The sequence below is a fragment of the Sinohyriopsis cumingii genome, chromosome 6, assembly GCF_028554795.1.
Source record: "Sinohyriopsis cumingii isolate HCF-2022 chromosome 6, ASM2855479v2, whole genome shotgun sequence".
In the NCBI taxonomy this organism is placed as follows: domain Eukaryota; kingdom Metazoa; phylum Mollusca; class Bivalvia; order Unionida; family Unionidae; genus Sinohyriopsis; species Sinohyriopsis cumingii.
The window spans coordinates 129107637-129179725 of NC_142966.1; the positions used below are offsets into that span (position 1 = coordinate 129107637).

Genomic DNA, 72089 nt, shown 5'->3' on the forward strand with positions numbered 1-72089 from the left:
CTTGTGGGGATAAACAAAGCGGATAAAAGCATTTTTGATTCAAGGCGAACCTGATTAACATCATTATCCGGGTTAAGTGTTTTAAATGTTTTGAAGGTAACCTGAGTAATCTACACCAGAAAGTCTATATGACTGAAATTGTGTTTACCAATGTATTGCCCATATTTCAGCAGCTGGTCTGTGTTGTCACTGGCGATAGGAAATTTGGACAAGATCTCCATTCTAAGAATCAATTCTCGTCGTTGTTTTGCATTTATGACCAAATGCAGAGGAAAATAATATAGTGTTGTTATATAGGTAGACCCACGGAATGGTATTGTGGGACATATGCAATTTAGCTAACACGCATCTTTTATAAGTCAGTCCAAATCTCGCGTTGATAACTTTTTTCAATTTCGATTACGATTATCTGGTTACATCTTTGAAAGAATTTTACCATGTCTTTCTTTGGCCTTTCCCTGGCACGTCTTCGATCGGAATAATTTCGTAATAATTTTGTAAATCACCATGACACTTGTGAAATGTAAACTCGAATACTTATAATTGCTGTGTTTTTCGTGGGAACCTCAATAGGAATAGCACTGTAATACAGCCGGATCAGTTTGCTTTAGTTCTTAATATGTTGTTGATGTATACAACTGAACCAGGTCAAACAGTTATGCATGAGTTGGAGGAATCCTGTATGGTCCTAATAACTCAATTATACCATGTTTTACTTTTAGTATTGGTAGCACACGCTCACTTGAGCATTCTTTGAATCACAACCAACATACCGGTATATAAGTGGAAAATCTTTCTCGAATTGCAAATGTCGTCAATATGTATTTTAGTTTGTTTCCTCTACCAGGATCAGAAACTGCAATTACTTCAGTCCTGGCTATTATTTCATCAGCATCGTCTTATGTTTCATCAACGGTGTTAGTATTGCTCGCTAGTTGTTTTTAAATATTGTCGGATTTTTCTACAACATCTGTACTAACAAATCTTCGTTGGTATGTATGATACTATTCGCGAACAAAACCTCATGGTCGCACAGACTGAATACGCGACTTGACTCCGATAATGAATTTAATACATGGTCGAACACCTATATTAACAGGTAAAGCGAGCAAATGTGATTTACATAATTTGTAATTCGTAATGGCAAATACTGCAGCATATTTCACTTTTTCAAAAGTGCTTAGTGCTATACATTTCTGTAAACTGCCATACTGCAGTTATCGTGTCGATATAACTACAATTGTTAAAGCAACATTAACAATCTAGATTGCATACACTCTGATCTGTGTTGTCATAAATCTCATCATATACGGTTTTATATAGTTTAAGTGGATGATATTCGCGGTTAAGTACATTTCACCCGTAACACTAGGGTCAGTGAGTTTTAAACAATATATTTACACCAGTATGCATCAATCGAGGATCAATGACAACTCGATTTTTTCTGATTGAATATATTTTCTTCAGTTCAGTAATATTTCAAATCAACGCAGACCGATTGTTATGCTTAAAGAAGTTTTAACACAACCCGTATGTTCAATGGTATCTAATGATATGAAATCTAATCACCTGTTTCAAATGAGGGAATTTATCACAAAATATAATTTGATGTCGGTAAAATAATTATAATAAATCAAACATAAGGATTTCCTAAACAAGAGGAACACTTTGGGAATTTTTCAATTTCCTTATGTGCAAAAGGTCGCCACGGTGGAAAGGTTTCGCAAAACCAATAATGAGGATGCATTTCACCTAAATGCATTTTGATGAAACAGTCAAAGGTTTAAAGTATGCTTTTTTAAATCATCTTTTCAATTCTTGTTTATGTTTTCATTGTTTATGCACATGGCTAGTTGCATAGCTTTATGGAGGACTAATCCAAAACCACACAAATAATCTGAAGTGATCTGGCAGACGGTTTCCTTTCTTATACTTTCCTTGCAACGTATGGAATGAAACTGAGTACAAATTGGTTCGATATAATGTATATCAGTAAATGCTTAAACAGGGCAATGACAATTTAAAAAATGATGGGGTTTTTTTACAGGAATTTCTATGTTTTTTCTTTATATTTTGCATTACGAATATAACGTATATACACCATTTGTCATCACAAGTATGCAACACTTTTCATGAATTCGCATCATATGAGATAACATTTAATTTTGGAGTGAAAAGCAATGACAGGAAACAAGTAGTTTTTGTGTGTATTTGTTCAACCTTACTCCAGACATTATATAACTGTGCTCTTCTTGTATTATTTTTAATGTCTGAATCACGCGTTATTTCTTTGAAACATTTTCCTTGTTGGATAACAAAGATATGTATAGATCACACATAATATAAGAATGTGGAAAGAAGTTTATCTCGTTGTCAGTTAAATGCTATGAAGAAAGTGTCATTATCGTTAATACCGCTTCATTATTGTAGTACAAGTAACAATTTACCTCCAGGAGAAATGGATAATTGACAACAAACTGAATATATTTCAATGATGAATAAGCCAGTGGTAACAGTTACTGAGAGAGAGAAAGAAAGAGAGAGACTAGCAATAAAGTATCACCTTAACATAATCCATTAGTCCAGGTTAGTCCAGGTTTAAAAAAAGACAAACCATCACGCTATTTTCTGGCACATGCTCTTTATATATTACAACTTGGTCCAGGCACATGAATAATACATACTATTTGAGGCTGGACGATATAACTTCTACCCAATCAAATTACATTATATATATACTGAGATGATATTTAAGAAACATTAATTGCAAACATGAACAGTATCATAATCAAATGTTGACTACATCAAGCTGAATTAAACCTGGAATTTCGCGAAAAGTGCCTAAAACTTTGTTGGATTTTGCGTCAAATCTTTGTTAATAATTCTTTCAAAATATCTTAATGGTACATGGCAAAAACCTTAAATTTCGTGAATATTGCTTAACCTTAATTAAACAATGTATGAATATTTTAAGATGTTATCTTGTTTATGAAATACGGGTAGCAGTGGGCCACTGTTTGTGCTTTTTGGTGTCGTCAACTCATTTCATACAAATCTTCTAATATTTCATAGTAGGAGACGGAAATTAATATTGGTCAAGAAGCAATTTCAATATTGTTTGTACTTTATTGAAATTAGTACGAGCCATAAAACGCTTTAAGCATTTATTTTTAATAAAGGTTTATCAACGACAATTAATGTTTACTATATTCTATTACTCCTATTCGTATTTTTCAATTTTATTCTGACATATCTAACATGAATCTACCATATTCGCTGACCAACATTTTAACTTGTGCCAAGCACAAATAAAGAGTCTAGGTGTCGCTAAAGACTTGATACATCTACAATTAACTGTTTAACGGGAGCCTATTTAAATCAAATCAATTTGCATACAAAATAACAAAAATATAATTTTCTTTCGGTCGTACCCAACTGCATAATCCTTCCTTTCCAACATAACTACGAATTGCGTATAAAGTCTCTAGGTTTAAATAACAATGTATGTGAGTGTCTATGTGGGTGTATGTGCTATTTCTAAATCAAATCAGGTGAAGAATGGTTTTTTGTTTTCTATAGCACAACTCCAATTAAGCTTACAAATTCCAGTTAGTAGTCACTAACGTTTCTTTTAATGCATAAAATACACTTATCGTGTGCATCGACTTGTGTACTTCAGCTAATAAGGTACCGGTTCCTTTTTAAATTTGTATTTTTACCTAATCATATAAATGTTTTACACCTATCATTTTCAACCATCGTTATTTTTTTTGGAAAATCCCATAACAATTGCATCAGTGTATTAAGCAGTTTTTATGTGTGTTTAATTGCACATGGACTTATGAAACAAACAAAGAGATGTAGCAGGCCATGCGATGTTATCAATTTTAATTTTGTTTTAATTGTACAGACTAGATACCATTTTAAACCTACAAACAAACAATACATGAAGTAACAGAAGAAAGCGAGGACTCCTCGGTTAATATCTGTCTAGTAATCGATAAAGTTGGAAATATGTTCTTGATTACAACATGAAACGTACCTCTAATTAAATTATACGTGAATTGTCATTTTTTATTAAGATTTTCCATATCGCAGAGAGTTATTGAATGCAACGTTATTAAAAAATGGTTTGATCTTTTAAAATATAACTATTTCTGACACCATATGAGAAGCAGGTTAAACAAATATGTTACATATGCAAAAATAAGGCCGATAGTCATAACTGCCTCTTTACAGTAATCAAAGTATACAACTTACAAATAGATGAATGATTTAATATCAATGAGAAAATGTCTTAGAGCCACCTACAAATAAAATGCAATTGTCAAAATTGTAATTAAAACACATTGTAAGGTTATGTAACTTGAAACTCTTATAGATCTGTACATTTCAATATAAATAATTGAAGACAAACATTGAAAAACCTATTATTTCCTTCACAGATATGTACATTTATATTACATATTTTTATCATAGACTTTAATTTGAACCTTTCTTGATCAACTGCTTCCTAGCATGATCTTTGTGTTTTATAAAGTTTTCCATCTACATAGTTCACCTGCCACAAGCACTTTGACGCATATAACATATCACTTTGTTCCATAACTTTTACACCTACTCGTAAAATTATTTATAGAGATGTCACCAATGTTTATTCAGTACATTATATCACAACTAGCTTTTACGTTTTCGTGTATCATCATCTGGGTTTTTTTTCTTCCTCACATTCAAACTCTAGTTCAGCATCTCGCTTTAACATTTAGAGCATCCGTTTATTAATATAATCTGTAGAAGAAATACTATTTTTCAACTTTACAATACGGAGAAAAATACCTAAGTACAGACAATATATAATTGACCTATAATATACAAGTTTGTTAATAAAAGAAGTGGCGAAAAAGGATTTCAATTTGATGTCTGATTGGTATCATCCTCATTTAATCAACCTAAATGTGATAACATGACTCCATTTTGAATGTAAGGGTACGATAATCCTTACAAACTATATTGCTGTGGTATCGTTGGCTGTTGGTACGCTATGAATGACATTAAATATTTTTATAAAAAAACGTAAACAACTACATAAAAGTATATACAGTGAGTAAATCATCCCGCCTTGATTGTATTCATATGAATACAGAGTACGCAACATGCTCCTTTTTGTACAAATGTTCAGGCATTTTGTTTAAGAGGTTCATTAATATTGACAACATTTCTGCAACAATTAGCTGTAATAAAGGATCGTCAAGACCCAAAAGAAATCTACAAAATCACTTAAAAGCATTGGCAGAGGGAATACTATCGATGGTCCACGTATAAATGAAAGACAAAAAGAAATGCAGATATATGATCTTGAAGCAAAGCAATTATCTAGACGGTTAATAACTTAAAATATAGTAAAATATAATATACCAAACCAAACGGCAACTGGTTTGCCGTTTAATGTTTTGATACCAGTAATCACTTTTTAAGCAAAACTGTTGGCATAAGAGTTACATGATGATAAGAAAATGCCACAAATTTTGATCCGAAACACTAAAGCAACTACCTTTTTGATAAAACGTAAACGTATGCCACGTGGCCAGTTAGATAATAAATATAAGTTATCGTTGAATAGTATGTGCGGAAATGTATTTTGGACAAAGTGCACGTAGTATTCCATCAGACAATTTTGCTAAATATATCCACAAACTTTATTAAAATATTTATTTCAACATGAGCAGAGAATTTATTTTCCACTCATTGAAACTGCATTTTCATAGGTGGATTCTGATACCGCATCGCTTGCAAGGCATTTATATAAAAACAGATACTGCTCCTGAAAATAATAATAATAATAATAATAATAATAATAATAATAATAATAATGGTAATAATAATCATAATAATAATAATACAGAATGGTAGTATCATAAGAAGTGTTTTGTCAACAACTTGAAAAACAAAAATAACCATCCTAGCAACAGCAGCAACAGCACTACAACTACTACTAATAATGATAATGATGGTGATAATGATGATAATAACTCCGAAACAAGAAGAATGAACGATGGGAAAATTAATTTCACCGTAATAATACTGGTATTAATAGTAAATATAATTGTACTAGTAGTCTTCCTCAGCATTATTTGTTAATGTAATAATGTTAATTGTATACGTAGTTTGAGCAGTAATAATGGTAGCAGTAGTAATCATATTAGTAATATTTTGTTGATGATGATGAATGCTCATATAGTACAAACATTTAATACTGCTGCTGTTTTCGAGGGAGAGAAATATACAAAATGTTAACATTTAACTGAAAGGTGCTTATGTTTGTACAATACATGAATGTTCATTTAACAGCATTGTATTTATGAAAAGAATGTAAAGAACATCTTACCAACGTTGGTAGCAGTGTTCGGCTTTTTGCAATCATACCCATCGCTGTCTGCAATATACAAATTTCTCCGTCTCTATGGGCTCTGTTTATCTCAATCATTAATATGTAGATGACACCGCATCTGTTCAAACCAGATCTGAAATACATCAGGGCAAACGTCAATCTAATCGGCCTCAAATATATTTCCGTTTTGTAAATATATGTAGTTTTAAAATATATGAATGCTAGCAGCGGGTCGCTTTGAAAACGATAAATGCCATTAATGTTTGTGAAAAAGGGACTTAAGCAAAACAATCAAGTAGTAATAGTAACAGATTGGCCATAAACTGTTTTAATGGCGTGAAACGAACATACGGCACCATTGTGGATTGAAAATGTGACGACACGAAAATTAAAATTGTGCATACTAGTTTGATTAAAACAAATTTTGGCCTTTGAATAAAAAACATTTCAAGGTCAGCGTAAACTTTGTTTATATCGTTCTTACGTTCCATTCTATCGGCATATCCCCTTTATATTTGCTTTACATCCAATAGAAAGAAAATATAAGCTTTGTACTTACGGCTGTTTCATTAAAAAATATTATTCGTAACTTTATGACTGATAATTTTTGTGCACTATTCGTTGATACCTTAGATCGTATCAGTGGCAAATAATGGATATATTTGTTTACTTGTTGTTTAAAGGCACATTATCACACATAATGTCTTATAATGCAAATTGCTTTGCAAAGATACACACCAAGATGACTGACTCAAACCCGCGTCCTTGTTTTCCAGAGTCTGGCCCGCTAACCACACAACCAACGATGCTTGCCAACGACGGAAACGACGTATGTGAGTCGGACACATAAATAAGAGTACATTCCTTTACGGTAAGCTGTCTCTACTAACCTTGAGTAAAGGAGAATCGGATTTGAGCGATCTGGGCTAGGATCCCGTTGGTAGACATCTTCCACTAGCGTCATAACAGACTTCGTATTTTCAGGTACTTCGTGAGATTCTTTCCAACATTTCAGCGAGAACACTGTTATTTCCATTGACTTTGTCTAGATTGTTCAAATAAACATTTATATCCTTAGAAGTCTTGTGTTGCAACATTGTTTAACATTAAAACGTCCTAGATTTATGCTGATCTATATGTAAATTTGAGTTGGATTTGCGACACAAATTTCAGTGTTCACTAATCGTGGTGACTTAAATTGAAGAAATCTTGAGCTGAGTTTGTTATTCACAATATATTTACAAAATTATTATATTAGAACTCTCTATGACCTTTTGTTATAATGAAATATTTTTGTCTAGAAAGTACTTGTAATGGCAAGAAAAGGTTTTTAATGTTTGTAGATTGTGTATTTTCATCATTAGTGAAACAGACATATCTGATTACAATAACTTTTTGTCATGGAAATATAGGACCATGAACTTGATGTCCCGTCTCATTAACGGCCAATTGATAAGGGAGACGTAATAAGTCTTAAAACAACAAATACAGTAGTCAACATAATGAAAAAAAATTTGTATATTAAAATGCATATGTGTAAATAATTTATATTGGTATAAATCTTAACACATTTCTCTAGCGCATTATTTATTATGTTAAATTATCCAACTGGACCTATTATGACATAAGGAATATAAACCTTGTAAATATGTCAGTGTCCGAATAGTGTTATGCATACAAATCGTTTGCACTAAACATATCAGATTATCATGTTGTAGTATTCATGTTAATTAACATTATTGCGACTTTAAAATAATAAAACGTATATTTTATTAATATAATGCTAACGTTCGTCAAAACTTCAAACATACCGCTTGGTCATGAGTGATGGCATATTTTGTTCTTTCAAAACCTCCGACTTTTGCTTGATTTACATGTGTTATTTCGCAGTCAGCAATAGTCTTACATTCGTTTTCTTCAGTGGAAAAAATGGTATTCGTGGCCTAAAAGTAGGGGGAAAAAGTAGTTATTCTCACACACTACGTACCCTGCGGTCAAAACTACAATTTGCGGTTTGATTGCACGAAACCAAACATCATTTGTTTGTCGAATCAGGAGTTTTAAAGCAACACGAAGATTTTAACCCTAAAGTGTTTCCATACTGATTTCAAAGAAACACCAGATCTATACACCGCACATGCTTGAAAGATAAATTTATTGGAAGAAAATACTAACCACTGGAAAAAGAAGAACATTATGTTTACCGGATCTACTCACATGAAGAATAATATATTAGATACAAATAAAAATAATTTTCCAAGTTATCTTATCTAATTCAACCAAAGAAACAAAGTCAAGAAGCTGACACTTGTTTTCTTTTTGTGATAAATGTTTCATTACCAAATGATGTCATGAGTTTCAGACAACAAATTGCTTGTAACGTGCTGTGAGCATTGAGCTCGAAGGAAATCAATATATTGCATCTCTCTCTCTCTCTCTCTCTCTCTCAAGATTGATAGTCTGATTGATATATACTTAGTTATATATGTACAAAAACTTACACATGTTAATACCCATTCAAATGAATGAATAGTTGTGTGAAATAGTCCAGTATGATTTGATATCACATAGGATTACAGGGGCTGGGTAGTTCTATATATTTGAATAACAGTAAATAAAATATGATGCAAAGTAGCAAGTTTGTCGATTGGCATAAAATTTCTTACTATTAGCATCGACATATGCCTAAGCTGCCTCTCAAAACATTTTTGTTTCCGGAATTAGGAGAAGGATAACAATAGCGCTAACATATTTGCAGATCAAGGGTGGATATTTTTTCCATCTTTATTACTGGAAAATTGTCATTAATTGAATTTAATGTTTGAAATCGTAAGGAATATCTTCATGCAGCCTTCCGATCTGTATATTCGTAAGGACATAATATTGTCACACTTAATGATTTCATTAGACTATATCATAAACATACATTATTTAATCTTGCTGATGATGAAGGAACGAGCGCAAACGAATTAATACAGCTACTATAACTGTGTACCTAAATTGCATCTGTATATACAATTGCATCACAAGAATTACTTATGACCATACATATCACGAAATGTTGTGTTTATACTTACATTTCTTTCATCGACGTCGATCACAAATTTGACTTTGTGTTGTCGTATGACACTCAGTATTTCTTCGTCCCGGATTGAGTTCATTGCGATGTAAGCATCTCTGCCTGGTACATTCTAAAATAGATATTTACTCACATGCTTGAAAGGTAAACAAGAACATTTTGTCTTCCAGATATGTGATTCATTTTTCCTTTCGTTTTCACTTCAAGAAAACAGAATAAAATAATAAATCCGACATAGTCATTCAAATGTTAACAACAACACGAAATCGCTTTTAGCCTTGGTACACATTAACACTTACAAAACATTTTCACCCCTTCGGTGGCCTAGTGCTTAGAGCGTCCGCCTAGGATGTAGAGGGCGTGGGTTCAATCGCCGGGCAATTCATACCAAAGACCTACAAAAATGGTACTAACAGCTGCGTCGCTTGGCGTTCAGAGTTAAGAGGCTAGTGTTTGGACTGGTCGACCTGGTGTCAGGATAATGTGACTGGGTGGGACATCATGCTACATGTCTGCAGCATGATGCCACAGTGCTAGACATCACTATAAACTATCACACTGCAGACATTGTAGCGATATGACTGAAAAATTGTTAAAGCTACGTTAAAAATCCAAGTCACACATATATACACATCTATACAACACATTTTAAACTTGTATGGTACTACCGGCCTAAATTTTGAAATTAACACTACGATCTACGCCGAGTGGTACAATACAGCGAGATGTGTGCATTAAATATTTACCGGCAACCATATTTTGTTGGATTGAAATTCCGGTGTATTCGAGTAGACTTGCAAAAAGATTTCGTCTTGTTCAGTACGTAACAGCATCTGAAAGTACAAAGTCTTACACAATCACAATAACGAAAGTATTTGATACTAATCTGTTACAAGTAGATCATAATCAACACGACTATTGCATTTAAATTATGAAACCTGTTTTTACCTTGATTCAGTTGAAATCATCTGACACTAATTCTATAATGTACTGGTGTTTAAGAGGCAATTTACCTGTTTTGAAGAAACAGTTGAGAGTTTTATCGATTGAAAATATTAACTTGAAAATACTCAACTTTGGAAACACGAAGTCATACGTGAACAAATCATTAAAATTTATTTGACAATTATTCGGAAATAATACTTGCGTTGTACTGTCTTTGAAGGCGCGTCAGTCCTGAATGTTCATCTATCTCCATTAAATGCATCAGTACTTCTGAAACCTGCTTCTGAAATATGTGTATCGTCCCAATTCCAATAGCTTCTGCAACAACGTCATGCAGGAACATATACTGGCTCTGAAATTTAAAAGTAACGATATGATTGCATGGTACAATAGTACATTAATAATGCATTGTCTACATGTTGGTCTAATTAGTTAAACGTGTGAGACTCTAGCTGAAGCACTTGCTAAATCATCCACGTGAAATGTTAATGATGGGGTTTATCCTTTGTTTATAATAAGCAGCATGCAGCACTATTATTTCTCCATTTGCAATTAATTTGCCACATTTCACAAGCGAATTGTACAGAAACGAGATAATTGTTCCTTTATGACCATTTTTCTAGCAAATTTTCTTATCAACAACACATTAGTTTAAAATTATTTTTATTACCGTCAATATGTCATTCACTATTGAACTTCTTTATTTTCATCCTAAAAATTCGGTATTTAGTTTCGTCTAGCTTGAAAGTAATTAGTTCGCGAATCACTTACAAAAAATAATTCTTATCAGTTAATGACCAAGATATGCAATTCAGTTTGGAAGAGGACACTTTTACCTCTGTCTGAACCATGTTGACCCGCTGTTCTCTCAAATTATCCACGTACTTCATCACAGACACATGACCCGTTTCACAAATCTGGTCGTATAAGATGTCTAAAGCAATGAATGTTCCCGTTCTTCCAACTCCAGCACTGAAGATAGATGTTAATATTTGAAAATAATGTTACCAAAAATCTTTCTAATATACATCAAATCCCATGAATTCTGTGAAACAATATGCTATATTCATTAGTGGTATGTTGTGATCATATTTTCATCATTAACTTGGGTATTTTTATTGGGTCTTAGAACGATTCAAGCAAGAAAACATCATTTAAACGCTATGACAGAAGGGACGTGTGATATTGCCACATAATTTTTTATACTTTAATTTCCTTAGTAAGGTAATCATATTAATTGAAGAAAACGTAGTATGTTTATAGGTACTGTTTATGTAATTTCTTTACTAAATTATCTCTTAAATAATCAGATGTGATATATCAAACAAATTTCTTTTTAAATCAACAATATTGATTTTAACAGCGAAAAACAATGCAATTCACCATCAATATTTGCAATGTGTCTAAAGGAAAATATAAACGTTATGTAAAATAAACAATATTGATAAAAGTATGTATAGTATGGTTTTGCATTTTCCTTACATTAAATCTTTATCAGAACAGAATATATATTTTTGTATCTGTCAGCTAAAATAGATAACTATATCTAGAAAGAGTTGCATCTTTTACAATCTGACAATGACCCATTTTAATTCTTAAGGTAATTTAATTCATTTTTAACGTTTTCAACGTGGCTGTTCTAACATATACCTGCAATGTACAATCACTGGACCCTTTCCGTAAGTCTTGGTTTTCCGTACAGCTTTCCAGACTCCAACAAGTGACCATGCTGTATCCGGTACGTCTTTATCTGGCCAAGCCGTATAATGGAATTGTGCGACATTTCTAGACCTGTCACCCTAACAAATCGTATGAACAAATCACGTTCTGATGGTCTTTAATTTATACACAAAGCCTCCTCTATTTCTATTTTTCTTTCCATGTACCAAAAAAGTTTTGTGTGTCTTTATTGACTTAAAAGAGAAGGCTTTATATATTGCTCTCGTAGGGTGATTAAAGATCATCATGACACATATGTAAAGACAGATTATTTATGTAAGTTAGCCTTGTATTCACTATAGATAAATGTCGTGCATGCTTTTGTATATTTGAAAAATTGAAACACCATATTGTGGTGTAAACATGGTATTGATTTATTTTTCCGTTGTTGATCATTTTAATTTCCAGCTTTAAAAAGGCTCCTAGTACATTTACAGAGAACAAGATCCGGTTAATCTATACGTTGATTACATGCATCAAGAATGAACTATTAAGAATCGCAGATGATGATTTGAATCGGAAATGTATGTTATGTTTCTTTAGTGTTTGTCCAAGACAATTTACCTGTTAACGAACAAGACTATGGTAAAGATTCATAGACATGCTAAGATTGGTCATTTTTAGGAGCATGAACATATTTATTTAATCTCATCTATACAGAAAATAAGTATAATACATCATGCATATTAAAGGCTCGGAAAATATTTATTATTCACTTTTACAAGTTGAGATTTTCAAATAACAATTAATTTCCTTTGGCTTAAGGAAAGCTGTGTTATGTTTGCAATTTAAATACTCGTGTGAAATTCCGTCCCTAAAACTGTCTTTGCACTAATTCGACTAAAATTAGTAACACGTGCTAATACACAAAAGTTACCACACTAATGTTTATATGTCTTCTAACATAATCTGGAAAAGCTTCAACATGCAGGATTTGGACCATGACGTCTCCGTACACTTGCTTGTTTGCGTCTGGCCAGTACTGGATACACTTAACCTAGTGAACGAGAAACATAATATTACGTTGATATTGTGAGACAACGTTGTCAATACACATCGATTTTAAGGTACTCCAGGTGAGTACATTATTCTCATTGTCGACTGATAGCGACGTTGTCTCATCATCGTATGAATCAATTGTGAATTGTTTCGCAGCAATGATGCGAAGATTTATTCCTTTCAGTGGTTATATTTACCTCACAATTGGATAAATATCATCATCTCACATTCTTTTGATCAAATCGCAGTCAATATTTTTTCAGAATAGATTTACATAGTGTCATAGATATGCATATTATTTTGCATCGCTGCGAATTTTGCAATTATGCTTTAATGAAGCACTTTGCCATTTAAATAACTCACATAGTAATGTTACATATGAATTGCAGAAACACATCCACGATTTTCAGAAGACAAATTAAGAGGAAGTTTTAAAATAATACTTTCATTGGCAGGGATCAAAGAAGGAAATTGTCTATTTTGTATTGCTAAATCTGACCTAAAATAGTCAAAATTAACTCTTAACTCCTGTAATTAGCAAATGACATTCTGACTCACCTGTTAATCACTTACATTGATTTAATGGCAACGAATTCAATATAATGTATACGTAAGCGTAATGTAGCAAACAAGAAAGGGGAATCAAAGTAACACGACATACGATATGTAAATTTTTATGAAAGTTGAAAAACCTTTCCCATTTCTATAAGATTTGTTAACATGACTATGCATTCCGCTTTCTCTTGCCAGACCATCCACCAAAAATCGGCCACTGTTTCCTTAGTGGGACCTGTAACGAAAACTATTTGAATAATTTGATTTCTGCACATAGATAATTTCATAACTTTCCTTGTATAACTATATAGTGTGAAAAGAACTTATAAAACAAACTTAATGATTCTTTTCAACTGTCATTTTTTTTTCTTTCTTAACGTTTTTCTATTCGCATCTATATATATATATATATATATATATATATATATATATATATATGTGTGTGTGTGTGTGTGTGTGTGTGTGTGTGTGTGTGTGTGTGTGTGTGTACCTGTGTGTGCATGTATGTTTGTGTGTGTGTGATTTTGTAAATGCAATTTTTGAAGAGTTAATAGGTTTAAGTTAAATGTAACGAATACAGTTTCAAATCTCACATGGTATATAACGTGTGCGCAAATCTCATGAGCGTTCATGTTATAAAGTTCCGTTTTCCAGATGCCGATAACTTTTATGAATAGCATGTAAACAGTCGAGGAAATGAATACGAAATAACACACGTGTCTGTACATATTGATATATTAATAGTATTCGCGTAATTGTGTATTCCTTTTGATTTCATCCTGATATAACACTTAATATGGTGTATTTTGACCACTTATGTCAAGCAATATCGTTTTATAACACTTGCATTTGACACTCAGACCGTAAATGTATCGACTAATATCGTTTCAAATTTAACTCCAGATTAAAATAATGTTCCAACAAGGAAACAATGTCAGGAACCGTATTGGCTTGTGACTGTAATGAAATAATTAACTATTCTTTTCAGCGATTAGTTATCATATATGAACCGGATTCATGTGTCTGCAGAATTTCTAAACTATTTCACTAACGACTATCTTCGCATGGTTTTGTTTCTCTCCAGTCGAAACATTTATGTAATACATATTAACTCTAGAAATTCAAACAAATACGCACCCTTAAAATAGGTCCCCAATACTTTAAAAACAAAATGAAAACATATTTTCTCCATTTAAATATAACTGACAAAGTCACCCCAAAGAACGTTCAAGATCAAACCAGAATAGATATTAGCATATGACGAATTATTGAACAGATCGGACCAATAAACTAACTTTACAATACGAATAGTCGTAATTATTTTAAATTGCTGAAAGAATATTAATATTACCAATGTGGTAAATTCCGTTGATTGTTCAAGACAATGGTATGAAAGAAGGATAATATTATGTATGGTATGTCTCGTACAGTTTTTAAGGTGAACAGGTCGCGCGAATTGCTGGCAAACAGACAGTTGTATGCATGTTTGTTTTGATAGATAGACCTGACATCAAACCCGTACAGACCACATGCTTGGTTTGAAACTATAATTTTAAACGTATATAAAAACGGAAGCACTTATATCCTTTCACACTAGAAATCCAGTGGATCATTTAACAAGTTTAAAGAAGCAGATGTGGTGCTTGTGATGACTTACTAAATAGATACAAGATGTGTAAGTGTTATCTAATGATAACAATGTATATTCTGAATTCAAGTAATATCTGATCTTTTAGGGAAGCAAGAATTACTGAGACCAATTACGAATTTAAAACAAAAATTCGTTTAAATACATAAACCTTTCAACGACTAAAGCAGAAAACAGTTACAGAGACACACTGATTATACAAGCTCTGAGTAATATGTTTACATACCTTGTGCAGCAATGTAATGATTGCATTCATTATAACCCTGAAGGATAAAAAATTAAGGTGAAACACAGACGTATAGGAGATTATATTTCCTGGCATACTAAGTCTTAATATTTATCCGATGTCTTAAGTTCCGACAATCAATTGGGGTATACATACGTGCTTAATATCATAGGTAATGTTTCTTACGTTTGTAAAATCAAGTGGAAATAGCAACTACCAACCACTACAAAAATGCACAATTGGATCCAGCTGACCCATTAGTAGTATACAATTGTAATTTGTGCTTAGAGACATGTGTGACTGGTTCGTTGTGTTTTTAATTTATAATGATGAATTATGTGTTTTAACAGCGAATTATTATCCCTTTCGCATCTGATATTACATGGATTGAAACAAAATATAACATCTTCCATATACTTAAAAGAAAATTAAACATAATGTGAATTCGATGTTTAGGATACTCTTAATCCAACATTAGTATCGTTATGAAACCATGCTCCTAATTATATTAAATTATCTGACGAAAATTAAATGTATAACTTCAAAGTAAGGCAGTTTGCTTCCATTCCTTGTGGAAACAACTATACTTCGTTTCACAGCATTCCCAAACTATTTCTTTCAATTGAGATTATTTCATTAAATAGATAAAGATTGACAAGTAACACTATCTATTTAATATTATATAATAAGAAGTAATAGTATCTTTGAAAAGAGATCTAAAATGTCATGATATTTATTAATTCTTAAAAATTTCCTCTGGGAAGGAAAAGGGTATTTCGTTTACATTATCAGTTTAATACAATACTCAATATTTACTCACCAATTCTCTATTGACTGAAGGCATTTTACAACTTATGTTAGTTTCATATTTTACAACCTTCGGCTGAATGTCATCTACGACAGTACACATAATGGGTTCTGAATAGTCATATTATATGTGTTTATTTCAAAATATATTTACTCTGTTTTTGGATGCTTTGATTAAATTGTGCTCACCATTGTTCCGCAGACAGATTGTTCCAAATTTATATTATGCTGTATATAAATGATAACTTCATAATTTCCAATCTTATATGTCATATTAACAATTGAACAAAGTGCTTATGATGGGATAAATGATGAGTATGGCTACATGGCCTATGCATATGTAACCTCATCGTAGAATAGAATATGACATTACGAAAAGTCTTATCAGTGAGCAAAACACTTTATGACACGCGATCTCCATCAATAGAGGTAAGTGAGTTAAATAATATTTTTCCTAATTGTATTATTGCATAAAAATTTTTTACTATCACATTTATCTTAAATTTTATGTCATTCCGACCTGTGTCGTATACTGCAATGTCATAGTCTGTTTCATGGTTTGCCGGTAAGTAACTTAACAGAACGAGTATATTCTCAAAAATGTTCTATTTATTAAGGAAGATAAGGTGTTACGTTAAGTATTCTATGATTCTTGTCAGACACAGGTTCATTTTGCACAGTAGTCCCGATAATATAATTTGTATAAAATCAACTCAAGTTTACACTACATGACGTCATTACGTGCCGTTATACATGACCGTGTCATTTGTAGTACACGGATATTATATTTTCAGCTGACTCATTGATCATTGATGACTAATCGTTGATTAATTGAATGATGACTGGTTAATGCTGAGTGTAATGCTGAAAGAGTGAAGGTGAGGCGGAGGGACAGTCACACTCTATCTCCGTATATGCACCATATTGTAGGTGTTGTTTAGTAGTGGTGCTATTTTGGGTTGTGTTATCCCCGGTGTGCTGCTGTCGGCGGTTGACTTTGGTCCGGACGAAGATAAACGTCAACGCGTGGGGAAGAACCAAGGCTTCTGGACCAACGTGTCTGCATAGAACAAGAGATTATACGGATCTTTAGGCAGACCAGGAGGCGCATACCGTTCGTGGTGGCCCCTCAATCATTCGACAGAGCGCTGAGACTGAGAAGACCTTTCTGATTTGTTCGACTCCGCAAGACATATATCAAAACGTTTTATATCATATTTCATTATTTGAGTGAAAACTAACCATATTTCACTATTTGAGTGAAAACGTGTCATATTTCATTGTTTGAGTGAACTATATCATTTTCATGTGGAAAGTGTTAATGTTTACGTATTATCATTGCTTCCATTGTTTGTGTTGAATCACATTGAATCTTTAATCATTGTAAAGTTTTACTATTTAAGGCTTTTCTTGCATATAAGTACCCATTTCATTTAAATCGCAACATTGTCAGGCTTGTGTATATTTTGTTAAATATCCAATATTTGGATTTTGTGGGTGAACGAATCAAACAGTCTTTATCATTGAAACATTCATAAGTAAACATTATATCTTTGGCGACATCAAAAGCTTTCTGTTGTAATCCAATCCCATCGCGGTTATCTTGTTACGAAGTCCACAAAATTGTAAATACACGTACTGTACTCATTTGTATCTCTGGGATTTAATCCATTATGGACAGACGAATCAAACATTTAGTTTATGTAAGTACTTATTCTAACATTTTATTAGTTATTTTCAAGATATTAAAAAGGGGTATAGCTTGTTCATACATTTCGGTATTTTAACATTCTGTGCCAATTCGAACACAGAAGGGATACAATCCGCTAAACCATCTGCATTTTTAGTGTTTGCTCTTCATGTCACTGTGTCTCTATATCAGGCATGTGCAACTTACCCAAGGCGCGTACAGGATACGCGATTACTAAACCCACACCCTAAAAAATAAGTGGATATAAACAGATCGAGGGCTTTTGGTCGCACATGCCTGCCCAAGATGGTCCTTGCAAATCTGGAATACTCTCTCTCTCTCTCTCTCTCTCTCTCTCTCTCTCTGAGCTTGTGCACTTCAAGAGTTTAGCAGCATCCTTCTGATAATTATTTGGTGATTTACTTGGAAAATTCCAAACTTGTACGTGCTGTACCACTGAATTCCACCTTACAGTCGATGTCTAAAACAGTAACCGTTGTTTTCATCATCCCCTTTGCTGAACATGCACTTCAAGTGATTGCATTATCTTTACATTGGTACACATTACACGTATATTCAAGAACTGAATGGTCACCTGTCCCAAATATGCATTTGACGATCAGGTCATTAATAATACCCTATAGGATATAGAATAATGAATGAGTGAAAATTGCTGTATTCGTTCTCCTTCTACGTTTTGGGTTTTGATAAACTGATTTAGGAAACTATCACGAACTTATTTATTTAAAGTTTTCTATTATCAGTGTGGTCCAGAATAATATGCAGCATAATCTAGGCAAGCTGTAGTCGCACGTGAGTTTAACTCATGAATGTATGTGAGGTTTCTTTTACTAACTTCCCTATATATATATATATATATATATATATATATATATATATATATATATATATATATATATATATATATATATATATATATATATATGTATGTATGTGTGTGTGTGTGTGTGTGTGTGTGTGTGCGTGTGTTCGATGACTCAGTATCATCCATATTAAACGTTGTATATCTTTCTTAATTTAATAAATTTACCTTCTGACGGTTATATTAATAACGCTGTGTTACTTCAGTTGTAAAGTTAGTTACAAGAAGAGTATGTTCAAATATTTTTGGCGTTTATTTCGTTTAAGACATCCTTTGTTCCTGCTATACGCACACTCATCCAGCTTGATAGTGTTCTAACTAAAATACGGAATCACACATACCATACTTCCGTGTAGCTACGTGCCTTTACTTATGTGTAATTAAAAGTTGAATTGTCATTAGTAGTACTTGAAATCTACTCAATCATGGCCCTTCTTGTCATGAATTGAGAAACATTTTATTCTGTATACGCAGCCTTGTCCACCAGATACCCTAGCATATATGTTACTTATGAAACGATCAATGTGCATATTGTATAGACGTAATTTCACAGATCAGACAAAATTCTTTTCAAAGATGTAAACAAATATGTGTGCAACGCATATATCTCAAGTTATCAATTATAAGTAGATGTAAATCAAACTAAATCTGAAAAATCTCAGCATGTCAAGCGATTTGACATATTTAGCAAAACTAGGCCAGATTATAAAGCTATGTAAGCTAGATGCTAGATTATAAAGAACATCAATTCCGTCGATGTTGGCTATTACATCATGCTCAATGTTCTATATAATACCCGTGGACTTTATTTTCTTCTTACCCCACTCTCCTCTACTTAAATTCTACTTTGAAATAATAATAATAATAATAATAATAATAATAATCATAATCATAATTCATATAATTATTATTATTATTATTATTATTAAAAACTACTGCTACAAAATCTGCAACTAATATAAATATAACAATAGTAACAGAAACAACAATTACCTCCATGATTACAACTTAAAGTGTGTAATACCTTGATATGGCTTGCGTTAATATAGTCGTCGCCATTCATATGGTCAGGACACTGTTCTGAACCTCGTTTGAGCACAACTCTGTTGAAATCATCTGTAAAAATGATGTATAAGTGATAAAACACCTGTGAGGAAAAGAATAATACAAAACTATGCACAAATGTAACAAGAGTTACCTGCACATTTTGCGTGTCAGAGAACTTTAACAACACGAATGAAACTATGATGAACCTAGGAAGAAATATGCTGCCTATGTTACGTGTGCATCAATATCTCTATCAGATGTATATAAGAACATAGTGTCAACCCTCAATACATTCACCTAAATTGGTATTGTCTGTGAGATAATGGAAATTTAAGAAAACAAACAAATCATGAACGTTGATCACCTATGAAAAATCAAATGGATATCGAATAATAATTACGAGTTTATTTTCTTGTTCTCAAGCTGTTTTGAATTCGGATGAATCTGTGAGCTCGGTTCTCGTGAACATGCACCTGAATTGGATGCATGTTGAAGACTACGCTTTGAGGCTAGTCTCTGACTTAACAAACCATTGTTTGTCTTGTACTGCATCAGGATAGCATGCAAAGTCCATTACTTCAGTGGACGTAAGATCTACGTATAACTTACCAAAGATCATTACACCAAAATGTGTTGGTTCAGACTAACATTTAATGTCTGCTTTATGGAATTGAATTGATTATTTTGTCGTCATATACCCTTTCTTTTCAATCTTGTCTTTGTAGGCAGGGGCATTCAAACCTTATATTTGTCACATACATTTTTGATACTAGAACGTTACTTCCTAGACCATGATAGCAATATTTTATCTCATGAAAATTATGTTTGTTCTAATTGCATCAAGTTCTACGACCTTGTGTATACATGTGGCATATGAAACATAGTTAAATTAGAAACTATTCTCTTGTTTTTCGGTGTTGACATGTTTACACAAACTAGTGAAGATAAAATCTTAGGTTAGGTTATTATTTAGACTTTCAGTCTTTCTAAAAATTTCAAAACTAAACTTGATATCTAAACAGTATCTCTAATATTTAAGCATAGAGCACTGCCATTATATTTTCCCCAAGAAACGCAATGTAGTATACGTCCTTGAAAACAACATTTGAAACACGTTCGAAAAGTAGAGTGGCTGATAATTCATACGTTTCATATGTTCTGTTGCAAGAGATTGTTGCACAATTTAGGCAGTATTATTCATTCATTCAAATTCTTTTCGCGCCTTACATGGCACATAAGGCTTACACGTGCGAGAAACACGGTTTCCAGCCTGAAGCCTGTCTATTAGTGCTTTTCCATGTCAGACCGCAAGTCTTCATCTCTTTCTCATTTGTTCGTCGCCATGTTGCGAACCTATTTACGCTCTGTCAAGCGTAATTATGTTTTAAGTAGTGCGCCAGGTAACATTATGTACACAACCCCAAGCTAGTTTCATCTCCTCCTTTTCACAGTTTGGACAACATGCTTTGGTTTATCTTTTTGTAAGCGTCCGGCACTCTGAGCCATATAATAACACCTTGAGGTCATTTCTGTTGAAGATCGTTAGCTTTGTTTACGTTTCCCTTTGCTTCCCAAGACGTTCTTCAGAATATGAAGCACATGCTGGCTTAGCTGATTCTTGGATTGTTTTATATTTCACTGTTTAGATTTCACGTAGCTCAGCTTATCCTCTTTGTCCATGTTGTTGATGAGGTAGCTGATTCATTTTCATTCATTTTCTCTTGCAGATACCTACATATAGCCCAACATTTTGGGCTGTCTTAGCCAGTCTGAAATTATTTTCTTGCATGACTTTATGACAACTTGAGAACAGTCTGGTGTCATTAATGTATTTGAGATCTTTCAAACATGAGTTGAGAGACTATCGAATTAATATTAAGTTAAAAATGTGGTTTATATCATACTGCAATATATGGCAACTATATAAAATATATGATGACAGGATGAAACCTAATTTAGCCAGTGTTTTGATGCTGAATCTGTCTGTAATGTAGATGTTGCCATCATATTTCTTTCGAGGTCTGTATAAAGTAATTTTCACCATTACCGGGGAGATTCAGTATGGCTGAAGCATTTCCCAGAGGGATATTTCAGTTGTTTTAAAATGTAGCATTAGTTAATTAAGTATCGCCAACAAGTTGACATGCATTTATATACTCTAGGAATATCAAACTTCTGTCAGCTACTGCTGGGTGTACTTAACATGTTTAAGTTGCACGAAAGAGGTCTTAGCAGACGGTTTGAAAAATGCAATCTTAAGTATAACGGTCAGCACAAAACAAGTTGGTATAAGAATATACGTACAGGGATAAATTAATTTGTATCGGTTCTTCAAAGGATTCGCTAGTGCTGCGTCGCACTTCTTTGAAAGTCCTCTAGTCAACTCCTGCAGTTAAGACAAATAGGAAAAGTAACATATAAGAATGTAAATCTTCCCAGAAGCCGCCCGAAAAAAAAAAAACAGGTATTTACAAATGCAAAGATGTACGATAGTGATTTAACACATAGACAACCTATTATCATTCTGGTACACATGTACACTAAATTGTGCAAAGAGCAACCCTTTATATATTATGAAGAAAAATAAATGATTACTTAGATTAGTGTATTGTATTTTAAAATATCAAATAATAACTGTAAATTGAATTGCATTGACGATATAAGTGTTAATCTCTTAACCTATTGCCAAGCGTAGATAATAATACGTTTAATCGAGATTGACTACCTGTCGGAGTTTAAAATGACTGTTACATACCAGCCCCAAATTTGCCCTTATCAAGAGCAAAAGAGAACAAAGTGACTACCTGTCAGTTATAGTTTGTTTATATATAGTATGGAGTCTGGCTTGTGATTAACTGTCAGTTACCCTTTTGTTTTCATAAAGCAAGGATTCTGAGTTATGATGGCCTGTCCAGTAAAATTTGTTTTCAAATATCAAGGAGTTTGGATTGAGGTTAAATATCTGTTCTCATACAGAACATTTAATGACTTATTCTTACATAACAAGGATTCCGACTTACTTGGAACTCGGATTCATATTCTTCCTTGTTTGCTTTCTTCTTCATAACATAGTCCCAAAATGATAAATCCGGTATACACAGAGCCATCAGTTGTGCTTTTCTCTCCGTATTGTGATACAATGGCTCTGAAAACAGGTTTTCTTTTATTGCATTGATTCCCCGAGAATATGGTTAAAATAGTAACACAGATAGAGTATATTTGAAAGATTAATGAAATATAATTATTTAGTCCATTTATTTCCACAACGGGATAAGGTGTCGAGTCTTTTAAAAGATGGTATAAACGCTGTAGTTTCTACCCCATTCAAATAGTGCCTGTGTAAAAAAATATCGTATGTAAATGTTAGAAAGGTATGGAAACAATATATATATATAAAGAATGCAAATCATATGGTGAATAACAGTCCTTTCAAGTGCACTGGGTCCAGATTAAGTGACTAAGATAAATGTAATAGACTGACTACGAACGGCGCAAAAATAGTATCTAACTAGCCTAATGAGACTTTTTCAAGGGCAAGTACAAAACATAGACAAACAAATAAAACAGACAAATCATTGTCTTTGTAAAACTTTACATATAACTTTTTATATAATCCTCAACCCCTTTCTCTCTTCATAGACAAGGTTACTCGGTTTTTCGGAGATAATCAATAAGTATAACTTATCGAAATGCCTGATTTCCTGTTTGCTTGATATTCATGACGTGTACTCCAAGAGTTATGTTCCGGTCATTTGTTTTACCTATACCAACGGCTGTAACGGCTTTAACTTTCAGAACTATTATCATAATAACATATATTCCTTCAACTAAAGTTTGCTGCGGAAGTGGAAATGTACCAAGCCTTTCAACCCACTCATAACAGAACGTGATATATAGACAGAAATATCAATCACCTTCACTAACAGCCATTTCTTCGATTTCTTCTTGTTGTGGGTCATCATAACCTACTAACTCGTTCACTCTAGGAACGAGGTTCTGCCCTTGGTATTTCCTATTTCCAAACATTCCTTTTTCTTTGCTGTACAAATAAAAAGCAAATATGTTGTTAGCAATCTCAATCAAATTGCTGTATGTTTAACATAAATGTTACTGATGAATTTAATATTTTATTGAACGATTGCGAAACTTAACATTGAGTACTATTAATTTCAGTGTTGCAATAATACGCATTCACCACGGTCATTTGGCATGTGAAATATTAATTAGTACAAATACGTCGATTGTAATGTTACCTTCGCCATCTCTTTACTGTGATCATTGTGACAACCAACAGAACCATGACGCAGATCACAGCGGGAACAACAACGATGGTTACAATATGACTGTGTCTCTCTGAAATTATAAAAGGAAATATAAAATATTTGAATGTAATTTTCAAACCCTTAAAAATGCCTGGAAACTATGCCAGACCACGGATAATCTAATGTTAAATAATTGATAGCTAGACAAAATCTGAAATTGGAACATATGTACATACAGATAGAAATAGAGAGAGAGAGATGAGAGAGATATGTACGCCTGATTTGCAAGTTACACCAAATCATTCTGCCCCTCAGTCCTTGTTGCAGATTCCGTTGTTCGTGAAGATGTCGTTGCCACCGAAAGAGTATCCACTTATTTATTTGCATCCATTACAGTGCATAGCCTTTATAACATTCTTATGTCAAGGAGTCACACAGAAATGGGATGGTAAAGCGTTGTTGCCCAAATAATAATTCGAACAAAGAGCGGAGCCATCAAGTTAAACCTACGATCTTTACTAAATCCAAAGTTTTCACTAAGAAACGACTGTGTTTTACCAAACTTATAACTATTTAATATTATTGTTGCTACGATGCGGTTGGTTTGTAACGTGTTTAAGAATATCATGTGCTGCGGAGTCAAACAATATTGATTACACTCCACATCTTGAAGTTTTTATGAAGAAGAGACATATTTCGCAATATTTTAAAGAACAATTTTTACTATAATTGATATGATGTTCAGTTGGGTTCATTTTTTTAGAACGATCGCACATTGTTTGATCTGCACATTGACATCATATAAAATTCACCTTTCTCACAAGATAATTGATGTCCATATGGCTGTGTACAGTCATTTTAGGTTTTGCACCAACGACCATAAACAATGTTGGGCATAGATCTCCGCCTCGTATTTCGATAACTTTGGTGTCTCCAAACTTAAATATAAATCCGTTTCTTGTCATTGTAATCATGATTACCATGTACGACATTTTTACAACCAGGCCTTTTATAGAAGCATTATGGTGAGAGTCACACATGCCTGGAAATCAAATTTATTTATACCCCCCCCAAAAAAAATAATAATAATAATAAATATAAAGCAAAAATATGTTGATAGTATAATAAATTATACCGTGAAAATTAAATCTTGCAGCTTCTTATATTTGTAAAGAAACTGTGTGGGCAGTATATTATCATCTGCTGTCACACTTAAATATTGCAACTCACTTTGTTTATAGGAAAATACCCATTAAATATTCAAAGCTTAGATTGAACATAGTGTGTTTTTGACCGATACTATTTCTACTTTATTTTTATACCTGTATTTGTATATAGAGCATGGTTCATTTACAATATGTTTTGAAAATAAACCATTTGACGTCATTGTAAAATCAATTACGTCATTTATTTTCATAGATACAGCTTAAAATGCTATCCATATAAATTAAAACAATTAAAAAGTTATTTAGTCATCTTAATATGAAAATGTATTAGTGTGTTGATACAACGAATCAATAGTCGTGTTTTAATTTTTATAAAGAATTAGCTTGAGCTATTAAGGTCAGAGTGTAGAGTACTTCTGAAATACAGTTCCTTTTCTCATTTAAAGATGTATTATTAGTGAATATTTTATATAAGAGAAAGACTTTGAAGTTTCCTACTAAACAGTTATTTACATGTTGTTTGGCTTTTAATAACTCAAAGTCTTCTGTTTTTGTTTGTTTGTCAATCTGCTGTCATTATCTTTCTCTTTAGTTTATGTCTTTTCTAGCCTATATGAAAGGCTTCACATTTCAAACATATCAATGCATAAATCACATTTCTTGAATTAGAATTTATGTCATGTTTAACTTTAAATAGCTTAATATTTATAATTGTTAATGAGTTTCCTTCTATTATATTTGAACACGTTTTGCATGTATTCGCACCACATTCCACATTTGGTTACTCATCCTCTCTTCCCTTGAAGTCAAATTTAGATCTGGTAACAATTTGTATCAAATTATATATATATATATATATATATATATATATATATATATATATATATATATATATATATATATATATATATATATATATATATATATATATATATATATATATATATATATATATATATATATATATATATATATATATATATATATATATATATATATATATATATATATATATATACAGATAGATAGATAGATAGATATACATGTATGTTTAAGAACACTACTCCTATCTCGCAGAAAGTAAATATACTGTTTGTGCAAAATCACGCCGCTTTTTGCGTGTCAGTAACGTCTGTCGTGTAAACGTTCGTAATAATATAAAATATGTGATTTAAACTCAGTTTTAGAAAGGGTTTATGCATACAATTATAGTTAAATTAATTATAAGGTATACATTCCGTTTCGTAAATATTGACATCAGCTGTATCATATTGCCATGACTATCTATCTGCATTCTCTAAGGAGTCCAACATGCGATTTTCAGACTAGAATTTCCTATACAGATTTCAGTGTATTCAAAGTTGTGTTGAAATTTTTGTTTTGAAAGGTATACATGACAGAATATTTATGAAATTATTTATAGATTTAATTTTTCACTATGTTATAAGATCGATTTATTATGTAATGGTTCTATCAATAATACCTCTTTCGATATCTGGCCCATGCCGGTCTTAATGTAGCTGTGTTAGTTATAAGATCCGGAGGTTGTTTATATGATGATATGTTTGCATTACCACAACATATTAATGCATTTTAAACAAATTCGGTCCAAGGTGTACTTACATTATCTGAGATGTTATGTGTGACATTCACTACCCTCATACCATTCAAACCACTAGTTCATATTCCGTAGATATCAATTTATGCGAAGAGTTGAGAAAATAGAACTATTTTGTACATTACATGGGATAGGCAAAATGTGTTCTTGACAGCATATTTTAGAACGGTCATTATTATGCTTTTGTTTTCATTGTGCTTATTATATCGTATCTCTTTCAAAATATGAAGTATATGACTTGCTACTGTATTTGCATCGTATGCTATTGGTAGCATTATTTTCATATAAAACATTGTTTCGTAAAAGCGCAAAGAAAATAATTAGTTCAATACATAAGATTATTTAATTCCAATGTACTTGCTTTATGTCATCGTATCAGCAGATTGCGTCGACAAAGATTTCACCTTTAGGAAATTCGAAGGATTCTTTCAAAAGCCTCATAACTACGTCAGAACACATAGCCCTATCGTCGCTAGCGAAGGGTCGTCGATTTATTATATAGTACTGTAAGGTAGAGAGTGTCAGAGCCGGTCATGTCAAGGATATATTGTTATGATCATTATGTTAATACAAAACGTTTGGGAATGTAATATAAACCATGCTATTCCTTTTTTTCGAACATTAAGCTTGAGTATGACACGTGTTGACAAAGCATATGTTGCTCTTGCTTTCTACGCATTTCGATATTTCAAAAGAGAAACGGTGTCCATTCTTATAGAGATCGTTAGCTGGTCATCTGACCCTGACCATTAATAACAGCCATTATACATTGACGAATCAAAATGCGATCATGTATCATTATTGGCTTGAAAAGCCTGCTATATGATTTCTATTGCAAAAGGGGTGGGTCTTGAAATGCAAGAATAACCGTGCAATTACATTGTTATAATTCATATTGGGTGATTTTAATCCGGTTATGAACATTTTGGTCTGAAATTACAAAGGTGAGTGAATGTGACTTGTTATTATTACGGTATAAAATATTGGTATAGATAACGATTCATATAACATTAGCTGGGAACTTGGAATCATAAGTAATCCGCAGAATTTACTGAAGTATACAAAATTATTGATCACTGTCACATTAACGTTTATATTTAAACGGATTGCATACATTTTTGGCCGATATATAACAATTGAAATTATGTAAGGATGACACAATATGAATTGAAGTTGAACCTATTTATCTGGGATGTAATAAACGTCAGGCATTTTTCTATAGGGTACACACCTCTAATTAAAATTCTGTTGACAACAAATACGGTCTAAAACGTATGCCATTTGTATTGTCAGTTTAGTCCCATTTTTAGTATTGTGACTAGTGTAGATTGTGGATGAAGTACACAAACCATGGAAGAACCATTGACCCACTTGAAGCTTATGGCACGCTTTCTCACATAACCACGTTGATGAAGTCCATATTCGAACTCAACTTGAACAGAGGCGAGATAAGTGAGTGATATATGAAGACGAGCGCCTTTGATCACTCCATCATCCCGGGTCCCCAACAGAAAATTTAAACTGTTTTGTGCACTATACTGTCAAACACACCAAAACATGTATTCATGGGCGAAGCTATCATAGGGCAAAAATATGCAAAGCAAAAGGACCTACCAACCCATCCAAACAATTTATTTTCTAACACGATAGAAAGAAACGTGGAACAGGCAATATACCACCCATCAGATTGCTTACTCTAGACCCACAAAATTGCTAATAATATTGCATGGTTCCATCGGTAAGCTTTCCAAAGTGGCCCAAATATTCTAGCAACGCCACTGCGTGTATTTCTTAGCGATGTTTAAAGAAACCTATATGAATAATTACAATGGGATGCTTTAGTTTAAGTACTTGGTGAAAATGTAAATTAATCAGGCTTTTGGTAAAAACTAAATTATTCAACAATCGCAAGTCGAGAAAGTGCATGGTGATTATGACCTGGTACGAAATCGTGAAATTATGACCTGGTGGGAAATCATGAAAATCAGGGACAGAATGTGTGGAATTTGAAAGCACTGATACATTGCTAGGAAAACAGGACATTAGTTTCTACATATACTCGTGCAAAATGAAAATATAGCTGTAATGTGTGTTATTTACATTAATCCATCGTCAATTCATTATACAGGAAATGCTTGATATCATTTTGTCATAAATTCCATGCCTAGACATTCTAATTTTCCTATTGGAAATATTTTTGACACAGAACATCGACGTTTGTACCTAGCATACATTACTCTCTGACATATGCTTGGAAAAATGAGATATTATGATGGGGCACATCCAGTTACGAGCCACAACTCTAGTTTATAACGAAGTCACGTGTCTTTGCATATAATAATGCTGAGAATATTTAAGGTAGGAAACATTATTAGGTCTTTAAATGCTGCAATTTGTTTTCCATCACAGTATATACTATGGTGTAAGTTGTCATTATGTCCCCAATGAGCAATATTTTTTCTAATATAGAGAGATAATGACAATGTTCCCCACAACAATGAACCCGGAATAATAGAGAATGTACTTAGGATATTTCATCAAAAATAAGGAAAATATGTATACAGTGCTATTTAAATGACACGATGAATATTCCCAGAATCTGTCTTTATTGTAGCAGAAAATGGGTGATATATATGTCGCATATGTTCCTGCGTCAATCATCTGTTTTCCATAACAATTAAAATATGCAAACACTCGAATAAAATATTAGGTAAAAAGTAATTTTGTGCCATTGCCTAACTTTTATTTTAAAATGTATTTATCATAGGACATTTTAGGGAGACATTTTGTGTATTTATGTGTTATGACGTTTTTATGAACAGGATATAGAGGAGAAAAAGCTACATTAATAATACTTCGCAGCATTTTTGTGAGATGAAAGGCCATAACGAGATTTAAGAGTACAAACTGACTTTCAACAATTGTTCCACATGGACCAAGCAGACGTAGGACAATCGACATCGAGCAAGTTCAATGACTGAATCTATGACGAATTTGAAAGACTGCAAACAGTGTCGGAAAATTAGAAATATAAAACTCCACAATGATATTAGAGACACTGTCTTTACCTTGAAGTATTCAGTGCTGCATTTAATTTTCCCCACTTCAGGACTGATGCGTTTCTCAATTAATTAGCTCGTGATGAATACATTTTAAAATGTATTGACACCCATACGAAAAGGAAGTCAGCGCAAAAAAGACAATTGTTATTCCAAATTATATCATGTAGTGGTCAAAGAGCCTAACAGGAGTATCGGTCTTTATTATTATTATTACTATTATTAGTATTATTATTATTATTATTATTATTATATTTTTTTATTGTTAGTATTAGTTTCGAACCTAGGGTTCAAGATAGTTATACAGGTCGTTAAACGAGAACGAACCCTTCAGTTTTCGACCGATCGGATAATTATAACTTGGTCACGGCGCGAAATCACACACATGAGCATACCATGCGGACTCTTTCACCGGTGTATATGTTATCTGGTGTGCCAGACACTATATTTTTAATATCTGTCTTCTCTTCCAACACTGACTTCATTTTTATTTTTACAATATCTACAGTTTACATTCCACGCGAGAGTATATAACTATAATATGATAAAACAAGCAAATCACATCATGTTTTCTTGGAAGATGTAGGATATCATGTGGTGATCTCATGTATCTATTATACATTTAAAGCAAGGTAATGCTGCATAATTACTTTCTCATCAGCATCTGTCAAGTTATATTTGTGTTATCTGCACCGAAAACAGATACGAATTAAATGCGAACCAACAAATTACCTAAATATTTCAAAAAGGAGAGAGTTACTAATTAGAAACACTAGAGCACAATCCGGATCTTGCAGTTTAATAAAGCGTACGTCGTCTGCTTTTCTCGCACTGCCATCCTGCTTGACAGCCTTTGATGTTATTTCTGTCTACTATTGAACAAATGTTGCTACCGTGCAAACACGGGTCACAGGTTTAATTGCATCCATATGTTCCTCTTCACATGTTGCACATGAAAAATTTAAGCACTATTGTTTACTTTCGATTTGCTAAAACATTATTTAGAAGGTACGACGTCAGCTAACTTTATAAGGACAATGTTGATGATGTTGACCGTTATAGAAAGACTACAGTGTTGTTCATTTTATTGTTATAGTAACGAAAAAATTTCCCATGTTGAGTCGTCACAATGGGATATGGAAAATAATGTTGATGTGCATTGTCGGCCATTCCTCTCAGTCGATCTAAGAACACGTGCAAAGCATCGATCCCGGCATCACCATCTTTTGTGCTTCGTGTGGCAGTTTGGCATATGTTAATTTTGCGATTGTCATATATCTTATAAATTAGCTGTACTAGTTACCTCAAACTCGTGCGTCGTTAAATCGTCATTTTGCTTTGTAACATCTTGTACGATTGATTTTAGTCAATGTGTCTGAGATAATTATGTATGTTGATGAATCTGACAACCACAGGAACATTTGGATTAGACAAAACTATTTGATTTCATGAATAACTCAACTTGGAAGATAGTGCAACAATAACTTAACAAATTACAACTAACTATATGCGACATGTAATACAAATAAATTGCTAACATTTAGCTATTTTAATGCATTTAATTCACATCTGAAAATTATCTGTTAGCTTTCTCTAGATTGATGTACATTTCCTATCTCAAAATTCACTGTTGTCCTGAAAGCTCTAGACAGTAATTTTGCCATAAACCAAGAGTCTCCGTACAGCTTAATGGCACAATAAAGAGGGCAATTCAAGAAGATTAGAATAATTGTCTGAGATGATATGTTTATGCTTCAAAACTCCACGTACTACCTTGTTCGCACCTATCACCCTGCCATCCTTCTTTACATCCGTCAATACAGCGTCCATCTGTCTTTAAGCAGCCATTCAAACAGTTAAAACAGGTTTTGTTGCATTGATGGCCGTATGTTCCTTCGTCGCATTCTGATATAGAGAAGGAACTTAAAATGATTGAACAAACTAGTCCCGCTATGGATATTCTGCTCTGGAAACATTTTCATGTACATCTTTAAATGTGGAAATCGTGATATAAAATAGATCTTTGCAACAAAATAAAAAGTATATTTCAATAGGCAATGGCATGTATCATACAAACAATTGAATAGGCAAGTTAATGAATGGCTGTATATTGACAGCCGTTGGCTTTTATTCAAACGGTATTTATTTTAATCTACATTATTCAGTCCCCAACATTTATGTATGAACTAACATATGCTTAAACAAAAAGAAAATATACGCTTTCGTGAAATATTAACTCTGTAACGTTATTATCCATATTTGACAATGTTTTAAACTTTTCAACCACATGCACAAATATAATAGAGAAACCGAACCTGAAGCTTTCGTCCTTACGTTAAGACCTACATCAGCAGACTGATTTAATCTATACTGATTGTTAACATCGTTAGATGGAATGGTGAACGATATTAACAGATTGTCCCATATATGCGAAATGACATTGAAAGCGAGATTTAATGAACATGCAATACCAAATTAAAGTTCGACTGAAGTTTCATAGCACATTCACAATGTTTACCATGACCAAACAGTAACGTGGAACTTATAAAAAATCCTTGATCGAGAACAAACCTGGTTTGAGCGGGGATTAAGGTATCGATCTACATCCGTCCACACGATCCGACGCTAAGGACGGGGGCTATTACAGCCTACTGCATATATGGGACTATCTCTTATCATCGCTTACCATTCCATCGAGCGATATTAACAGTCAGCAGAGATTAAATCAGTCAGCCGATGAAATCCTTAGCTCGAAGACGAAAGCTTCAGGTTAGCTTTCTATATTTTTTTGTGTATGTGATTGAAAAGTTAAAAACATGATTAATTATGAAAAGAAAATATGTTTTCTTCACTTTGCTTTAAAGGTTGAACAATATATATTGATATATCATATGTACAGTTTTGTCGACTTGGAGTATAATCATCTTAAACAATTCGTGGCACTTGAAATATTACAAGTTTTTCTTCGAACAGTATAATATCAGCCCTTTTTAAATAGTATCAACATTCTGCAGAAAATCGAAAGCGGCACTTAACACCATAATGTTCGTATCTATTGCATAATTTAGCTACGTCTTTTATATTATTTAAAATGTGACATAAATATACCGTACAATTACTAATAGTAAAACAGACACTGCTACCTGTCATAATCATATTTAGCATCCGTATCAACATGCTAGAATAGTTTGTGGTTTATTTCATACCCTTATTTTAAAGAATGTGAAATCATCTCGGTTCCTATTAGAGTTCAGTTCAAATTATTTAAAGAAACAAATGAAAGAGCAACATCGTAAGTGATTTCTAGTAATGAAGCTTCTCGATACAATTTACAAAGTGAACCCGAATTTTTCAGTGCCACAAACTGACTGGGTCTGAATAAAGTTTATATCCGAGTTATACACTGTCACGATTTATATCGATATAATTTCAATCGAACTTCATCTCAACGAAAGATTAAACTCTGGCAAATATACGATCAGTGAAACATTTATAATTGGATGATTTGTTGGCTATTTTAAATGTTCCACGCTCTAATTAAATTTTGGCAATAAAAGGTGACACGAACATATCGTTTTGTTCCGTTACTAAAGCATCCATTCTCATGCTGGACCATTGAAGCAGTGGGACGTTTGAAATGTTAGGAAAACGTCACCAGTTCAGATACAGTTGTTATATGTGAAATCCTGATAGTCAGGATATTATTTTACATTGTATTATATTATATAAGCGTCTCAATATGCAACTCTTTCCAGCACGCATATAATATAATATTCCACGCTTTGGTATGCAAAAAACTATAATATGTTGTTACTGTCTCTTTGGTTTTATTACTTGTATATATAGAGCAATATGTTCCTATACAACAGCTTGGTAGATATATCCTACAATCGATTTTTCCACCAAAAAACATTGAAAACATAAATAAATGCTTAGACATTGTTTTAATACTGGCTGCAATTAACCCTTCCCTAAATCCAGAATTGTGACAAAATAAATTTTTTCTTGCAGATGGCAATTCTTTTATTTCCGTGGAACACGCATTTGCTAAAGTAATTACCGCTTGAAGTGTTTAAATAAAGACCCATGTTATTGTAAAGCATGCATAATGACATTGCCGGCTTCTCAAAAATAGTGGTGAGGTCAGTGATAAATTATAAATTTGAATTTGGTAAATCTATACGTCTTTCCAAAGAAAACAATTATAGACGTTATGAATGGCTAAAACAGCCAAACTGATAGAATGTTTATTTCATAAAGCTTGATCATTAGCCGTTTATTTAACTTCATATTGTACTTCAATGGTGACAAATTACCTACAAATTCCAATTACTATCGCCATTCTAATCATTTTTTTTCCCTTGGCGAGATTTTACTGAGAAAGCCAACTACAAAGCCACAATCGGCTGCAGAGAACTTCCAATTTTATTTCACTTGTTTATGCATTTTCTTATTAAAATTTAGTATGTACCTTTCTTGCAAGTTTCGCCCTGCCAACCGTTCTGACATCCCATGCTGCAGCGACCGTCCACTGTTGAACAAGTTTCGTTACCGTTTAGACACAGACCACATGTATACATGCATCCAAGTCCGTAAGTTCCCTTTTCACACTCTGTTCATACGATCAAAAAAGTAATTTAATTAACGAAATATAATGTTGTTTCACATACCCTACATTTGTACTATTCTCATTATAATAAATGACATCTTCAATTTATTAAAAAGCATGAAATTTTTTAACACTATTTTTTCAGCCCTTTAGTGATTTTGTACTGTTTCAAAACCTATAGGTTCTTAAAAGATGAGACTTACACGTCTTTCTCGATGTGTCGGCATTCCTACATTTACCTTCTTGTATGTGATTTTAATGTGCGATGTGATTTTGCTTTTGTTAATTATATTTATAGCTACTAGAAAAATGTGTTACACCAGTATACCTCATCCTATGAAACAAAAAGATTCCTACACTATAGCGGAAGTTGTTTTAGTTAGTAATACAACATTAAAATACTAACAAGAAATGATTCTGGCGACCCTTTAGCACGTACAAGATTTGATACATTAATACATGGCAAAATATTGATAATTCCTATTGGTGTAAATATTGCATATAGGCCATCTCTCAAGACCTTACACAATTTTAATTTTCTACTAATTGTCTTGGAAGATCAATGACACTGTGCATTACTAGAAACAGACGTGTATTTTTTGCAAGGGTAAAATATGTTATAGAATTCAGGAATGTGATTGCACAGCTTCCAAAGTTACACAATATATATGCTAATAGATTTGATTAAATCGTTTCTTTATATTTAACTCAATGTTCTTCCCGTTACACAGGAGTTTGGAGCAATGCACATGCCGGCTTTGTAACTACATTAAATCCATGTATATAGTGTTATTCTAATAGAAAATTAGTTTTTGTTACATTAGACCACATTAGATGCGACCTACTTCACATTGTACCCACCAGCATTGGTATATGCACTCAGATGTTGTTTCTGATTCTTTACAATGCAATCTTTTGTATATATCTTCGACATTCAATTTAATCTGGTCACTTAAAACCCTTCGATTGCACCATTTCGCTTTAAAGAAAAACTGAACCTGTAATGCAATAGGTAATATATGAAGGCAAACTATGCACCACCAGTCCTCTACCCGTCAAATCGCATCTGATTTGAACGGTGTTAGATACCTAGCAATTTACAAGAAAGAAAAACGAATGGCACATCCATTTAAAGTTATAGATCAACTCGATTTTATTTTTCTAATTAATTTATGAGGGTGTAGTTAGCAAATTCTTAAAATTTCTATGCTTCGTTGAAAATTTATCCGTCATTATTTATATCCATCTATTGAAGATGATGTATACTTATTTAATCTCAAAATATGCATAACAAAATAAATATATATTCCCGATATTAATTTATGAAGGTTTTATTTAATGTCAATTCAAAATTTCTGATAAAGAATAGGGTAATATATAATGTTTTATATTATAAACATATATCCATCCCCCATAAATTGGACCTTGTTGTACATTGCTATCAGAACTGTTCAGTCTCTCCATTATAATCCCTTTTAATCGATAGGTTACTCATTCACTAGAGCAAGACTGCTCCATTGTCAGTACTTTTCATAATCTGTATGTTTTATGAAGCATCAGTCCATATACATACTAATTGTTCTTTTTTGTATCATGTTTATGTGAAGAGAAAGTGTCCTTATTAACTTGTACGAATTCTAAGGATGTAAATGAATATTAAGTATTTTTTTATAAATAATTATGTGCACAACTGAACAGAAAAGCTTCATAATTAAAAAGTTATTACCGCAAATGCCCCTTTCCTTTGACTTTCGGAATTTTCAACAAAATGAAAAAAATAAGGAAATATATGGGGTTTTTATTTCTTTTTACGCTCTGAAATAAAGGCTGACATAGTTCTTATATTGATATACTTATTAATTCTTCCAAGTGAAAACATTCAGCAGCATTGATCGTAAATCCTAATACGGGTATAGTACTATGAAAATGTATTTGCCTCACAAAGACATGAGTAAGAACAAAAGCGATCAATGAACAAATTTTCGAAGCACTGAGGAGATTTAATATTTTAAATTATAATTGATTTATTTGTTTGTATATAAGAAGAGACAGTTACCCAACCTTTAAGAGAGAGTTGTGGGAATGATAGTTAACTTCTGATAATGGTATATTAGAAGTCTCAGGTTATTCAAACACACAGACACAAAATAGGAGATAACAAGTTTGTCCCATTTTCATCCAGTTGACTGACCGACATTACAGAATCCTTCTCTCCAACCGGGGTCACATCCATCAGGACAAATTCCAGACTCCTTGTCACACGGATAGCCATTGTGACACCTTCCGCAGGTGTAGTTACAATACTCAGAGTAAACACCGTCAAGACACTCTGTAAGTATTATTATATTTTAACAAGATGAAGGAACACAATATAAATCACGATAACTCGATTGACTGACGAAGGAGAACAGATAAGTGATTGATCCTATTTGATCAATAATGCTTAAAGCAAAGTTATATATTTGTGTCGGTGTTTGTTTGTGGACTAAATAGGTCCATTCAGATTAAAAGCATGTTTTTTTTCTCTCCAAATATTCTTAAGATGTATCAAGAAATTGTTGTCAACCTAATAAGACGAGGCTTCTTAACAAATTTAGTATTTGATAAATGTAGCATACTTTCTCACAGGTTAGCTTTTCTATGAAAACTAAGATTGCATTGCAAAGGAATTTTCTATCTTCATTTATTCATGTGTTAATTCAAAATTGCACTCATTATAAACTTTCCTGTCTTGTTTTGTGCTTAACTGTCAAACAGTTGGTGTCTATGTCAGACTTGCAAAATAGTTTCATTGCAGTTAAGAATGGATCAGTCGGTCATGGGGCAGTATGTCATGGTATCCACACTGGTCTACAGCCAAAATGCTTCCGAGATAAATGTAGTCAAACGTTACTAATTCTGGTTCACTGAGAACGAAACTTATGCTTAAAATTGTTGATTGGCTCTAGTTTTAAAGATATGATCCTGGGTCAGTATATACGACAATAGACTGGGGAATGGCGGGGAATAAGTGAGTTATAAAGGAAGAGATCTCAATTGAAACCAGAAATGACTAAAATACATATTTGAATGGATCTATGAATAAATCTGTAACTGGGTTTGTATAGTACTTGCTTTTTAGGCAAAACAATGAATGATGGAATCTCAAGCTGGTATTACGTCATACATGACATGAATTGCATCATGTTATTCCTAGAAGTCATTGATGATGCAATCATAACTAAGCTTACATCGCTCTGCTGAACAAATAGCTCTTTATAAGTTCTAGAAATCATAAGCGCCGTGCTCTCTTATTTGCCAGTGTCTGATTTTGCAAACTAACACATTTATGTTTAGCCAAAGTGAGCACAGATGCCTCGTTCTTGTGTGTACAATGCAGAAAACCTCTGCTATGTTTGTGGTAAAGTGACTTTTGCATTACAAACGCACAGTATAACTACTATGGTTAAAAAAGCCTATCGCCTTTTTTATGGCTGTAAAATTGGAGATCAGGGCGCTAGGCAAGCCCACACATATGCTGCTACACTTGTGCAACAAATCTTTGCCAGTGGTTCAACAGGAAATGTACATCTATGCCTTTTGCAGTGCCAATGATCTGGAGAGTGCCAACCTATCATATCAAAAATTGTTACTTGTACACGGTGCCTCCAGCTGAGAAAAGTGAACTGTGTATTCTCCAAACATTACATGAGCTATACGCCAAGTACCCTACGGAGAAGTACCACCGGTTCCTGATGCACCAAATCATTCTGATTTGAGTCAAACGAGGAAGTGGAAAAGGTTGAAACTTCTTGCCTTGAACCATCTATTTCATATGACCCATATTTTCTCCCATCCTCCTCCTCTGAACCACTCCTCATAACACAAGGTGAACTGAATGACATTGTCAGGAATTTGGACTTATCCAAGAGTAAGGCAGAGCTGTTGGGCTCCATACTACAGCAGTGGAATCTCCTGGCAGGTGATGATTGGGCTCTCATGTTCCGTGACCGTCATATTATCTTGTCCAATTCTTCTTCATGGAAGGTGATCTTGTAGCCTGCAACAACATCGATGGTGTGATGGCAGCCCTCAATATCGTTCATGATCCTGATGAGTGGAGACTGTTCATTGATTCATTAAAGACGAGTCTCGAATATGTTTTTGCTGCATAATATTAATGTTCTGTAATCAATCCCAGTTGGTCATGCAGTCTGTATGTAAGAAACATATGAACACATGAAACAACGTTTGAGGTGCATAAACTATAACATCAGTAGTAGCTTTGTGGCTATTTAAAGATTCTTGCTCTCTTGCTTGGTCTGCAGCCTGGATACGCAATGAACTGCTGTTTTCTCTGCAAATAGGATATTCGTGCGAGAGATTTCCACTACATCAAGAGAGACTAGCCACTCCGACAGTCATTGGAGCCTGGGAGGAAATGTGTTAAGCACCCATCACTTGTTGAATCAAGGAAGCGTGTGTTACCACCCTTGCACATCAAGCTGGGTCTGACGAAGAACTTTGTCAAGGCCATGGACAAACACAATCAGTTTTAGATACCTCCATGGAAAGTTTCCAAGGTTAAGTGAAGCTAAGATAAAGGAAGGTGTCTTTGTTGGTCCTCAGATTCATGAACTTCTTCGAGATGATGCATTTGACAGTGAATTGCTTGGCAAGGAAAAGACGGCATGGAAAGCCTTCCAGTTAGTGGCAAAGAAATTTGTCGGAAACAACAATGCACCTAACTACAAGGAGTTGGTGGAAAACCTCCTGAAGACATACAAAGGCCTTGGTTGCAACATGTCTCTAAATATACATTGTTTGCACTCTCATCTATATTTTTTCCACCGAACTGCAGAGCAGTGAGCGACGAGGAGGGAGAGCGCTTTCACCAGGACATTGCAGCAATGTAGAAACGCTATCAGGGCAAACGGAGCTCGTCAATGTTTGCAGACTATTGCTGGACAGTGACAAGAGATGTTCCATTTAATGAATACAAGAGAGAAGCCAAGAAACGGGCAAGTAGACACCAATGGCTAAAGTATGCACTTATATAAACATAATATGGTTTTGCCTTTTGCTTCATAATAAATTATATATATATATATATATATATATATATATATATATATATATATATATATATATATATATATATATATATATATATATATATATACGTAAAATATAAAAACTTAAATATCTTGGAAACAGCAGCCAATCAATTGTTTTAATTGTCATATTTGAATTCATCAGATCAAAATCTATAATAAATAACACATTGCATTTTATATCTGAAGTAGACGACGTCTAAAATATTGTAGATCAGTGTAATACAATTATGTTATTTCCAAACAGCTGTCTGAAAAGGAGTATTAAAATGTTTTACTTCACTTGATCTTTGTTTCCTATAGTTAGGGCGTCATCTCTTTAATATCGCCTTTGACGGAAGTTGTACAATTATGTGATTGCAGCCCTGCCAGTTCTTTAACGGTTCATGTCGCGCTCTAACATTGAGACCTATCAGATATTTCCATAGCAGGCTTAGCTAACCTGGCGGATCAAAAATGTTAGTCCAAGCTACAGTCTAGTGTCAGTTTAGCTTAGAATTTCGGGTCGTCAACTGTCCATCAATAGTTGCTGTTTTAATCGTATTTATATTTTGAAAAAAGTTTCGATATTTTAAACGGTTTGAAATTAATAAATATTGTTTTTATATAAATCAAAGTGTAGGTTTGTATTAAATAATCCGTTTCTCATACAAATATAACCGATGTTAGTACACATATAAATAAGTAATTTCTTTTCCGAAATGTGTTTAAAACAAATGGCTGCCAAACTTGATGTTAGTATGCCTTGAGTAAGCTTTTAATGTTGGTTATTTCCGATCTTTACTATATTATTATACTTAGGAAAAGAAATTCAGCCGATATAGCTGTATTAATTTTAACCAGCTTTGAGAGACACAGAGTCAATAAGATACATGATTCCGGTTCTCCTCATCGTATGCCAGTGGTTTGAAAACTAAATTGCTGCAAAATGCCGGACAAATCATAAACAGATTGGACGAGAAGCCTTCAGTAATAAAGTTCCCTTAACGCTGAACACACTAAGGTCACATGATCTCAGACACGTCAGATTCTGCTTAAACTGGATAAAACTTCAGATCAAACCAAAATACTAAATCAATTAGGACCAAAGGTTATATATAAGATCCTCTGATATAAAAGTGTTTAGAATTTCGTAGAAAAATACCAGTCTGTACTGAAACTGAAAATGTACAATCAGACAGGATTTCATAAAAATCCAGCTAATTTTGACCAGTGTAAGCCGCTTGAGATATCTAATAACGAAAAAGCGTGTTTCAAATCCTTGACTAAAAACAATTCAGTTTTTATATTGTATGCTTAACAAATAAGAGTCATATTACTGTCTACTCTTATGACATACAGACATATTTTTTTGACACAAGAGCATGTATCCTAAGCACAATTTTGATATTTTGAGCCAAGCTAACAATTGCCAGGTCAGCAGAGAATGAACGTCATTCAGTTTGTTAACAGCTTCATCGCGTCACTTGCAAACTGTTGTTGGTATAAATCATATCTCTAATGGTAATGAATGTCGTTAATACGATCACTCTTGTATTATTTTGTATACTTCTTTAGTGTTTCGATTACTGTGAACTTAATTATATCCTTTTACTTACCGCCTTCAACGGTGACTTCACATAAAGTAAGAATCCAGGACTTTTGTCTTACCACTGATATTACACTAGCTGCAAGGTTATTAGCTTCAAAGATGTGTATATTATTGTTCTGTTCAACCCTGTGTGGTGTTAACATAGTTAACCACGGATTGGACGTATTACCAATGTAAAGCTGAAAACCTGAAAGTTGATCTGAAATCAAAGGAAAAGAGAGCACGAAAGTCTTAGTCAACATTTATGTTCATTAATTCCTACTTTACTAACTTGTATACATTTTTACATTGTAACTAAAGTTTGAGGTCCATTTTATTGATCCCATAAAGTCTGTGTTTAATACCTTTCATGACAGATCGATTCAAACGTATTAGTGCAATCTTATTAATCAGTTGGCAACATCAGTTAATTAATATTTTCGTGAACGAAAGGAAATGATTGAATAGAAATGCTTTTTATATATTTATTTTGTCGGTGATTACACATGTATAACAAACACAATGGTTCATAAAGTCAAAGCCACTGTATACATAATTTGGAATTGAAATTCAGCTACAATTCAGTTGCGGAACTATTGATTTGATTCTTAACCAACTAAAAGCTGAAAACCTGAAAGTTCATCAGGACATACGACATAAATGTTCTCAGAATCATTCTTTTATGGGAAATACTGTAGTAAGCCGATTCCTATTTTGGTACGCTGTTTGCGTTCTTACATTGTAAACAATGCCTTACCAGAACGTGATTAGATAGAGATATTGATCAATCCATTAACTGACTGATACATTTATTGAATTATTGATTGATTTGTTGTAGTGCACAAACACCTCTGAACACAAGAAAACGATGTGGCAGAATGCTTAAACTACACACCATAAATTGTAAAATTCATGTTTATAATGGGGGTTTCAAATCATTGCAGTTGTGTGAGGCTTCTTTCAACAACAGACTGAAGCAACTAAATTCCAAATTCTATGAACCTATGAGCAATGTTGTATACGAAAATGATCTAAAGGTATACCCTATCCTAGCGAAAAAGAGTTCAACCAAAGGTAACCAAAAATCACTAAACCATGATGCATATGTCTCAGTGATCGATTTTTCATGTATGGCTATAGTACGACGTATGACGCGATCCGATACCAATTAATGTGACTCCACTGACAATTGTACATGAAAAAACAGAGTTAAATACAGAGGTTAAACAAAATTATTAGACCGCAATATATATGTTTCACTCGACGAATATTTACAAACGGTATATTCCTTAGGATGGCACACTCTGATAACTACTTATTTGAATCTGAATGTAATAGTGTTTTTGAAAAGTACCAATGCGCAACCCTAGCCTTGATCTTGACTCCAGAATAACGGATAGACGAACATCCTAGTGGACGAAAAATAAAATCAGTTCACAATCCGGAATAGCTTTGCATTTTAGCGAATAAAATCAGAGGCCAATAATACCTTGAGGAACTCTTCCATAAACAATAATTTTCTTTACAAAGATAGTGAAGCCAATATCAACATGCCAAATGTGGTCACTTTTGAAATCATCAGTTGCACTACATGTCTTTGACATATCTGCGTTCAGTCCATTTGAATTCCCATCCACAGCCTTATCAGCGGACCATTCATAACCTTCATAAGACAATGTAGAAGACTGGTGTGCGAACTTCTTCAGAGCGAAATTCCGTAAACCTTTTGAAGAAGAATCAAACAATTATGATCAAATTTTACGAGAAAATCGATATGCATAGCATTTTCTTCTAATTCCTGCATCGATTCATCTCTCCACGAATACATTTATGTAGGCGCATATAAGTAATTGCATATATACATACATATATACATACATGCATGCACACATTCAAACATTTATGCATACATACATACATACATACATACATACGTACGTACATACATACATGCAGACGGACAGACAGTCAGATTGACCGACATACATACATACATACATACATACATACATACATATTGCAAGACAAAGAGACATGCAAAGATACTTATATAATGAGAAAAAGCCTGCAATAATAATAATAATAATAATAATAATAAAATTCTCCATTCCCTTTGGCTTGGTTATTTAAGATAAATGATGTTGCCTGTGGAGATGGATCGCCGAAAAAATTGTATATATGTGTTTATATATGTGCAAACATATTAATATACGATGTATATTCTATATTATATTGTTACAGATATAAGACTTGAAGAGACATCCAAGGACCCTCGATTTCACCCTCAAGCACCGGTTAACGGTAATTATTTATTGATTTATTTCGTCTTAACAGACACATCGGGGATCAGGAATTGTTGATTAACAATCTCATCAAAACCTGATAATCATTAGATGTTAATACACACATACATATCAATGTACTGCATAACCTGGAATACGCCTCACCTTCAGGGAATTAAATGACTCATCTTCTGTCTGTCCGCCCTCCCGTCAGTCCGTCCTGTCTGTAAATTGAGCTCATCCTAAATCACTGGCTGGAAATTCAACAAACTTGTTGTCTGTATGGAAAATATGTGCAAGTGGGGTAAAGGTATTTACCTTTCTGTCCATGGAATCCGGATGGAAACGTGATATTTTTAAAGACAGTCTTTATTTATGTTATCTAATTCTTGAAGGAAGACGTGCAATATAGACTTATTGGCACTACTATTTTTCCTTAGTTTCTTTATTTTTAATTTATTTGTTTAAAGATTTTGAGGCATTTCATAGTAATCTTAATTGTAAGAGAGAAATCCGGCTCTGGTCAAACTGATATTTATGACAGGTCTGTATAACATCTTCTAATTCAAAACCACATAATGCCCCCCCCCCCTCTCTCTCTCTCTCTCTCTCTCGCACGCGCGCGCGTTAATTATAAATATTAGTACTTCCTAAGGTCTTAAACTTTGGAAACGAAAAGATAAAACCAAATAAACATTACATAATCTAAAATATAATTCATTTGAGTAAAACACAAAGTGAAACAATGTGAAAGAATTAGAAATAACTTACGGTACGGTATGAATTCCTAGATTATTATGATCTTCATATTAATCAGCAAACGCTCCATATGTATTCCGAATGAAACTTATGCTATGCTTATGTGCCGACACTAGAGAAGAAATAATGTTTTAATATTGAAAAGCTTTTACTTCAATGCAAGTTTAATGGCACGCAAATCCTTGAATGTTACAAGGTAATCCAAATAAACTAAAAAATATCAAGTACTTAAATATTCCACAATATTCCAGGAAGATATTCTCTCTTACGAATATTGAAATCGAGCAACAGAAACACGTACATTTGTAACCAAAGAGGCAAACTGTACATACCATCATGTTCAACGTCGTAACTTAAAAACTTTAACATTCGAACCGTCTTTATTTTATGTCGCATATTTAACTTTTCTTTTCGCAATGGTATTATTTATTTCATGGAATCTATAACATAATCAGGCCCTTGTGGTTAGAGACAAAAGAAACAATAACCCTTGTGACCTACTTTGTGCTGTATCATCTCTTTCATCTTTATTATTAGATATGTTATGTCCTAAGAAAATCTTCATGTTATCAGTAATCAAGTTACATTTTATGAAACCTTCCAGAATTAGATCCTGCGTACATTATGTCATTCTCGTATTATTAAGTATTTAACGGCTGTTGTGTTACTGTTTTCTGTATTTCAAACCGTGGGGGATTCGTCAATAAAATCAATAAATATCTCCAAAACACATTCATGTCTCTGATACTGGGTAATTGCTTGAAAATCAAAATAATCTATTATTATTATTATCGCTATTTTCGCTATTTTCGCCATATGTGCTGTAGAGGAGGGTGTTTTCAAAGGTGATCAGTGGATGAAAATGACCAGATCTGATAACGAATTTTGTATACATCCTGATGTTGAACAATATCGGAAAATTAATTTGGTGTATATTTAATCACAACAACGTACGAATAAATGTTAGGAAGACATGAGATTTACCGTACTCACACTGTTTGGGCTGGTCCATGTCATGCATTCATATGACCTTTCATAACTTCCAACATCATTATCCAGGAAGGTGGCCCCCCTGCGAGTCCGGGGTTCTAGAATTGGCCCGACGTGCCTCACTACGTGTCGTAACAGGCGACTAAGTAGTGGCAATCTGTTTGGTAGTTGAGCAAAGGCTTTCCATGCAATGCACTACTTTGGCGTCTACCTCCTCTGGACGGGTGGTCGGGATGGGCCCGGTCTCGACAAATCGGCTGATCACGTCGAGCCCTAGGAAGTCTTTATTTACTCCCTCACCTTCTTTATCTTTCTCCTTGCATCTCTCTTGATACCACCGTTGCCCCTATAGTCTACTCCTTATCTTTCTCTTTCCCAAGTCTTAGAAGTCTTCCTAGAGGGCGGTGGCTTAACGGGTCAATCAGGAGGTAATTTTACCTACCCTAGAAGGTGATGACTTCACCGGTCAATCAAAGGTAATTTTATCAACTGAGTATGGCATATGTGTATCCCTCGCACTTGACAAGTTCTCCCTTGTTGGGATCTATGGTGGGCGGGGAGCACGGCTGCTGAATTTTTCAATAAACCAACATGGAAAATCAGAAACAATAAAACAAAAACAAACGTACCAATACTGGATCTGTCTCAGATGATGATCCATGTTGTGTGGAATCCTTTCCTTGCTTCATGGTAATCCAATCAAAAGACGAATCTAAACCACTTGCTGCCTTATCGCCATGTATAGTCAAAAAGACTATGTTTGGATTAGTCGGCAAGCCAAAACGTAAAAAAAAACTAAAATCAGGTGGCCTACTTGTAGAGTGCGAGCGCAAAGCATATACTGAAAATATCCACAAAATTAAAACCTTTCAAGATATTCCAGTAACCTGTTTCGCCCACTCTTCACTTAATACATCAAAAAGCGTCACTCGTTGCCGTGACTTAGCTTTGTCAGCGACAAAGAAATCGTCGAGGGGATGAAAAATTAAGGTGTCACTGCAGCCCATAGAATTCGTATCAAACGAAACAACAATCTCCAGGACACCAACACCATTATACTCGCCTTCAACAAACCAACAGTACCTAATGTGGTCAAAGTTGGATTTCTACAAGTTAAGGTTCAAATATGCATACCAAATCCCCTCCGATGCTACAAATGTCAAAAATACGGCCATCATGAAGACCCATGCTCCAGAAGCCAAATATACGGCCGATGCGGAGACCCTTCTCATCAGGAATCCGAGTGCAAAGCCACTCCGCATTGCGTCAACTGCGGAAAGGAACACCATGCTAATTCAAAGGATTGTGACACCTGGAAACAGGAGAAGGAAATATAGAATGTTAAATACACATCCAACATCCCCTATCCAGAGGCCAGGAAGCTTGTACATGCTAGAACATCGCTCTCCGGCCCGTCCTTCTCAACTGTAGTTAAAAGCAACGAAAAAGCAATGAAAGACGCCCAAACCCAAACAAACACACCTGAATCCCCTTCCAGCTGGAACATTCCGCATTACAAACCCCCGAAAAGCTAAGTATCGAATCAAAACAACATTCAGCAACACTCCACTGCCAATATCACCAAACAGTAAAAACAAAGTTGCAATGACCCCATGATGACCCCATAAAGCTGCACAATATGTTTGGAGACTTTGAGGATCTGGATACAGAAGAAACTGTTCCATGTCCTCAAGGCTCTAGACCTAACAACAAAAAAATACTCCCCCGTACTTCCTCCAGAGAAATAACCAAACAGATTGCCTACGCGAATGGTCTAACCTGGCTCCAGAATCCTCAAAATGAACTTGTAATGAAGAACACTAAAGTACAATTGAACTGTAGAGGACTTAAAGAAAACTAGCACAATATTCTTCGGCTTTTAAACGAACATAATCCTGCAGTATTTTGCGTTCAGGAAACGTTTTTGAAAGATACGCATAACATCACACTTAAACACTACTCCCTATTTAACACCTACTCTCAAAATGTTTACAGGGCCACAGGAGGAGTCTCTGTTATTGTGAACAACAGAGCCCCTCATAGCGTCATCCCTTTAAACACAAATTTACCAGCCATTGCTGTAAGCGTCACTCTACATCGAGTGATTACCTTTTCTTATATTTATATACACCAAACACCAAACTAGTACCAAGCAAATTAGACAATCTTGTTAAAAAACTTCCCGAACACTTTGATTTACTCGGGGATTTTAAAGCCAATAACATTTTATGGGGATCAAATTACATAAGTGACAGAGGCCACAAAATAGAAGACTTAATTTCCAGACACGATTTGTGTCTATATAACACCAAACCACTTACACATTTACATTCAGGAACGGGTACATACGCAGGTATCGATTTCATATGATTCTCCTTCGCTGCTTTTGTACTATGACTGGAAGGTCGCTGATGACCTTCACAGCAGAGATCACTTTCCAATATACCTTGAAAATATTAACTCTATAATTGATGACGCAATTCCACATTTGAATGTAAAGAAGGCCGACTGGGCTAAGTTTGCAACACTCTGTAAAACTAGGCTGAATGAGGATACAGTTACAATGTTAATGACCTATTCAGCATTTTATATCTATTTTAACCGAGATTACAGAAGAATCTATTCCCAAGTCCTCACCCAACTGTGAAAGAACACCAAAACATTGGGTCACTAAGGAATGTAAGGAAGCCAATCAACAACGCCGAGAAATACTGAACAAATTTAACAATCGTCCAAAGCCCGAACATTTTAGTAAATATTGTATTCTCCAGGGCAAAGCTCGCCGCACAATCAAAGAAAGTAAACGAGAATCATGGAAGAAATATGTTTCTTCTTTAAACTCTCGTTCCTCTGTTTAAAAAAGTTTGGGACACGATCCGCAAAATAAACGGAAAGAGAAAACACAATTCTCTCCGACATCTGAAACTGAACAATAACAATTTTAGTTCAAAACGTGACCGAGCAAATGTCCTTGCTGACACATTGTCTAAAAATTCCTCATCATCTAATAATTCAAAAGCCTTCCCAAAATTGAAAACTCAAAAAGAAATGTCACGTTTAAAATTCACATCCAACAACTCGGAAAGTTATAACCAACTGTTCTCACTATCGGAGTATATGGAGGCTTTAGACAAGGCCCATGATACATCCGATGGGCCTGACGAAATACATTACCAGTTTTTAGAACACATTCCAGAATCAGCATTAACATCTCTTTTGAAACTCTTCAATGATTTATGGATTACTGGTAATCTACCTAAGATTTCGAAAGAAGCAACAGTAATACCAGTTCCCAAACCAGGTAAAGATAACGAAGATCCTACCAACTATCGTCCTAATGCACTCACAAGCTGTGTACGCAAAACAATGGAACGAATGATCAATTATCGGCTAGTACGGTACCTGGAAACTAACAATTTAATATCATCTTTCCAAAGCGGCCTTCGTTATAGATGGAGCACCAATGAGCATCTAGTTAGACTGGAAATATTTATTCGCGACGCATTTATCAAGAAAGAACATTTTGTAGCGGTTTTCTTCGATTTTGACAAGGTATACGACACGACATGGAACTACAGGATACGAAATGACGTACACGATCTGGGTCTACAAGGCCGTCTGCCCTCTTTCATATATTCAACTTTCTTTCAGACAGAGAATACAAGGTACGAGTGGGCTCTACTCTCTCAGATCTGCACGAGCAAGAGTTGGGTGTGCCCCATTGCAGTATTTTATCTGTGACGCTTTCCAATATCAAAATCAATAGCATCACCAAGTGTTTGACTCCTGTTGTGGATTCCAGTCGTTGAGGAAACAAACTTTTTAGGTGTTATCTTTGACAGAAAACTGACTTTTATTCCACACCTAAAGAACTTGAAAGCTAAAGACTTAAAAACACTTGACCTACTTAAAGTAGTAGCGCACACTGGCTGGGGTGCTGATAGAAAAGTCATTGTTTATGGTTCAGCCAGAAAGTCATATTTGAGAATGCTTGATCCAATTCATCATTAAGGAATACGAAGCGTCTGGGAGCATTTAAAACATCCCTGTGTGGAAACCTCCTAGCAGAAGCGAACGAAACACCTTTATCACATAGTAGAGAAATGCTTTCCGCACAGTATGCTCTCTAATTAAAATCAAACCCTCTGAACCCTACTTTGTCGGTTGTTTTGCAACCCAAATACAAAGCCTTATACGAAAATAAACCAAACGCTATACCTTCCTTTGACATTAGAATATCACCCAGCCTTGACAGTACAAAAATTGATTTTTCTAAAATTCAGAAAAAGTCCATTCCCGGAACACAACCCTGGCTACTTAAACAACCAAAAGTACTTTTTAAGCTACAAGATGGAACAAAATCCGATACAAACCCTTCCATCTTCCACAACTCTTACCATGAACTCCTCACCGAATTCAAACACTACACAAGAATTTATACCGACGGATCAAATGACGAGGAAAAGGCTGCTGCAGCTTCGTTTGTTTGTGGAAATCACAAAACACAACTTCGCTTACCAAATGGCACATCATTTTTTTCAGCCGAAATCAGAGCAATAGACATTGCTCTGCAATATATCGAAAACAAACTTATTTTAAACAGCATCATCTTATCCGACTCCCTATCAGTACTTCAGTCACTACACAATAGAAAACTAGAGAACCTATTGTTGGCCAATGTTCTCGTCAAAAATACTAAGCTGAGTACCTCCCGCAATATGTACACTGATGGTTACCTAGCCATGTTGGTATTAAAGGTAACGACAAAGCAGATTGCGCTGCTGAAATGGCCATATCTCATGAACCATCTGATTTTAAAATAGCGTATACTGCTTTTAAATCTAGTATCAAAGAGACTTTACGTCAGAAGTTGCATGCTTCACGCAATCAAGCCAACCCGAGGAGAATGGACTCCTTCCTATATAATCATGAGTAGGGAGGAGGTAGTCATTGCAAGAATCCGAATTTTTCATTCTTATATAACCCACTCCCACATACTAAGAGGTGAAGACCCACCAGAGAGCATTTCTTGCAATGAACCATTCACTGTTAAGCACTTTATGATAGAGTGTTTCGACCTGCAACCTACGTGCGATCAGTATTACAATGTGCATGACATGAAGGAACTTTTTGATGCAATAAACATCTCTAGTATTATAGAGTTCCTGAAAGCAGTGAATATTTAATCTAAACTCTAACTTGTATGGTATCACCTTGTTTAGTTTTATGCAATATATATACCGTCCCATTTTTAATACCTTGTTATCACTCTTCATTAACATACACCATTTACATCCCCCGTTGATCGGGAAACTTTATTTTTCACCGTTACCATATTATCATTTTAATTTCAACTATTTGGTTTTGATATCGCTGGTCGATATAAGAAATTTTATAATTTGTAAAAGATTATACATATAACATTTTGTTTCGCGCTAAATAGCCTAACAGTGCTGATGCGCCGTTAAAATACAATCAATCAATCAACCATGAGAACTATTGGTTAAATACACTTTTTACACCACAATATGCCATGAATAATAATAAACGTTTAAAACAAAATTCACGTTCAACTTTTCGTTTGAGACCTGCTTTCAAAATGGGAGTCCAAGTTGATTCAGGTCCTAGGATTCCTGACTAAGGAACACAAAGTTCATTGCTGTATTTATATAAGCAAACATACTACAAATCGCCCACTATCTGTTGAAACTTTAGAAACAAACGTTTTGTATTTAAAAAAATCAGCGAAACTGAAAGAAAATTATCATGACATGCTAAATTGCGTGAATATCATCTCAATTAATATAATATACGTAGAATATCGACGCAAGTAATGCCATCATCAAGCATTTGAATTTATGTTGCAATTTAGAGTATATGACAGCTTCGTTCTATAAGGGTTGTTTCCTAAGTAAAAAGAAAACAAACAAGAGAAGCTAAAAACAACGAAAACGATAAGGGCCGGATTGTATCGTAACAAATATGTGATATGCATGAATGTTGCAATTTGAGGACATGTTAACAACACTCTGACTTAGATACTACTCATGACGTGGAGAAAAATCACAGTCAATGTTAGCATCCACTATAAATTGTTGTAAGACCCCGACGGTAAATTTCGCAACCTCATCATCTCGATCAGAGTACATCACATCTATACAATGATAATATAATCCTCAACACAACAACGAAACAGGCAAATACCCTTTTGAAAATATATTGAGTAACTCGAACTAAGTTTCAGCTCCCACCGCAAAGGACACCAATTTCCTATATATTTACAATTTTTGAACAGTCTCGTCGTTATTATTGAACATGACTGATGGTTCACCCCTACAGACATTATTTATGATTATATTTAGTGTACCTCACGTGCCAATAGATAAGACCACGAATGACAAAACATTATCCATACTAGAGCACTCTTAAGATGTGAGAGCTATGTGTATCAAAACCATTCCTGAAAAAACTGTAAACAAATCGACCATTTGATACGTTTACAGGTTTTGTCTCTCTTTCACTGCTTAGTATGCTTGAAAACATACATCTTAACATACACGAGTTGGTGGGCACGTTAGCGATTTAATCATGCACGTTTTTTTTTTTTTGTTTTTTTTTTTTTTGGCATCATTAATATCACCACAATAGCCTTAAAGATAAGTGTATCCCTAAAATTCATGCGCTTTCAATAATTTCAGTCAAGTTTTTTTCAACAGCATTGTGTCGTCTGGCTGAATAACATCCGTTCATGTTATAAAAATTTTTTACAATAATAATCGTCCTTTAATGTGAAATCAATAAGTATTTGTCGGATTTGTGAACGCTCAATTGATCGCAACGCTTCATGAATAAACTGACCCACATTGGACCATCAATCCGAGTTTGTACTGGTATAACCAAATACAAATACAAACGATGTCGAGGTGTAATCGCGTATGTGGCACAGTGAGTACCCGCTCCTGTTGTCAAACCACGCAGAGATATCATTGTTAAAATTGATGTCCACGTTTTGACTCATTTTCCGAAAGATTACCTGCCATGAAACACAACACCTAGACGTGTCCTGCACTTGCAGTTCTATTTTTAATTGATTCGGGTCTCTTACCGGGTACGAATAATATTAAGAATCTTTTTTTCTTCAATCCGCCAACACAGGCGCGTCCATGGCAAATGTTGGATCAAAGATATATTCTAAATAAGCCTTTTCTTATACATTATTAATTTTGTATCAAACCTTTGCACCTAGACTACAAAAGACAAAGGACATGTGTTATTGATTCTTGTAATAGTGCTTTAATGCTGCATAGCGAGGGCAGGAAAGTTGCCATAACAAGAAAATTATACAATATGTGATTATAACAGGAAAATTTGGTTTCAGAAAGTATAATGCATATTGAAGAATTAATACGGCGTACAGGTATTGGCGAAAATACTCAGGTGATTGACATTAATAATATCTTAAAGCGGTCGACACTCACATTACATATTTTTCTTGAGGAATGACAAATAAAACATGTGGCAGGAAAAACTGAAATCGCATTTTCTTTCGAATGCATACTAGAGATGCTCATACTATGCTATATGAGTTTTCAGAATGATTTATGGCGGATTACCAAAATCACATCGGGATGAATAAAACCGTCGTCGGGAACAACAATATCGTATTGCGTTTGCTATAGTACCTCCGTAATGAAATAGAAGATCATCTGGCAAGTATCCATCAGACATCCTTTCCTGGCAAAGGTTATTGACAGTTGTTATCAAATATGATTCCTATAATTACATTGGTGTTGCAACCCTTTGACCACTCTGGAATTAAAGCAGATAGTTCTATTAATGGGCATTTGGTTAGCCGCTTAGTCGAGAACAGGATGGATTCAAAACTACAACATCGTTGATTCACAGCGGAGCTCGTACGGTCCTTGACGATATCAAAACAAGTGCAATCAATGACACAATTAGTAAAGCCATTGAAAAGAGTCTCGAGACGTAGTAAAATAAACCAAGTGCGGATCATGATGTACCCTCGAAATGTGCGCACAGGTCGAGATACATACCTATTCATATCAAGTGTTCATGAGACCCAGTTACATACCAAAAAATATTATGTTACACCGCGGTCAGTGATCAATATAACCAGTGTTGACAACAAATGTATTGAATTGGTCAGCTTATCCGCGTTATATCCTGCTAGTGATAATAAAGATAAGCCTCGAAGATACAGACAGCTTCTGGGTGAACTAACGTTTCTCAATATAGTATTTCCAGTGAAGGTTGCCAAGACCAAACTAATTAAATTTTAAACACTTAATCCAGATATTGCATTTAATGTGCTTATTTGGGATAACGGCTTCTATCCGCTTACACCATCCCACTTGAACAGCATGGACAACATGAACAAATTGCTCGGTTGCCATCAATTGAAGCGCTTCACTCATCGTTATCGAATGAAGATATTTTCGCCAAGGAATACGCTCACACAAATAAAGTTTGGTCATTGTTAGAATGCAAAACATAGGAATCTATAACTATCTGTATATAAGTACTGATATGTTGTTTCTCGCGGATGTGCATCAGAAATTTCTGGACACTGCCATGCAAGTGGACAAGTTAGATTCCACGCATTACCTCTCATCACCGGGTCTGGCTTGGGATACGTTGTTATCCAAATCCGAAATCGTGATTGAATTACTCACCGATGTTGATCAGCATTTATTTATTGAGCGCTCAATTTGTGGGAATATCTATGTCGAGCAGCATATACACTCGCGTAAACAACACAAATATTGATTGGTATGATAGCACTAACCCTAACAGTTACAATATGTATCTTGATTCCAAGAACTTCTATCCCGGGCAACGATCCAAGCGTTACCTGTCGGTGGTTTTCAGTTATTACTCCAAGATGCATTGACATACAAAGCACATCAACAGCGACCGCGTATACTTCTTTGAAGTTAATTCGGAATGTTTGGAATATCTGGAACATTTACATGATGTGCACAACGATTATTCCTTAGAGCAAGAAGTTTTGCCGGTGAATGGTACGTGGTTGTCTCCGTAACAGTGCGAAATCGTTGTTAAATTAGAACTTACCTTTACTGAATGTATTAAACTTGTTAAAAGTCTTTGGACGTAAAGCAAGTATGTACTGCTCGTTGTAGTTGATATGTGTGTAACCAAGACCTATCGACTATATTAAACTATCCAGCACGCTTATACACATGAATGAGGATCTGCACTCAGTGGCAACATATGAGTTTAAGAAAAAAATTAAACTTTTGACAAATGCTGCATTTGGAAACAAAACCGTGGATCTTTTCAAATGGATTCTAGATGACCTTGTGAACAAGATAAGCTTTGAAGCCTATACAGTTCGAAAACCGGAAATGTACTGGTCCGCAAGAATCTTGATGTTGTTAATATGGCGTAGTCCCGAGCTGAATTGAATAATTCACATAAGTTCCGGAATACTATTGTAGTCCAAATAAAGAGCACTTTCTATTTCCACTGAACAGTCCCAACAAATATTCTTCCTCTCGAATAATCTCTAAGTACAACATAAACAAGTCTGCAGACGTACAACAGGAACACAAGAAATGAGGATGACTCCAAAAAAAGGATTAATCTGATGCTCAGTTCCCTCCTCAATTACACCGTCTATTGTGACTATATTTAGCAGCATGCTCAACGTGAGGGATCTTACAACTCATTTTGCCTCGAAATTGCTTATATAAATGGCATAGCCCAACCAAAGGGAGTTACTGAATTCTAATAGAATCGTTTAAACTCTATTAGCCAATGAGAAATTAATCCAGTTGAGCCATTAAATCTTATTATTCGGATTATTATTAGTTATTGTCGACATATACGTTAGCATCTGTGTATAGATCCTATGTAATTTTACGTTTTTAACAGACTCAGGTCCCGTAAATAAAATTTAACTAAATATATTCTGTACAATTTACAAAAATTTTAAAAAAAACAATAATAACAAATTAAATAAAATCATGAACCAGGAGTTGCAAAACATATAGATATGTGTTACAATCAGGACGAGTTCAGTTTTTGTTGAGTATGATCTTCATCATTGGGCCATCGGCTGATGATCAACCATGTTATGACATTTAAATACATTTTCTAAAAGCGTTGAATGACAAGGGTGCCAACGCCAACGTTGATATATTTTCCCGCTGACCACAAGTGAGATACATTTCGTGACGTGTTTGTGCGGGTTACTAAGAACCAGGATTTTATTGTCACTATTGATTTGACTGGAACTTCCATTCGCGAAGGAAACTATCGTGGGGATTTGTATTAGCGTGTCCGATAAAACATTTTAACAATGATAACAATTACATAAAACATATGCCGATGACGTAATAGAAGAGTACGAAAAGCGACGCCTATAACCGACCATGGACGCCAGGAATTAATTCTCAATGTTATAAAAGGCCGCAAAGTAGACAAAGATATATTACATTTGCGACACGCTGCAGGAGGAGACCTCACAGCGAGTTTTGAACAAACATTTTCACCGCTGATTAAACCAACAGAGAAGTTACCGAATTTGCAACAAGATCAACCACGAGACGGGTGGCAGCGCTAACGGAAACAGAGCAAGAAGAGGGTTCAGTTCGTAAGATTGCTAAATTCACCAAGGATGTAAAGAAAACCACAAGAGCCACTGCAGTGGCTATTACATGCTTGCCTGCAGCAACAGAGGAAATGCAAGACGATGTTGGTGAAATTGGTGACACCGTTGGTGTACCTGCAAAATGCACCCCTGTACATGATACAGATATTAGAGTTGCAGTGGATAAGATCCTAAGCATGCCCCTCCCCACCACGAGTACTAGTCACAGATGCGACAACCAGTTCAATACTTTAACGAAATATCTCTTCAGGATCTTCATAAATCCTATATACATTGCTCATAACAAACCTAGCAACTGGAAAGAATACATGGTAAAAGCACTATCAAAGACACATGATAAGGAATGGCCTAAAATGGCATTCAAGGCGTTTACTGAACAAAATGAACACTGTACGGTTGATCAGTGGAATCATTTTTTAGAAATGCAATTACAACCACAACACCTTCCTAGAGACTCTGACTTTACATATGCTACAGAGGAAGAAATGCGACGTGAAATTGAGGAACAAAGCGTACATGAGAAACAGCAACTGTTACTAATGCATCAACATTGCAATAAAAGCAACGGAAAAGCGCAGCATATGCACTCCAAAAACCTGCACTCTAAATACCCGCACCCGTACAGTCACAAAGAGAAGATACAAGTGTAACTAAATACCAGCCAAAACAGGTATCAACCCCTGCAAAAACACGTCAAGAATTAAGGCATCAACAAACATAACAGAAAAAAAATAATAAGACAACATAAAAAGATACAAGTACAACATAAAAGGATGCAACAAAAACGTTTAACATCTGCACTTACACTAATATAACAACTAAACAAATGGTCAGGCCTTCGTGGACTGTGTTACTCTAACGCCCCTGGGAATGATTGGAAACATTTTTTGGAACAGTACCTTCTGTCAAAAAGGCACCAGAAGTTTATAATGAGGCTAGATCAATTTGCCAGCGGTAACTCATCAATTACACCAAGGATAGAAAAAAACATATGGCGTAATAATGCATGAACTGGTAGAACATGTCAATGATGTATACGACTAACTCCATTCGTACAACACCGATGATGAGTTTAGGTGCGTTTATTTGCGCGAAATCTATGCTGTTATGCAACAGGGTGTGATAAATACGACACCGTTACCTCGTTGATCACAATCTCATCAACGAAACCAGAATTAAGTGTGACGTTTTCACCAGCTGAGAAGCAAGGCGACTTAATATCAATTCATTCTGCGGCACCTGTGTATCTTCCATGTCAAAATAATTGGTCTACAAATATTCCTTTTATCATTGTGGATCAAGACGGTCATTTTGTAGATCATCCAGGTGCAATGTCTGCGATACAGCTGTACATTAAAGACCGACCTGATATTTAACTGAATGATATTCGTGCTTAAACGCGTCTAACATGTGCGCTCTTTTAACGCGAGGAAACCGGTTTACATCACATATTTTGGAACTGTCCTCAGTGCCGTTGTTAATGGATTGTTCACGGGTGCAACAAAGGATTCTCACGGCATTATCGTCACGCGCTGCATCAATCGCTACACCAGCTGCAATGCGAGTTGTTGATAGTATCCAAAGCGTTGCTGTGACTCGCGTAAACAGGCAGGTATTACACGCGACTCAGTCACTTCGAGATCGATCACAACAATTGGTAACTCGAGCACCACCGCAGACGGTTACGATATCAGCAGGAACTATACCGGCTGATGTTGGTCAAATAATCATTCAGTGATTGTAAATCTATCAATGGGAAGTGGTTGAGGATGTGAGTGGAGTAGAGTGTCATAGGCGGTTTGCTTATTACTTGTTTGCATCCCAATTGCATGACTCTAGCGGCTTCCGTAGACTACTCACTTTCATGGACTATCTATGATAATGATTGGCGGCTTGCACAATGTGTGTGCTTGCTTGCTAAATAAGAAAATATCGTGGTGAATATAGACCGTAACCCCGAAAATTAACAAAACTCCGAACCCACTATTATAACACTAATCAATGGGTCGACGCCCAGGAAATAAAACATATTTTCGGGCACAGATCTAGACAATTTTTGAAATTCAGACGGTCAGATGTTTGATAAGCCAACAGCGCGACTCTGCGCTTTGGTTTTGAAATTTAGTTATTCCATAACCTTACAGTTACAGGTAGCTCTGTAGCATAATTAATCTGAAACAATTGTAAAAAAATTACATATAGTTACTTAGGAAGAATATGGCTATAATAAAATGACCTAGCGGTTAGATATCCAGCAGAAATATTCCTGAGAAGAGCTGAGAGCTGAGTACCGCGAACAATGTTGTGCTGCTCTATACCGCAATATGAACATACCGTGATATGTACCACGGTATACCGCGATTATAGTAGGAAACAACAGCTTCATGTTTTGATGCGGTATACAACATTCCATCAATAGCTGGAATAAAAGATCTTGCTCTGATTTATAGCAAAATAATATATAATCCATTATATTTTACGAACAAGACAATTATCTTGAGATAGCTCAAAAGGACAATCGCACCCCACCACTCCGAAAGCAAATGAAAAGTACCCAATAGTAGCTGAGTTTGCTATATATGTATTCATCGCTGTATAAGCTGTACTGTAAACACTGTAACTATTGTGGCATAATTAAGCTTACACTCGACCTGACACCCTGTGATTGACACTGTGCTGATATTATGGAGCTTTATGATAAATATCGGGAGTATTGACACAGAAGCCTACAATTTACTACCTCTTATATTTATATAATTGGCAGGGAAATATAGAGTGGGGTGCCAACATTTAGAGAAGACATTTGTCAGAGAGGGCCAATACATAGAAGATAAACTTACTCAACAAACAAGAAAATATTTAGTGGAACTGAAACATTATGTAACATTCAAACAGAAAACAACTCCTCGCTTGAGAATCTTAAGGCGATTCTGTGTTACAATGAGATACGTGTAGTTAACACATTAACATACGCTTGTAAAGAACTCTTACAAATGACATATTTTAAAATACGAGATTTTTTAAAAGTTCCGTTTGGCCTGAATGTCGCCCACAATATCTTACTCGGCTAGTACCTTGAAGGCTCATAAATAGAAGTATAATCTTAATATTAAAAATGAATTTGTGGCAAATAAAAATGTTTTGCAAAAGAAAATAATAGTAAGTTTTTTAATTATTAAGTAATGAAAAATGAAACAATATTGCTAATATCATTTAATTGATCAAAAAATTACTCGGGATTTTCCCTTGATTCTTTACTGACGGAAACTAACGAAGCACTGGCACCGTAAAACTATACCATATAATCTACTACCAGCAATAAAACCGCGGTAAACTGGTATGCCGGTAATGCAGCACAACTATTCCTGAATTATTATTAGCCTTTGAGTAGTTAGCATCGCGTTAAGCATGCCTTTTCCAAGCCTTTACAATATGAACTCTACCGCTAATACCTAGCATTGGTGGAGGAAGAAAAAGGATCTAGTTAACATTCTTAACATAGCTCAAATCATCATTTCACTTAATTGCTATGTATGAATCGCGTGACAGACAATACAATTGGAAATGCTACACAATATTAAGCACTACTATAATATATATATATATATATATATATATATATATATATATATATATATATATATATATATATATATATATATATATCTGTCGTATATATTTCACACAAGAAAGAGTATACTGTATCTGCAAATGCAAACACTGGATGTCTAGTTACAACAATTTCGGGTTAAAACGTGTTATTATACTTACAGCTTGCGATGTAGCAATGAACAGAAAACAGTAACACAATGTATATCATCCTTGACATGAATGTCATCAATGGCGGTATTGGTATTCCAACAGACAACATCTTTCCGGAAGAAAAATAAGACCAGAATGCTATATTGTCGAATTTGTTGGACTGTTAGAAATGTTATTTTTAAAAAGTATCAAACGCGGCTGAACAATGAGTATGACTAACTGTGACATTGTTTAATCTTATAAGCAGTCACTCGTAACACTCATCATAGTAGGAACTTGTAATGCAGCACGTATTTTTATATCCGGGTTTTGCATTCATATATGTGTATGTGTGATATATTACCTCGTGATCCTCCGCACTTTCATGGTATTGTTCATAATATATCTCTCTCTTTCTCATACTTACCTTTGTATAATCATATTTTCAACATATGCACATTGTATATTTTAAAATCAGAACTTTGAAATGCCCCGTTTCATGAATTTCTATCATAACTATCAGTTTATTATTATCAGTCTGCAGTGGGTCACCATCATTCAAGTATTAGTTGGCTAAATAAACCTGCATAACGTCCCTGGAACAAGTATTTTTGTTTTTATAGATGGCTTATACAGATGGGTCCGGTTTCACACAATGACATAGAACAAATATTTCCGTAAATTTCTTCTTACGATCGTACGCAAAAGCGGGCGTTTCACTAAGGTAAATTACGTTAGTTTTTCCGTTCATTTTTCTTCACTTTCCATGTAACTTCACAGCAGATACTTGGCAGGCGTAAGTGAGAAAACATTCGAACGTTTTCATCGTTTTCGACATACATACACAGCTCATGGGAAGGAAAAGTTTCCTTACATTTTTAAATGATATAGTGCTTGTAGAGCATTACCTGTTACCATTTCACAAAACAACGTACTCTCATGATGCGCCCTGACATTGCAATTCATACCGTACGGTGGGTCTTTCTTTAAAAAGCTATTTTATAACATAGTTATAAACGTTATCTCTAAAATATTCAGAAAGTTATTCCACTCAACGAGATAGAGCTTGTTTCGATGTTAGTAAAGATATAAATGAAGATGCGACAAAGCGACAAATCTAAACATGTAGACTAAGTTCTTTCCCGAAGCTGCTACTCATTACGTATAAAAAAAATTTTTTTTGCCTGATTACTTGTGACATTGTCAACATTTCCACTACGTATGTTAATAACAGCTGTCTGGTCATGTTGTTTCGGATTTAATGTCTTTTTTTTCTCAGAACATTATATGCCATACATAACTCTCAGAATAATTGGTGGACGAAGAACCCGGGAAAACCCCAGTAATAGATTCCGACCCATACGAAGATACTGGCAATCTTTCTGACATCTCAATATTGGCCAGGCTGGAACATCGAACCCACCTGAACAGAGGCGAGATGACAGTGATCATTAAAGGCAAGCGTTTTTGACCACTCGGTAACACGCGACCTCACTATTAATAAATCAAATTAAAAAATCCCAGTCATTTCTGTAAACGATGATCATCGTCGTCAATATCTTTATGTTCACCTTAATCAGATCGTCGTAAGCTTAGGAAACTGAAATGATTCATTGTAATGATAACCAAGAGCGCCCTTACGTATGGACAAGGAGGGTCACCCACCCCATACTTCGCCTCTAAACATGTTTTGGCCTACATCCTTAAAACTTAGTAGCGGACCAATACATGATTGCCAACTACCCACCTTTTCCTAAAAATAATTCTGCGGGCTCCACGTTTAATTATGTTGCCCTTGGATACAATAAATACGTTTCAGCTAAAACGAGATATTAATACTCATAAAAAGCATAACTGTATAATTGATAAAAATTTAAAACGATAAGTTTAAAAATTCTTGTACTGGTATTATCAACATTATTTGTACAGTATTTAGTTCCAGTTGGATATTAAACTCAGTTTCTTTCGATACATCGGTTTTATAGAAAGACTAATATACCATTCTCATTGGTTTACTATGTTTCCACAGTGAGATTAATAAATTATTTCCACATGTTTATGTTCATATTTCCATTGAAATTGCATATTTGTACAATGATACCTCAGAGCTACAAATAGTATGATTAAGAAACATTGGCAGGCGTAAGTGTTTGTTAGTGTAAACATATGCAAGCTAGTATTATAACGTAGTATCAGCTACCTTAGTACACAACAGGAATAATTTCAGCAAACGGTGCACAGTGCATGATATCAAAATTGGATTGAAAGAATTCAAACTAAATGGCTGCTCACTCAAACACATATAATTCTCGTAATATAGATTAACCAACAATGAGACAGTTACTCAAACATCCGCGGAAAGTTACAGCAAATCGGATGAATTATATTTAACAAATTAAATTTATAATTATATTGATAGCTTATATGCATTCTCTTTAGGGTTCTATTTAAAGTGTGTAGCAGTCGACAGAAGAAATGTAATCTTACCATTTCCTTCATAATTGGAATTTTGATCTTACCTTTTCCTACATAATTCTAATGTGTTTGCTTTCTTTTCTGAACAAATTTGAAAGTTTAAATATAAGTTTTAATATTGACTCTTCATATTTTGATTTTAGGTGTTTTTTCAGGTACAATATTAAGACATATCGAAACAGTTGGACGACAAACTACTCATTTTTATATCGATCTCGGTCTAATAATTATAGTAAAGGTCACACTGGTCAGGTAAGCTCATTTACTGGTATAAATTTTAAAACCGATTTAAAATTTTAAATTTATCGCAACATAGTTATATAAAAAAAGGTTTAATCAATCGTGATTTTCTGATGATCTGCACATTAACTTGCATAACAAACTTTCCAGACGAAATTTATATATTGCTATGAATGCTTACAACGACAGTTATCAAGAAATTTGATAATGGATTCAACTATTACTCGTGCAGGGGGAATCAAGGCATGATCGTGTGAACAAGACGTCATCTCATGTATGGATGTGCAACTCTGAATGGGATCAAGAAGTAATATACAATAAGTACTATTCTTAACTTGAAAATATGACATTTCTTCAAAATATTTTAGTATGATGTACAATTAAACAAAAACAAATCTGGATTGACAGCCATGTTTCTACTTTCTTTAGTGCTTGAAGGAACATATTTCCATGGGAAAAAAAAGTATCACGTGCGAATTAAAAAAAAAAGACATGACATACCATACAGAAGATATATACGAAGTTACATTATTGGTTCCAATTTATTGGAGATGTTAGCGTTGTTTTCCCTTCTGGTGTTTACACATGCTTTGTTTATAAATGACGACATTGTCTAGGCTCTGTTTATGTTTGTAGTAGAACTTCTTCCCAGCCGCATGTGCGTTCACTCTTACATCATAGCGCTCGACAAAACCGGATTAAACAGGATCATCCTGCTTGGTGATTGCATTTAAAGAAGTCGATGTACATTATCACTGAATTTGCCATTAAACATATTTCGACGAATTTAGACCTTAATCTTCAGTGGAATTTTGATAGATAAGGAGCGAAATAAAGTGAACAAATGCCTTTAAAGTATTTGTGCAATCAATTCTCCTAAATGACACCTGTAGACAGGGCCGGCTTTAGACCGATTCGACCTAATTGGCTCACTCGTGCCCTAGCTCACATGGTCGCCGCGCGTTTGTAATTGTAAAACATATATCTATAGAGAAAGAGTAATTTTAAAGCAATGGCAGAAACGTTTTTGTTCAACATCATATGGACATAGTACACAATTAATTTTACTATATGTTCTCTACATTTGTTTCTCAGTACTGACCTTTCCACTGTGTGACAATCAATGCAAATCATATGTTAATCTAAAATACCTTCAAAGATGACTTCACGGTGAAGTTCTTGTCAAAGGTTGACCTGCTCTTTTTTTAGATTATTGACTGTCAACATAACAGCATGTAACCAGAACACGAATTTCACTTCCGGATCATCACCAAGGCCTTATTACTCACTGTGCACTGTCGCCAAAATACATACAGACAACAACACCCTGAGCTCATATTATCAAGAATAAACAGTTACCTTTAAATCCCTACCAAAAATGCATAAATAAAACTCTTCTATCACCACCAAAATGAGAGAGGAAAAAATGTTCTAAAAATAGACTAGAACTTCATTCTTGGGTACTGAACTGGAAGTATTAATTGTGATGTAATTCCATATAAAACTTGTTTATTTCCATATGCCGTGCTCTCGGGGGCGGGGGGGGAGGGGCGTTAGGAGCAGGGGGCCCCGCGTTCGCTAAGGCCGTTACTGCTTATAGCTGCATAAAGTGACTCGGAGCGCAACATGAGCTATATGAATTGTACTACAGACACATATAACATGATACTTGGTTGGATTTAATTTATTTGCTGTCTCATTAAATAAAAAGAACATTTGAAACTACTAGTATATTAATCAGATGCTATTACTAAATTAACATAATCGTAAGTTGAGAGAATCTATGAAGTGTATAAATGAGTAAGGTAGAGAGAGACTCATTTTGACAGAATTCCCCGATTTATCGAAATGGATCTACATAACTTCCTACTGTTTAAAGTGTAATTTTCTCACAAAGTGCGGCTAGCTTACATACAGGGAGGGTATGCTAAAGGACCAATGATATATTTTTCGCTTCAGGTTTTCGTCTTACAATGCAAATAACGAAAGCAAAAGTGAAATTATGGCCTTAATTTAAATTCGATCTTTAGCCTTGTAACGAATATCAGATATGTTGGGAAGGTTGTAGCTGAAATATATTTACCTTCTCATCTGTAACGATATACCTTCAAGTATACTTTGTATTTTAAGGAAATAAAAGTCGGTAAATATATTGAAGTGAATAGATAATCATCTTGATGTAGATAATTAAAGAAGTATTGCTTAGCTGTTTCCTTCAAAAGTAAATTAAAGTATGCTTATTCATCGACTTATAACTTCTAATTCTACCATCTCGTTCTCTCTATTGATGTTTCTGTTTCATCTCTCTCTCTCTCTCTCTCTCTCTCTCTCACGCGCCCGGGCACACACACAAACACGGGTACTATTTGCCCCATTAGGTAAACAAGATAACTGCCTAGTGCGGCAAACATTCAAGCGATGGCAGATTTTAATGGATGAAAATCTGGATTTGTTATTTTAAAAAATGTATTTTAGAAATTGTAGACTTTTACATTTTGTAAAGGAGTCAGTGCCTTTAAGGGTCCATTTTAAAGACTTTATTTTGGACAGTAAGAGGGGACTGCATCTCTGGCAACTCTGGCAATACCTCTCTTTCATTAAATATGACCAATAGGTCAGGGCATGTTTTGCCCGATAGTTTTGGAAGTCAGAGTATTGCAATCGGTGTTCTTGTAATCTTCATCGGCATCCATTTTTAGTATCTTCCAGGTACTGTGTTGTATTTTACCGATTTACTATCTATTTCCCATACAAAGGTGTAGCTTGCGCGAAAGTTTTTCTTAGACGTACGAAATGTTACTACGGATATCTTTGGGAAAGTCACTTACGAAATAACATAAGATTTTCTTATGTGTAAAACTTACTAACATTGTATGCGTAAACTTATGTTACCTCGTGTCATGGAGCGTTGCGGTGGCCAAGTGGTTAGAGCGTCTGCGTCGGAAGCGGGAGGTCGCGGATTCAAACCCCGGCTGGGTCATACCATGGACTTCTAAAAACGGTACTAAATGGTGCCTCGCTTGGCGCTCAACTTAAAGAAGTTTGAGCTAGAACTGGTCGGCCTGGTGACAGGATAATGTGACTGGGTGGGATATCATGCTAGGTGTATGCGACATGATGCCCCAGTGCTAGCAATCACTATAAACTACCACGCTGTAGCGATATCACTGGATTTTGTTTTTAACGTTACGTTAAAAATTAAATCCTCTCTCTGCCTCTCTCTCTCTCTCTCTCTCACACACACACACACACACAAACACACACACACACACACGCGCGCGCGCTCGCGCGTGCGTTGCCTCGTGAAGTGGGGCCCCGGTTTCCACGCTCTGCAGCCGAAGACATTATTTCCTTAGTAAGAGAAGGCACAGAACGACTAACCCTACGAAGCCATCCACTTGGCGCTACCACTCAGATAACTTGAGCAGATTAGTTTTGAGTTTTAGTTGAATCTTTAGGAAGTGTATCACGTGGCGATTATATCAATGGTTGTTAGTCACCGCAATACAATCCGGAATAATTTCGATGACTGATCTAAGTGATAATCTAAAAGGACAACATAACTGATTTCCTCCCCACCCCTCGGGGATAGACAATTTACGATGTTTATTAAAATGTTTCAGATCTACTGTGTTTTCATTAATGTCAATGCTGTTATGAGACTGTGATCGGGGTTTATATTCTCGGTTTTTTGGACAGTAACTCGATTATGGCATTAAAACGAGGGCAGACTCAATATAACATCTCCGTTACTTCGGAGTATAGCATGGTATCATAAGTTGCCACCTTATTTAGAAACAGAATTGTGTGTATGTGCTTCATTGTACGTGTTGTTTAGTTAATAATTTATACCAATCCTCACCTTACCTCCAATCCTCACCTTACCTCTTTGTCATTACCTGTGAAATATAAATACGGCTTATGAATGTTTAAATTTCTTTCTGCTTTAAGCAAATTATTAATCTTACCTTAATATTACCTTTTGAATTACAGTGTTTATCTCTATTCACGTTTCTTAGCCATTTGGAATATTACTTTCTTGGACAGAGAACAGCTGATCCTTTCTAAAACTGATTCCTTCACATATTAACATATGTATAGAAAACATTGTATCTGCATAACAATATATCATCATCAACATCGTTGATCTTACTGTTGCCACCAACTGTAGTAGTCGTATTATTAGTAACAGTAATGTCATGTATTTTTTGAGAATCGTATATATATATATATATATATATATATATATATATATATATATATATATATATATATGCAAACTTCATGACTGCAATTTTGATTGACCCAGTGAAACCTTCAGATTTAGGTTCTCCAATCCAATGTTTTGAGATATTACCGAATTTATTTGGAGCAATATTTGATTTGCAAAATTTAACCGTTCCCCGAAATATAACAATATAACATCATTTTACCACCATACGTTCATGCACAGTATTACCTACATAATCGTTTTGCAATGAACTAAGTTCAGTCAAATAGAATACTGTTCAATTTCGTCATCCCATTAAGATGATAAATTATTTAAAACTTCCATTTTAGTTCATATATGTACATTGTACTTAAGATATGATCTATTTTAACATTTAATAGTAATGACAATTTTTTTAGGTATATTTATATGGATAAGGAGTGTGCCTTTGTTGTGTTTTACAGTTGCTTCTCTATAACATTTTTATAAACATTGATATAGAATATAGTTATTATATTTTGTATTGTATGTGTATTGAAATCAGATGAACACACTTTCTTATTGTGATGCAAGAGAAAGGAGAGAAAGCAACCATGCCCCGGCATAGTATTGCATATTGTGTATATTATAAAACTATCATGACTTTTTATGAGACAAATCCCATTTTGAGTCTTTCTCTCTCTTTCCTTCTTTATTTATTTATTTATCTCTCTCTCTCTATCTCTCTCTCCTTGCGGGTCAGGGGTTGTAAAATCAGCCCGACGTGTCCTCGCTACGTGACGTAATAGGTGACTAAGTAGAAGCAAACTGTTTGCCGTGGGTTGCATCACGTGTCGGTAGAGGAAAGGATCCTGGTAGTTGAGCACAGGCTTTGCGATGTAATACACTTCTTTGGCCTCTAGTTCTTCCAGACGGGTGGTCGGAATGGGCCCGGTCTAGATAAATCGGCTGGTCACGCCGAGCCTTATGAGGTCTTTATTTACTCGCTCACTTTCTTTATCTTTCTCCTTGTATCTCTCTTGATACCACCGTTGCCCCATCAGTCTATTTGTTTAGCTTTCCCTTTCCCAACTCTTAGAAGACTTCCTAAAAGGCTGTGGCTTAACGGGTTAATCGGGTGGTAATATTACCGAATGAGTATATCTTACGGAAAGAATCAGGAGGTTAATTTGCCTACTGAGTATAACATTTGTGTATCCCTGGTACTTGAAAAGTGTACCCTTTTTGGGTTTCATGGTGGGCGGAGAGCACGGGTGCTGAATTTTAATCAAACCAACACGGAGAATTAAAAACAAAATCAACACAAATGAACGAAAATTATATCTGACTCGTATGACAAACCATACAGTGTGGAGTCATTCCCACACTTCAAGGTTATACATGCAATAAATTATTCAAGACCGCTTGCGGCACTCTCTCCGTTTATAATTGAAAAGACCATTACGGGATCAATCGGTACACCAAAATGTGTATAAACATTTTTTTTTAAATCGAGTTGCCTTCTGGTTGAGTGTGAGCGACGAGGACATACAGAAAATATCCTGAAAAAGAAAACGTTCTTTGATATTCCAATATCCTCATTCTCTCACACAACACTCAATACATCCAAAGGTGTGATTCGCTGTCGTGACATGGCTGGAGTCAGCGACATAGATATCATCGAATGGATGAAAAATGGTGTCAGTGCAGTCCACAGAATACGTGTTAAACGTAACAACGGTTTGCGGGACACCAACACCATTGTAATCACCTTCAACAAACCAACAGTGCCAAGAGTGGTGAAAGTTGGCTTTGTGCATGTCGAGGTAGATATATATTTACGGAACCCACTTCGATGATATAAGTGTCAGAAACATGGCAATCATGAAGATAGATGCGCAAAACGTCAAGTACGTGGCCGATGCGGAGACCATTCTCATCGGGAATCCGAGTATAGAGCTACTCCGCATTGCGTCAACGGTGGCAATGAGCACAACACCAATTCTAATGATTGCGAGAGCTGAAAACAAGAGAACGAAATTAAAAGGGCAAATTACACTTATAACGTTCCTTATCCAGATACCAGAACGTTCGTACAGGCTAAAATGTCCATTCCTGACCCATAATTCTCCACATTAGTGAAAAAGAATCCCTAAACAACGAAGGACGCTTAAACTCAAACAAACCCACCTGATTCACTATCAAGCTCTAACACATAACATTATCAAGCACGAAATAACACGATATCTAATCAAACAACTTTCAATAATACCCTGCCACCGAAATCGAGAAACAGTAAAAAAACGAACTTAAGGAAATATGCAGCAAAAAGGATCCGATGACCCCATAAAACTCTATAATAGGTTTCGAGACATTGAGGATATGGATGCAGAAGAAACCGCTCCATGTGCTTAAGGTGGCTCCAGACCTACCACCAAAACATGCATCCCGTCTTTCCTCCAGAGAACTATCCACATAGATTGCCCCCGTGAAAGTTCTAACCTAGCTGCACAATCTCCACCTTAAACTTATAATGAAGACCACCATCAAACAGTGGAACTGTCGAGGACTTAAAACCAACCAAAATGATATTCATCTGTTTTCAAACGAACGTGATCATGCAGTACAAGCCTACAGGAAACATTGTTGAAAAATACGGATAACATCACACTTACAAACTACTCCCTTTTTAACACCTACTTTACAAATATTTACAAGGCATCGGGAGGAGTTTCTGTTGTTGTGAGAAAATGGCCCTTCATAGCGTCATCTCCTTTGACACAAATTTGCAAACCATTGCTGTAAGCATTACTCTACATCGAGTGATTATCTTTTGTTTTATTTACATACCACCAAACACCAACCTACTACCAAATGAATTAGACAACCTTGTTCAACAACTGCCTGTGCCATTTGTTCTACTCGGGGATTTTAACGCTCATAACATTTTATAGGGATCAAATCATATAAGTGACAGAGGCCACACTGTAGAAGACTTCATTCCTAGACACGATTTGTGTCTATATAACGCCAAATCACCGACGTACTTACATCCGGGAACGGGTACTTGCACGTGTATTGATATGACAATTCTTTCGCTGCTCGTGGACTATGTTTGCAAGGTTGCTGATGACCTTCAAAGCAGTGATCACATTTCAATCTCCTTTGAAAGTATCCATTCTACAATTGATGGCGCACCACAATAGAATTTAATGAAGGCCGATTGGGCCAAATTAGAAACACTCTGTAAAAGTAGGCACAACAGAGATACACTTTTCAACGTAAACAACACTATTAAGCACTTTAGTTCTATTTTACTCGCGACTGCAGAAACATGTATTCCCAAGTCATCACTGAACTGTAAAGGAACCCAACAACATTGAGTCATTAAGAAATGTAAAGAGGCCACTAGACAACGCCGAGAAGCACTGAGCAAATTTAATAGTTGTACGACACCCGAAAATTTAACCGAGTACCGTATTCTCCGGACCAAAGCTCACCGCACGATCAAATAAAACAGGCGAGAATCAATGAAGAAATATTTTTCTTCTTCAAACTCATTCCTCTTTAAAGAATGTTCGGGACACTACCTTCAAAATAAATGGAAAGAGAAAACACAATTATTTCCGACATCTGAAATGGAACAATAACACATTTAGTTCCAAACGCGACATAGCATATATATTTGCTGACAGTTTTTCATCTATTCAGAAGCTTTCAGAAGAATAAAAAAAATCAAAACGAAATGTCACGTTTACAATTCACATCTAACAACTCGGAAAGTTATAAGCAACTGTTCTCAATACCGGAGTTTATGGATTCTTTAAACAAGATCCAGGATACATCCGCTGGGTTTGACTAGATACATTATCAGTTTTTGAAACACCTTCCAGAACCATCATTAACATATCTTTTGAAAATCTTCAGTGATTTATGAATTACTGGTAATGTGTCTAAGAGTTGGAAAAAAGCAACAGTAATACTAGTTCCCAAACCAGGTAAATATATCACAGATCCTACCTATTATCACCCCATTCCATTGACATGTTGTATGTACACAATAGTGGAACCAATGATCAATTGTCGGCTTGTATGGTACTTGGAGACTAATAATTAAATATCTCCTTTTCAAAGTGGATTTCGATATGGCCACAGCACCAATGACCATCTTGTTAGAATGGAAACATTTCTTTGCCACACTTTTATCAAGACGAAAAATTTAGTGCGGTTTTCTTTGATTTATAAAAGGCCCATGATACGACATAGAAGTACGGGATGCTGAATGACCTGCACGATCTGGGTCTAAAATGCCGTCTGCCTTCTTTTATATCAAACATCAAACGTTTCTCTCAAACATCAAAATTAATAGCATCACCAAGTGGTTAGCTCCTTGTGTGGATTGTTCTCGATACGTTGATAAGAAGTTAATGCAAGAACGGATCACACCCTTGTTAAAACGTTGTGACTTTAGTCTTCATAAACAAATTCATATTTGTATTATATCAGAAGCTTGAATGGCATCATTCTACATACGCGTCTCATGGGCAGTTTTATCTGTCTGCGTCACGTGCAGTTTTCATTTTGTGGAATTGATTGTACACTAATTGAGGTCAGCTTATGGTTTGTGTTAGTGTGTACATTTCGGATGTGATCATTCATATGCTTTGATGCGTGTCAGGGTATTCCTTTCGGTTGTGGCCATTTAGATTATTTATTGCGTGTATGTGTTTTCACTTCGGACGTGACGATTCAGATTCTTTCCATAGCTGTATCGATCAAAAGTGAGCAAGCAGATTTATTCTACTTTGCTAAGTATTTCGGTGATTTTTTGGAAGTTCTACCATTCGTTAAATGGATTACGATTATCAGATTTGTTTTCAAATCACGGTGTAGTATTCTCCAGTACTCTGTGTATACCGTATTGTTAATTTTCTAGTAAGCACTCATTATTCCTATTGGACTTGCATGCTTCAATAATTCTACTGACTCAGTTTATTGAAGGTCTGTTTCTTGCCTATCTGCATTATTTATTTAAATGAGCCATCATGATATATAATTACTCAGTGGCACTTTCTAACATTTTTGCAATTGTTTGTGACGTCACATCCTTGCATAGAATGTTTAGAGACTTCATCACGCCCAAAATAAAACTAATTTTCAGCCATTGACTACACGCTGGAAACCGGCTGAAATACGATTTGTAGTTCCGAATGTACATGTTTTGTTATGTTTCTAACAATTATGATTTTCTTGCAGATTATTGCTCCTCATCTTTACTTCCAACTCCTATATGATTAGAGCATTGTTGTAACCCACAAATGCTATATTTTAGGCTTGACCCGTGTAAATTCTATGAACATCATGTTACATGTCTTAATATCAATATTAATTAC

At 34.7% G+C, this 72089-nt stretch overlaps 1 protein-coding gene across 3 annotated transcripts; it reads right to left on the reverse strand.

The window, feature by feature from the left end:
* Positions 1-2621: 2621 nt before the first annotated feature.
* On the reverse strand, positions 2622-60061 carry LOC149797945 (receptor-type tyrosine-protein phosphatase alpha-like). 3 transcript variants are annotated; one of them, XM_089963009.1, is made up of 23 exons: positions 59823-60061; positions 42853-43086; positions 41392-41583; positions 36892-37029; positions 34563-34703; positions 31865-31996; positions 24240-24339; positions 23901-24025; positions 23007-23131; positions 22291-22372; positions 19964-20055; positions 15560-15596; positions 13823-13920; positions 13009-13128; positions 12063-12211; positions 11249-11384; positions 10615-10764; positions 10214-10300; positions 9466-9579; positions 8200-8331; positions 7279-7433; positions 6386-6521; positions 2622-5821 (listed from the first exon to the last, which is right to left on the reverse strand). In XM_089963009.1, the coding sequence occupies exons 1-23, from the start codon at positions 59920-59922 to the stop codon at positions 5732-5734; spliced, it is 2865 nt and encodes a 954-aa protein (XP_089819135.1). In that variant the 5' UTR covers positions 59923-60061; the 3' UTR covers positions 2622-5731. The 3 variants fall into 3 exon arrangements, with proteins under 3 accessions (XP_089819135.1, XP_089819136.1, XP_089819137.1); XM_089963010.1 differs by lacking the exon at positions 42853-43086 and having other exon boundaries at positions 59823-60060; XM_089963011.1 differs by lacking the exons at positions 36892-37029; positions 41392-41583; positions 42853-43086; positions 59823-60061 and adding an exon at positions 35562-35764.
* Between the last annotated feature and the right edge of the window lie 12028 nt (positions 60062-72089).

Excerpts from the sequence above, each read along its gene's own strand:
- LOC149797945 (XM_089963009.1), bottom strand. The coding sequence starts at position 59,922 with ATGTTGTCTGTTGGAATACCAATACCGCCATTGATGACATTCATGTCA. Across the intron at positions 23,132-23,900 it reads AGAAATGGCTGTTAGTGAAG|AGCCATTGTATCACAATACG; the intron begins GTGATTGATATT and ends ACCTGTTTTCAG. Across the intron at positions 11,385-12,062 it reads CCAGTGATTGTACATTGCAG|TGCTGGAGTTGGAAGAACGG; the intron begins GTATATGTTAGA and ends ATCTATCTTCAG.